The following is a 72,072-nucleotide window of genomic DNA, read 5'->3' as shown; positions in this document are numbered from 1 at the left end:
TTTTTTCTATTTTTCGGGTCATTGTTGATTTGATATTTCTGCTAACTTCGACTGCATGCAAAGATCGTAAGTATTTGCGGTAATCGAATTACTCTGAAACAAGTTATCTTGCATCGATCAAGATGAACAGATAAAGTCCTTCAGGAATAATTTTATGTACAAATTTTATATTTCCGTTTTGTTTATTTTTCGATTAATCATTGATTTGATATCTCTGCTAACCTCGACTCCATATAAAGACCGTAAGTATTTCTGGTCATCGATTTGGCTTGAAACACATTATTTTATATTAATCAAGATATATATATATATATATATATATATATATATATATATATATATATATATATATATATAAAGTTCTTCAGGAATATCTTCCTTTCTAAATTTTATGTTTTCGTTTTGTTTAATTTCGGTTCACCGTTAATTTGATATTTCTGCTAACCTCGACTGCATATATAGCTGGTAAGTATTTCTGGTAATCGAATTATACTGAAACAGGTTATCTTGTATTAGTCAAGATGTACACATCAAGCCACTTCAGGAATATTTTTATTTATAAATTTTGTAATTTCGTTTTGTTTATTTTTCGATTAATCGTTAATTGGATATTTCTGCTAATTTCGGCTGCATATATAGTTGGTATGTATTTCTGGTAATCGAATTACACTGAACCAAAGTTATCTTGTATTAGTTAATCAAGTCCCTCCAGGAATATTTTTAATTATAAATTTTATGTTTTCGTTTTGTTTATTTTTCGATTAATCGTCAATTGGATATTTCTGCTAATTTCGGCTGCATGTAAAGAATGTAAGTATTTCTGCATTTGTCAAGATGTACACATCAAGTCCCTTCAGGAATATTTTATTAATAAATTTTATGTTTTCGTTTATTTTTCGGTTTATTGTTGATTTGATATTTGTATTAACTTCGACTGCTTATAAAGGGGGTAAGCATATTTCTATAATCGAAATACACTGAAACAAGTTATCTTGTATTTGGCAAGATGAACACATAAAGTTCCTTCAGGATTATTTTTATTTATAAACTTTGTTTCCGTTTTTTCTATTTTTCGGGTCATCCTTAATTTGATATTTCTGCTAACTTCGACTACATACGAAGATGGTAAATATTTCTGATAATCAATTTACTCTGAAACAAGTTATCTTGCATCACTCTAGTTGAACACATGAAGTCCTTCAGAAATATTTTTATTTATAAGTTTTGCTTCCGTTTTTTCTATTTTTCGGGTCATCGTTAATTTGGTATTTCTGCTAACTTCGACTGCATACGAAGATGGTAAATATTTCTGATAACCGATTTACTCTGAAACAAGTTATCTTGCATCAGTCTAGATGAACACACGAAGTCCTTCAGAAATATTTTTATTTATAAATTTTGTTTATGTTTTTTCTATTTTTCGGGTCATCGTTAATTTGATATTTCTGCTAACTTTGACTGCATACATAGATGGTAAATATTTCTGATAATCGATTTACTCTGAAACGAGTTATCTTGCATCTGTCTAGATGAACGCCTGAAGTCCTTCAGAAATATTTTTATTTATAAATTTTATGTTTGTGTTTTGTTTAATTTCCGGGTCATTGTTAATTTGATATTTCTGCTAACTTCGAACGCATACATAGATTGTAAGTATTTCTAATAATCGAATTACTCTGAAACAACTTATGTTGCATTAGTTAATATGTACACATAGAGTTCGTTAAGGAATATTTTCATTTACACATTGCACGTTTTCTTTGGTTTTTCATTTTTTGGTTCGTCGTTAAATTGATATCTCCGCCAACTTCGACTGCATATGAAGGGAGTAAGTATTTCTAATAATCGAATTACTCTGAAGCATGTTTTCTTGCATCTGTCAAGATGTATAAAGTTCCTTCATGGTTACATATATTTATAAATTTTATTTTATTTTTCGATCCATTATTATTTTGATATTTCTCCAACTTTCGACTGCATATTAAGTGGGTAAGTATTTCTAATAATCGAATTCCTCTGAAAGAAGTTGTCTTGTATTACCTAAGATGTCCATATAAAGTTCCTTTTGTATATAAATTTTCTTATTTTTCTTTAATATTTATATCATCGAATTTATATGAAGTAATGTGTAAGTATTTCTGATAATTGAATTACTCTGAAACAAGTTATGTTGCATCAGTCAAGACGTGCACATAACCTTCCTTCAGCAATGTTTTCATTTCTAATATTTATGTTTTGTTTATTTTTCGGGTAATCGTTAATATGATATATCTTTTTGGTAATCGAATTGCTCGGAGTGAAATACGATATCAATCACGATGTACACGTAAACTTCCTTCAGGAATATATTTTTATTTATTTATACATTTTATGTTTACGTTTCTTATTTTCTGTTCATCCTTAATTTGATATATCTGCTAACTTCGACTGCATGTAAAGGGAGTAAGTATTTCTTATAATCGAATCACTTTGAAACAAGCTTCATTGCACTAATCGAGATATGCCACATAAAATTAAGGGTTTTCTTTTTATTTATTTATTTTTTTTATTAATCGATTCATCATTAAATTGATACTTCGGCCAACTTCGGCTGCATATATAGGGTGTAAGTATATATGATAATCAAATTACTCTGGAACAAATTATCTGATTTTTGTCAAGATGTACCCGTAAGATTCCTTCAGGAATATATTTATTTATGAATTTTATTTTATTTATTTCTCATTTCATGTATAAATCGTTTATATCCGTTTTCCTATTTTATGGTTTATAATCAATTTGACATTTCTGCTAACTTCTGCTAACTTCACATGCATGTAAAAAGGGAGTAAGTCTTTCTTATAATCGAATTACACTGAAACAAGTTATCTTACATTAGTCAAGATTTACACAAAATGTTCTCTCACGGTTATCCTTATTGATGAATTTTGTTTTATTTATTTCTCATTTCCGTTTTCATCATCAATTTGACATTTCTGCTAACTTCGATTGTCCAAAAAGACCGTAAGTATTTCTGATAATCGAATTAATTTTAAACAAGTTGTTTTACATCAGTCAAGATGTACACATAAAGTTCTTGCACGAATATTTTCCTTTCTAAATTTTATGTTTTCGTTTTTTTCGATTTTTCGGTTCATTGTTAATTTGATATTTCTGCTAACTTCGACTGCATATAAAGGTGGTAAGTAATCTGGTAATTGAATTATACCCAAGCAACTTATCTCAAATTAGCCAAGATGTGCGCGTAAACTACCTTCAAGAATATATTTGTTTATGAATTTTGTTTTATTTATTTCTTATTTTTGTTTTCACGATCCAATTTAACATTTCTACTAACTTCGATTGTCCAAAAAGACGGTAAGTATTTCTGATAATCGAATTGTTCCGTTATGTGGAAATAACTTGTTTTCGGCAATATATATATTTATGAGTTTTGTTTTATTTATTTTTTATTTTGTGTATAAATTTTATATTTCCGTTTTCCTATTTTACGATTCACCATCAATTTGATATTCCTGCTAACTTCAAATGCATGCAAAGAAAGTAAGTATTTCTTATAAGCGAATTACTCTGAAGTTATCTTGTATTAGCCAAGGTTAAGACATATAGTTCATTCAGGAATATATTTATTTATAAATTTTGGTTTGTTCTATTTTTTGGTTCATCATGAATTTTATATTTCTGCTAACTTCGACCATACATAAAGATCGTAAGTATTGCTTGTAATCGAGTTACTCTGAATGAAGTTATCTTGTGTTCGCCAAGATGTGTATATATAGCCCGTTCAAGAAAGTATTTTATTCATAATATTGATATTTTATTTTTTTATTTTTTTTTGGTTCGTCGTTAATTTGATATTTCTGCTAACTTCGACCGTACATAAAGGCTGTAAGTATTGCTGGTAATTGAGTTACTCTGAATGAAGTTATCTTCCCGTTCAAGAACATATTTTATTCATAATATTGATATTTTAATGTTTTTTTTTTTTTGGTTCGTCGTTAATTTGATATTTCTGCTAACCTCGACTGCATCTAAAGACGGTAAGTATTTTTGGTAACCGAATTACAACGAGAGAATCAAATTATCTTGTGTTAGTCAAGATGTATACATAGACGTCGTTCACAAATGTTATTATTATTATTATAAATTTAATGTTTTCGTGTTTATATTTTCCGATTCATCATGAATTTTATATTTTTGCTAACTTCGACCATACGTAAAGAAAGTAAGTATTCCTCGTAATCGAATTAATCTAAAATAAGTTATCTCGCATTTATCAAAATATAGGAATAAATTTCCGCGAGAAATGTATTTTATTTAAAAAAATTTTTGTATTTTTTTTATTTCTCGATTCATCGCTAATTTGATGTTGCTGCTAACTTCGACTGCATATAAAGTGAGTAAGTATCTCTGATAATCGGATTTTTCTGAGAGAAGTTATCTTAAATTGGAGAAGATGTACTCTTCAAATTCTAGCAGGGATATATTTTATTTATGAAATTTTGTGTTTTTTCGTTTTTTTTTTATATATTTCGGTTCGTCGTTAATTTCATATTTGTGTTAACTTCGACTGGGTATGAAGGGTGTAAGTATTTCTGATAGAAAAACTTCTCTTATATCAGTCAAGATGTTTCTCTTCTGTGATATATATATTTATAAATTTTATGTTTTCGTTTTTTCTATTGTTCGGTTCATCGTTAATTTGATTTTTCTGAAAACTTCGACTGCATATAAAGTTGGTAAGCATTTCTGATCATTGAGTTACTCTTAACTTACTTACTTTGTTGGGCATCATTCAAATTGCCTTGTGTTTCTCAATATAAAACAAAAAGTTCCTCTACAAATAATTATATTTGTAAATTTTTGAATAGTTTTATATTACCATGTCCTAAAACATTCTAAAATTCTGTATCTACTTCGCCAAAAACAGCTTGTGCGTACATATGGGGACCGGAAAATCTCCCGCATTTGGGAAAGTATATCCAAAAGCCACGAAATCAAATCAAACCAAATGGTATGTATTCTCGCTCATTCAACTTCAAAAGCATATGTTGGCTTATAATAACATTTAGATCCTTGTTCCATACCCGGACCGCCGGGATCTAATTATTATTTGCAATGGAAACATGGACGAGTGAAAGGTTTGTAATACATTCGTGCTGATTGGGTAATGACGAAAAAAACTTATTTTTAAAACTTTACAGATTACAAATTTACCTGGCAATGGGATGAAGGTAAGTTTTAATGCAATTTCTGTTTTATTAGGAAAAACTTATTTACGCTACTGTTGCTCGGAAAAAATATTTTATTATGTCTGTCAATAATTATAGAAATGAATTGCGTGAAAAAAATATATTATAACGAAGATGGCTACTACGTTTCACATGGTAAAAAAAGTACAAAAGGTTCCCCAGGTATGCATTTGTGTTAATTGTCTTCTAAGGTGAAAAACTAATATGCGTAAAAAATATAGGTTGTTATTGGTTTAATTTAGAAGGAAAAAAGCCGGGATTTTATAAATGGAATCATGGAAAATTACCAAAGTGTATGTATCAGTACTGTTCGCCTTTTATTGTAAGAAAATCACTTATACCGGCTATATATATAGATTTGACTGCGCTAGTGGAAAAACGAATTATAGCGACTCGGAAGCACAAAGCTGAGGAACAGTCAAAAGGTACATGCAATTGTGTTGCACGAAAACACTTTTATCGTATTTGTCAAAGGAGATGAGTTTTAATTGATTTATATTTATTAGCATTAGCACTCAAAGAAATAAGTGCATCACCTGTTCAAGATGTGACACCTATTCGAGGTATGTGTAATTGTGTTGCACAAAAACACTTTTATCGTATTTGTCAAAGAAGATGAGTTTTAATTGATTTATATTTATTAGCATTAGCACTCAAAGAAATAACTGCATCACCTGTTCAAGATGTGACACCTATTCGAGGTATGTGTAATTGTGTTGCACGAAGACAATTTTATTATATCATTTATCTATACTTCTTTACATGAAAAATTTCGTATTACCAACCTCAGAGTCAAAATGGACGACCGTTCCACTTCCACAAGGCAAGTGCGGTCTTGTCGCATCAAAACACTTTTATTTTTATTATTATATATTTATTATATCTGCACAACAAAGATGAGCTTTAATTGATTTGAGTTTGTTTCGTTACACGACAACCATCCGCATGCATCATCCATTCTAGCACCCAAACAACTAATTGCGGCAACTACTCGAGGTATGTGTAATTGTGTTGCATGAAAATAACTTTATTAAATCACTTACCCGTAATTCTTTACCTGCAAACACTACTTGTTACCCACATCAGAGCCAATATCGATGAACGTTCCATCTCCCCAAGGCAAGTATGGTCTTGTCGCGCCAAAATACTTTTCTTATTTTTATATATTTATTGTATCCGAAGAGGAAGTTGAGTGAGTTAACTAATTGAAGTTTTTTTCTTTGCTTTGCAACACTACATACCGCAACTATTTTTGGACCAGGAGCACAAACTGCGGTAGCCATGCAAGGTACATGCAGATTATGTTCGACGAAAAAAGTTTTCTTATGTCTTTCAAAAAAAGCTAAGCATTATCTAATTTGTATTTGTCTCTTTACATGGCACTACAATGCATCAACGTTAGCATCACCACCGCTTCCATACGGGCTGGCGCCCTCCTATTATTATCAGCCATGGCCTATGGACCAGCCTGAAACCGTGAACATCTTTCTATAAACTTGCATTTATATTTAGCGGGGTTGCTTATTTTGATTTTCCTTACAAGTGGATAATAATTGTAAATAATTTCATTACTAATATTAATATAATTTTGAAATTATTTGCTAAGTAATATTAAAATAAAATTGATTGTACTAATCGAACTATCAGAGTTTCTTTCGGCGCCATATAGTCGATGAGAGTGTGCATGGCAAGGGCAGTTTAACTAAATTATACAATGACAAATTCAAGTATAATTACTAATTTTTTATTAATATTATTATTATTATTAATTTCACTGGGCAATCTAAGAGTTAAAGGCGTTCACACGGTAGCCTCTGAGGCTATCGGCTCTTAATTACGAGATATTAATTAATTTTATGAATAAAAAGCATTTCAAACATGTTCCAAGCCCATTTGGATTAAATATTTATTTGATAATTTATGGCAACGAATTTCGTAATTATGCAACGTTAGTTAACGGAGGATGATCTTGATAGTAAGTAAGTTTTTACTGTGCGGGAAGAATTGGATACATCGTGCTTATGCATCCCATGGATTGCATTTTCTTCTTCTTCTTTCTATTCTTCTATAATGGTTCCCACATTTTTCAAGTTACGAGTTTTATTTCGTTTTTCGTTCAATTTTTATTACAGAATCCATGCAATATCTATATATGAAAGTAGAATACAAAGATATGCTAGGTAAACCTAGGTAAGAGGGCATCGCACGTACGTAAGTTCCTACGAGATTTCCTTTGTTTGTATTTCCCGGTCTTCTTGGTATTGCACGAATGGAAACTTTTCTTTCATCTTGGGAACTGCCTGGACACGTACATTTGGCCGGGAGCTCCAAAAAATGGAAACTACTTTTGAGATCTACAAGTTCATTTCGCCAGAGGTTTTCTCCTAGAGAATTCTGTTGTATGTACGCTCAAGCGTGCGGTTATAAGGACAATTACAGTCCTAGCAGGAGTAAAATCTGACAATAAGTTACCAAAATTTATTTGTAGGTTAATTTTTTCGGCAGACAAACTAGTTAAGGATACCCGTCTAACAATTGCCAACTCAGGCATATATTGTGTGCATAGATCCGTTCGAATAATGAGTTTTTACTTTTTTAAATGAACTTCGATAAAATTCTCAAGTAAATGAACGATATTTAATAAATTATTAAATATTAGTTAAATCGTCAAAGCATTTCATAAATTTTCGTACTTTTACTAAAGAAAAAATTTAAGAAAAAAAAAAGAATTTTTTAAGACAAGCTCGGAATAGAATCTTAAGCATCTTTTATTGACGGCAACCGTGTCAATATCTTATTCGCTGAATTATGTATTTTCTGAAGGTTTTCACATGAATATTGCATTGCAAGAGAATTATTTGAATTAACTCTCCGGTCTAGCAGAATATACAAACACAGTGTGGCGGTTACTCTTAAGGTTTACAATTGTGCCCAATGTTTGGTCTTTTAGCAAAACAATAAACGTCAATAGCTTAAGACATTCCTTGTATAGCACACGATCATATCATGTAGAAATCTTTCCTTCGATTCGTTTCTAAGGAGGAAATCAATAAAATTGGATTTAAAATACATTAATTCTTAAAGATGGTGGGAGTAGATATAGCGGGGGGATATGTGGTGGGAACTAAAGTGATGTGAAAAGAAGATGGAAGACTTCATTTTGAATCGAAATGTGTTGAATTTTGCCCTATTGAGAAAACTGTATTGGAGGGTACGTACTCAATCTAAGGAATAAAGGCATTTTATACAAGAGTATCTTCCTACCCATCTTGACCTATGGCCTACAATTGTGAAGAAAATCCCGTAACTCTATTCATTTAGTTTCACAGCTGCAAGCTCTACATATTTCTTGCTTTTATTATCATAACTTAGCTTAACGCAACCTAATGCAATGTAACTTTAGTTATAACTTAATTTATCCACTAATCTAAACTAGGAAGATAACCTTGATCTACCAAATGTATTAGCGTAAGCACAAAGAACTTCAGTTTAGTTTAGTTAAGTTATAAGCATTTGCAAATAAATCAAGAAACAGTCAGTGATAAGCAGTCAACAGTGAATAGTCAACAAAGTCAAAGTTATTAACACTAAAACGCTACTGAGCTTAAAAATTTTCTGATGTTTCATCGCATAATAGTGGAAGATTTTTAAAATCTCATATCAACTTCTACAAAATATGGTTCTCTAAGCTCATTACTCATAAATTATGAAAGACAGTGCTTTAAAATTTCATCTACATTTACTTTATGGAGGTCCCTACCATTCCACGTATAAAATTGGAAAAAATCACCCATACTCACGCAAAGTTGTAAGTGATCACATGTGCCTTTATAGAGAAGAAATTGTTATTATTCAGCATCCATTCGTTCGCATGACCGCCTTATATTTAGCAGAAGTTAAAATCGACTAATTCGCCTGAGTAGCCGAGGGCGAGGAATCTCGACTAGCAAGTCAATGGTCGTGGGTTCGAACCTCAAGTGCGGTAGAGTTTTTAATAAAAGCCGATAGCTTTAGATGCTAATGCTTTTAAGAGCTTAGTCTTAGAATTTATTTCTCTGGCGAAATTAATAATAATAATAATAATAAAATCGACTAAGAACAGAATATTTATAATCCCAGCTAAATATTCCACAAATCTTCGTTCAAGGTAATTGGAATTGCAATAGACGAATCCTGTACATAGCAGTGCACGATTTCCATTACGCAATTAAGCTTTGAATCTCTCAGTTTTGACTCTGGTAAATGGAAATTTTCACCTTTGATGTTTATTTGGCCAGCAATCTAAAATTGTCGTACATTCGTCGATGCTGGCTGGAATGTTGTAGCATTCTCCTGGCAAAGTCGCCGTTTAACAATAGTTTGTCCCCGTTGACGTCATTTTCATAAGTTTTGGTTGTTGTGAAACAACGTTCGAGTGAGCTTACCTCCCCTATGAATCAAATTCACACTCGTTGATTTGGTGTCAAAGCTCTTTTCGAACGGCTTGTGTTCTCTATCCTGTTCCCATTATTATTGAAATGCGATTTTCAAATGAGTTTTAAGGTACAAAGTCGCCTATTATGTAGCTTATTCCTTTTTGGGATAGCGGTAATGGGTATAAAGATTCGGCCGCATCTATACATAATTTACTTATTTAATTCTATTAAAAAAATATAATAAATAATTATCGTATGAAAAAAAGTTCTGCAGTGGAAACTAGAAATATCGATTGCAGAAGTCAAGCTCTTCAAGGTGCATGTCTTATTAAGGAAAACACTCATGCCTTAATGTTTTAATTGTGAAGCAGAAAGCGTAAGTATGGGTGCAAAGCAGTTGCAATAATACCGTCACGGAAGTGAAGCAAATCGAAGCAAATTAAGTCATTTTCTAATGCTTAAGGGGGAACTAAGAGGAACTAAAAGGAACTAAAAATGATAAAGTACTTCGATGTGTTTTACTTACTTACTCTAATTTCCTCTTTGCAGATATGAAGCATTTTATCATACATGATTGCATTTAGGCCGATTACATGGCTTGAAAGCCATTTTCTTTTTCTTTTATCTAAGAGTTTTTTCATTTTCTTAACAGTGAAAGAAGAGGAATAAGCTAAAATGCTATTGCATATGCATATGTCTTCAGTGCCTGAAAAAAGCAAAAATTATTTAAAGAAATGTGAAAAAACAAAAAGAAAATAAAGAGTTAAAGACAAGATATGCTTAGTAATTTCAAAAAAAATTTGTATTTTATCATTATTTAATTGAAGTTGTGTGAGCAAATAGGTTTTTGTATATCTAGATTTATATTCGAGCTAAGTGAATAAAGTAGCTCAGCAGTAGTAGTAGCTTAGTAACGTTACAGCATTATAAGGGCATTTATTGCAAGCGTTGTGTGTTTGTTATTGTTTACCTTATATTAGTGCTAAACAATATCCTGACCTCCTTTAAAATTTTTCATATTAATTAACATACTTAGTAGAATGCAAGCTACATGCAGATGTGTATCCTGAGCTAATAAGAAAACAACTCTAGTTTATGAATGAACAAATGTTTGCGTTGTGTTTTTGATGACTTTTTGTTATTGTTAGTTTTTCAATGCCTATGCACGTATATGCACGTATTGTTTGTTATCAAAGTGTTATATCTTACGCATACGCTTAGACATACGTAGGTGCGTAACTCACTCGCATATGGGTATATTGTTATAATTTAATATGCCACCATATGATTAAAAGTGGTCTGCCGCGATGTGTATGTGCGTATGCAAGAGTATGATTCAATTTCTCTTTAGTCTTCAGGGCTTTTGCGGTTAATGCAAATTTCGAGCATCACCAGTATTCAATTTTGAAATGGTTGTACATATACTTGCAAACATGCTATACATGCAATACATGCAATGCATGCAATACATATTTACACCTGCTTAACATTATACGACGACGCACACGACATACGTGCTTATTGTTACGCATGTACGTCTATTAAGTTCTTTGTGTTCTTTGGCATATGTGTCTTCGGTCCGTGCCCGTAGATATGCTTGAATGTGAATGTACGCTTCATATTGTTCCTGGCGTGTATAATATATACGCATATTTTATAGAAATTCCAACAGCTTCGTGACGTTATATGCATTCCATATAACATTTATGTGTTTTAAATAATTCATACGTCCGAGTTTCATACATGTCTTAAAATATTTACTTTCAATAAAATTTCATATTTTGCATATAAAATGTAACAATTTTATGAACCTTTAACAAAAAGTCTTAAAGGAAGAGTTTGGAAGCAGGCAACTGGAGTCCATATATGAAGGGATCGAGTTTTACTTAGGTCATCAAAACGCCAGCAATTCACCCAACCACGCTTCACAGACTCTATATATTTTTATATTTTTGATCTGTGCCAAATTTTGTACAGATTCAAGTATACGTCCCTCCGTCCGTCAGGCTGGCCCTCGCAGAGCTAGGTTGTATTCACAACGAACAACGAGCATACGTTTTTCAATGCGTAAGGAAAGTCGGTGTGGAAATGACGGAAAACCTGACCAATGATTGCGGTTCTTCTGGGAAATTTCCTGATGGCTGTGGTTACTCAAATTGCGAGGATAACGTAGGGCGCAGATATGCCTCGCCTCGCTCAGATTGTATTCAAATTTTCACTTCTGATACTCCAATTTTGTTATAGGCCCTCTCAAAGGCACGATTGTTTTTCAAACTGGGACGTGACAGGTACCGCTTCAATGGAACTCATAAATTTTTGATCTTATTCTAATTAAGTCTTACGATAGTGTGTAGACATTGACTTCAAAGGCAATTTGTCCTCAAAAGTCGACATTGTCGATTAAAGCAACCACTAATGGAAAGGGTGCCACTCAGGTACTTCTTAGTTCGGTCAACGCATCTCAATCTTTAAGATATGTTGTAATTAAGTTTATTATATTGATATGCTTTGGTTCAAAGATGAAGCAGTAGTTGAAAAGGCTTGGATCGTGCCGAGCCTTACTTTGAAAAACTAATTTTTTGAAAAAATATATAATTTTTTGATTTTGTTACGAAAAATCGGAAAAACGGAGTAATTTGTTGGAACGTTTGACCCCGATGTGAGCAAATTGGTACACACATCTACTTGCTTGAAAGTTCTTTGCAGAGCCTTTGATTACAGTTGCTACGCACTTAATGAATACATGAACGGATTCTTAACTTAAGCTGATAGGCGTGGAAACATTGAAAATCTTTTGATACAATTTCTGATCTGCTTTGAAAATTCATTTTTATCTGTAATGGTTAGTTTTGTTTATTTATTTTTCATCTAACACGCCAAAAACACTCATAAACAATTAATAACAACTACATGTTACCACAAATACATACTTGAGGGTAAATAAAACTTTTTATCTTGCTTGTTACATGTTTTCGCTTTGTTGCCGATCAGCATGTGCCTGCTAAGTAAATAGAATAATAAAACAAAGCTAAAGCGCCTCTAGGGTGTGAAAAACAACCACTCGACACAAAGAACTAACAACACCAAGATTGGAAGCATAAACAAACATAAAAAAAAGAATGTATATATATATATACATATATATATATATGAATACATAGTTCTAGTCAAACACATTATGTGCATAACGACGGCTATAAAATGTGCAACAGGTGCTTTTATGTGTTTCTTACGGCAAAGTGAAAGCTATATTTGCACACGAGTTGTAAAAACGGATAAAATAAACAACTGTAGTTGTATAAGAAAATCTGATATGGTATGGAATTGTATGCACATAAAAAGAAATAGACAGTGTGACGGACTTTGAAACATCTCAGACACGTATTTTGCAATCGAATAAACGACAAAGCAACCTTTTATCTGGATATAATAATGCTGAAGTCTGAAGTAAAGTAACTTACTTGTATTTGCACAACTATTGGACAATACACACGGTGTACTAAGGCGTATGAGTTATAAGATAAAAAATAACGCATATACGTACCCAGGTTGTTTTATAAATGCAGTTGTCGTGTGTTACGCATACAAATTTTATATTTACGATAATAATGAAAAGGGGTTGAAATAAATCAATGAATTTCTTAAATTTTTTCCGGATGTTTCCGGTGGCGTTCTAAATATCATAAGCTTTGTAAGCTTTCCATTGAAAACCACGTTTAGTGTTAAAATATTATTATTATTATTATTATCATTTTCATTATTTATTTTACACGTCTGCGTTTCCAGACATTTAATTGTATTTGTGTTAACGCAATCAAAATGTAAACAAACTTTGCTAACCGGCATATTGAGTTTTGTTTATTTAATATATAATTATCCAACACATGCGCACAAAACTCTTATATTGTTATTCTCAAAGCTCTTGTCTTATCTTAAATTTCTTATATTTGGATATTAAAAATCTTGTATAAAAATACTCTACTTTCTAACGACTTGTTAGTTATACTTTGGCGCACGGTTGATTAACTACTCAACAACTACTGTGGACTACTACAATAATATATGGAATAAATTTAAAAAAATAACAACAAAACTTTTAATATTAAATTTTTGATTAAAAGAATTTCAAAGCTTAACTACATGAATTTATATAAAACAATGTTGTAATAGCGGCAAAGGTTTTTTTATCCACAAAGTTCTCGCGGTAATAACGAGAATAAGAACGAAACCGTCTACGTACATTTTGGATTACTTTTACTTTGTGATGGCATTTTAATACACCACCTTTGATTTGAGTAAGTTGAAAGTGCGATTTTTTGACGAGTACAGTCATAGTTCGGGATATAACACTGCATGCATCATATAAAATTATACATAAACATAAACACAATTAAATATAAATCTATGCATATAATAATATGCACACTTAGGTTGTTTATGTTTTTACTTAATTTATGTTATGTTTATGTTTAGATAATTTTAGCAGCCAAAAGTGTGGATATATTATATTATGCTCATCATTCTTCTTATACACTCAGCTATACTCCCAAGTATGTACTTATTTAATTAATTGATGAAATTAAATTCAAGCCAATATGCATCGCATTTAGTTAAGCAGACAGAGAAGAAAATAATGAAAATCATCTGTAGCATGTCACATAAATATGCCAGATATCAAGTAGAATCTGGATATTTTGCTATTAGCCTAATGCAATGCTATGTATGTATTAGATTACGGATAAGCAGATGTCATCTGAATCGAAGCACTACGCTGTTTCTTATCAAAGAAAACTCTTATCGTTTATCGATATTTTGATCTAAGAAGTGCAATGCTTTTCTCGCATAAAAAATTTGCTCTACATTGCTTATGTCCTATCATTCTCTATTTTGTACTTGTTATTCATTATATTCTACATTATGCCCGCAACAGATCAAAAACTTTATTTCTGACTGCTGGCTAAAAACCAATATTGACGTCTTTCCTTAGATTGGATTTAATTGCAATTCGTGAAATCTTAAAACGAATTTTGGGAGAATTTTCACTTGTTGAAAACTTCTTACTCGCTTTTCATCATACATTGATGTCTCTGATGAAAATTTTGCTCAGAGCAAACGTTGCTTAGAGCCAAGTTTAAAGCATTACGTAAGACTTTTTGAAATTTTTTCTGGAATCCTCGAGGCCTAATGCTATTTCTCGTGTTAGCGATAATAAATATTACAGATGAGATTTGTTTTTTTTTTTTTGTTTTTTTATTTATGTATTTCTTTTTCAATCTGATCAAAAAGATAAAAAGTAAATATTACAGTGAAGATGCCATGTTTAACCAACTTTGCAGTCTTAGAAAATTCAGAAAAACACTGTAAGGAGCAAAAATAAATTAATTTCTATATGGAAGATCCACTATGAGATGCATTTTTGAAATTCTTCTCATATTGAGATATGAGAAGAAGAGATATCGTCTAGGACTTTACATGAGTGCCTAGCCCGATAGGATGTTTTGATGAAAGCAATTGGATTAGAGATTCTTAACATATAGAATGTCTAGATCATCACTAATAGTTTCACTGCTAACGAATCGCCCGACACTAAGAATAAGACGGAGAATTTCATATTGGGTATTTCTACATTAAAGGTATTGGCTGCTGCTCACTATAACTTCAAAAACGTTAAAGTAGGTTGGCAACTGTGGGATAGAAATAGTGGATGTGTACCTACTAAAGAGATTTTCATTTTGATAGCGTCTCTTCTCAGCTGCTAGGTTTCAGTACGCCAAGTCTTCTTTCCTCTTATATTGCCAGTTATTTTTTGTTTACGTTTTTGGTTTGTGGCACACTTTAAGCGAAAGCATGTCTGCAACGATATGCAGTCACACTACCCTACTCTTAAATAAAATGTATTTACTCTTTAGGTTAAGCTGACATCCTAGACGAAGTAACCAATAGAGCTTTTTGATTTCTGAGCCTAGATGGTGGCGGTAGGTTTTTCATGTTAATTATTCGTTGTTTGGTAAGGCCAAGGGACTTCACAAAGTTATTGATGGCGACATTATTCTGTTCAAAGACAGCAAAGTCAAAGTTTGTTATGCGCAGACTGCATAGATTCTTCTGATATAAGGAACAACAGGAGTACGTTGCTCGGTGGTATCATGTTTACTCTGAATGAGTTGGAAAGTGTTACCAGCAAACTAATTGGTCTATACGAGCTTACAGCATTTTCTGGCTGCCATAATTATTTCTGCGCTTTTCCATTGAGCTGGAAAGTGATTCAATTTTTTGATATTATTAAAAATTAACTTTAGGAAGATGAGAGCTATAGGTAGTAAACATATAATAATTGATCCACTTATGTCATTTTTTTATGCTTAATAAATTCACTGTATCTGTGACAACAACATGAAACATGGACTGGCCAGAAAGTTCGAGATTTGAAATCACGAAAGTATAAAAAGTCTCTTTTAGAGAAAGAGAGAGATTTTCAATTTTCAAAGTAGCGTACTCGGATATACTTAAATTAAATAAATGAAGCAAAATAAAAGGTTAAACTAGTAAAAAAAGTTGATAATGAGAACATTAAAAACATTGCAGATATAGAAGACGTCTTTAGCTGTCTTGACAAGGTCTTAAGTAATTTGTTGCATTATTTTAAAATTTTTGCTATTTTCTTGAAGCAGTCAAAGTAATTATGCACACTAAGTTAGGCAAAGAAATATTGCAGAAGTCGCTTGCAGCACATAAGCTGCACATTTTAATTTACCTAAAAGAAGATATATATGTAAACCGATTTAATGGATGTTGCGGTAAACAGAGAAAAACACTTTTCTTATAAAAAGATGCGCTTACGATAGCATCTAGAGAATGTTTGAAAGGCATTCTTGCACATTTATAAATGCAGAAAATCAATTTTATTCTCTTATTGCACTACCAACTATTACAATGATTATCATATATGTCGAGGTGTGCATATAGTAGGGAATTTCTATCGATTCCCAATGGAGGTTGAGTGTGCTTTGTTCTACGCTCAACACCCGTATCCTCTTTAATATTTCCATAAATATAAATGTAGAATGTGAAATTTGTGTATATGTATGTACATGTACATCTATATAAACATATAAAATGTAAATGTATGCAATGAACTCAAGCAATAGAAATCCTTGAACTTTTGTTGTATACTCCGTATAAAAGATGACTTTTTACTTCGAATACGAGAGGATAAACAAATCATATTGAGGGGGAATAGAAAAAGAAAAACACAATTAAAAAAGTTTTTCTTCTAAACTCATTAGCTGCAAATAAAAAATAAAAGGAAAGAATTAATTAATTGTAGATTATGTTATGCCAGAAAAAGTTCTTGTCGCCTTATAAGCGGCTTTATTGTCGCTCAGATCAAAGCAATATATGATGGCTTAACGGCCAATATCGTGTTAGCGATGTGCTGGCGATATTTAATAGGAAAACGTTCTCCAAAATGTGTGGCACCGCAGTTCTTTTCTCTCTTAGCTTTTTCGCAGTCTTTCTTTAGCATTTCTAGGGTCATTTACCTTCTCCACGTATACATATATACATTTATATTTATATGATATAACTTCTTTCAAAAATTGGCGACTATTATCTGATTTATACAATTTGTAAAATACAGATTTGTTTCTTCAGGTAACGTTGACGTCTATGAAGCAAAGATTCAGGAAAAGCAGTAAAGTCCTCTAGTAAAGCTACCAGAAGTTTTTTAACGTTCCCGCCCACTCGTCCTGATGATGCCCGTACAACGTGGCCCAATAGGTAAGAATCGCTAAGACAATGTTTAAATCCCTGTGACATCGACTTTACTTTGGCTGAAGCTATCGTAAGTAGTGAATCGGTCAAGAAATAATGGACTGACCCATTAGTCTACGGCTATCTCCCTATGTGTCTCTCTTTCCTTGCGGAGCATCCTCTTGGCGATTGATTGGATATTAAAACAAGAAAAAGCGCACAAGATCAAGTTTCATCCCGTTACTCTTTAAACACACTACCGGACTTTGAAAAAAGATGCTTGCAGTGGTTTTTTCGCTCTTTCCAAATGACTCGACTTTTTAGTCGACCGTACATAAATAGTACTTGCCTTCTCTCTTTTATAATCTCCTAAGCAAGACTGTGCCCACATATGTCGGGATTATTTTTTACTTGAATGGAAAAGAGTACAAATTTCTCTTTAGCGTTATTAACGTTGATTTATTTAACCATTGCCTACTGCTATTGTCTAAACTATTAATTATCTGATGTAAGAATCTTTTACTGTAAAGAGTTCTTAATGATTGTTTGATACTACAACGCACTCATGACCGGCACATGTTTGGCTGAGTACATCATAAGACAAAAACAGAAAGAATCTATATATATATATAAATAATAAACCATTTCGCGAGTGCTCTGCTTGTGAATTATAATTAAATATCTTTCATGTTTTGCCATTTTGCGTTATATTACAAAAAAATTCCTCTTAATTCAATTTAACCCATTTGCTTATTTGCTGTAAAGTGTAGATAAATAATAAAAAAAAAAAAAAAAAAAAAATTATCTCTGTTTTTCATGCTTCGCTTTTTTAATTAATTTTGAAAGCTTTTTAAGTGCGTGAACAATTATTTTAATATTTAATTTTTTTCTTTCAAAAAAAAAAAACGCTTAACATATTCATGTAACACTAACAATGTGATATGAATGTGCAAATATTGATAAATAATTTTAAATAGTCAAAGAGATTTGTACACATGCCTGTACGCATCGAATAGAAAAGTCAATGAAATAAAAATAATATTCAAATGTTTTTTTCTTTTTTTTTCTGAGAAACTTATTACAAACAACAAAATAACAATGTTTTGCCATTAACACGGAAAACGCGCAATATCTCAGATAAGTATGGGTCGAAGATAAATAATCAGCCGCCGGAAAAAGTAATTTTGTTTTTTTTTTTTCTAAACACAAAAAATAAATTTAAATAATTTAATCGCTTGTATTTTTAATATTTTATCCGTAGATTTCCAAAGACGATTTTTGTGGAAATGTTCTCCTTTACGCTTACTAAAGTTTATCCCTTTTTCATATAGTATGCAAGTAAGGAGATTATAGTTGGGTAAAACCGGCCATTAGATAACCTACACCATTCCGCCTACTAGAACTTACACCACCTATGGTACAGAGCTTATTAAGTTAATGTGGACCAATGACACGGAAATGGGCTTAAGGTAAACCTACTGGTTATTTTACCAAGAAGCCTCTCTGGCGGTTTGGCCTTTCCAACTAATTTCGTCACCAAGCTGCAGGTCGCAATTTTGGAGATGTTGTGATGAAATTTGTTGTTGTTGAGCCACAATTGTAGGCAATGGTTTTGAAATTTTCAATCGTTTATTCCTCCTCCCCTTGCTCTCGACTGAATATGAAAGTTGAACATTTGCAAAAGCTCTTTTTTATTTTTCTTACGCATATTTCATTGGAATTAATGGAGCGATTGTTCAACACGCTACGGTCAATAAGGGGGTCAATAGTACAGTTCATACCGCTGAGAGTTGTTTTATAGAATATGCGCCCAATGCGTTTGCCATTAGAATGATTAATGTGTAGATGTGTGTGTGCGCCGTCTATGTATGTATATATGATTGTGGATATGAAAGCAATTTCTCATTTACTTTGATTGATTACTTGATTGCTTTAAAAAGTAGTAAGGGTTTAATTACATATTAACGCGATGCTCTCTATTTCTCTTTTCCTTCCTCGCTTTTTCCCCCTCTTACATGGAATTATAAATCAGACATCTTTTTATTGTATTGTTAAATTAATGTTTCAAATTTTAACGCTCAGTAACATTTCACAATCACTTGTGCTTCATTAAATATTTATTTCAAAAAAGATCATGGGATTTACCGATGGTGCTATTTGATGAATTATTCATTAAGAGTAAAGCATTCATCAAACAGCAATGTTGAAAGTTAATTACACTTTAAACTTGATCGAATTTTTGATCACAATGCATAACTTAAGGCGTGACGTCAAGTTTCCTTCAATTTTCGAATTCTTCATAAAGTTTTGTGAGCGTAAGAGGGTCGACAGCGCACATTGCTCGGGCTTAAAGGAACTTAAACTTTTAGACTGCTAAGCGGTATTTTTATTCTACTGTGTGTCTTAAATATAAATTTTGTAAAAGGCCTAATACATCCTTTTTCGTAAACGTGACGCATAAAATTAAAGAATGTAAGGACGAAGAACATATTCACGAGATAATACCACCTTTTCGTGTCGTTTGCTTCTTGCTTTAAGTACTCCCTAAGTTAGGCAAAAAATTGCATGAAAAGAATGATTAGAGAACGTGGAGCAGGGAGCGGAGGTAGTCAATAAGTTCCAAACTATAAAAAAAATCAAGTTTCAGAATGTAATTTAGATCCGCGTTGCAGGTAGTTGGAACACAGTATAGAGACAAAAGTTTAATGAGTATTTGGAGACAAAAACAAGTACCACCCTACCATAACAAAAGAAATCCTTAATGGGGTTTAAGTGTTTTGCACACTCTAGGCATCACAGTTTAGTGGTTACACATAGACGTCTTTCAAATGCATTTCTTTCTGTTGGAAGCCATGTTTTTCGAGTTTAGTAAGCTGATCGGGTTCTTCTTACATTCCCCTCCTGGTTATCATGGATTTTTTATCGTGAAATACCCTACACCCTACCCTACACCACTTGTGGTGCAGAGTGTATTAAAATAGTACGGTCGCGTGTAACTCGCAGAAGGGCTTAAGATGGACCACCCTTTTATTATACCGATCGATTCAGGACCGTGATATGAATTGGTCTAACCCTGTCCGTCTGCCGTCTAATGTCTGTCCATGTAAATTTGTGGTCAAGCTACAGGTTGTAATTTTTGACGAAAATTGGTACATTGACGCGTTGTAAGCCAACGACGGCTTATTTTGAAAAGTGTTAATATGAATAACTATAGGATGGCGTAGGGTGATCCATCGTGGTGGTTTCCTCTGGTTAGAAATCAAATCAAAAAAGTTAGTTTAATTTAAGTAAATAAAAAGTGATATTATTCCTGTAGAGGGGCGTGACTGATGTCAAAGATCGTTCTTCTTTACACAACTGTTTTGCTTAAAGTTAAGAGTTGTTCTTAAGTTAAAAGTTCCCTCATCCAAACGCGCGTATTAAAGAACAATTTTTCCCAACAAATTGCTCCCCGAACATAACACTCTTTCCTACGGCAATGCTGTGGCAACTGTTGGACTAGACAATTAGTCGACTTGGTTGATTTGTGTGTCTGGCAATTACTGATTAAAGTTAAATAAAATCTTCAGCTCAACAGGGATTTTTCCTTTCATTGTATTGTTACTTTCCATTCTTTTCAATGGGCTCAGCAAACGGCCATTCATTGCTCATATACATATGGCCTGAAGACATAGGTAAACATCATTAAGTTAACGTGGTCCACGCCTGAATCTTCGTGGAGCCAATCAGTTAATCAGTTGAATTATTTTTTGGGCTGTAAATGTACGATTCGGAGCACACATATACGATCCCAAACTTTTACAAATTGTTACAATCAAATAATTCTAGGTAATTGATGCAATGATACTTTTACATTCACCGCTCTTAAGAAATACGGGCGTTCTAAATATATGTTCTGCGTAGTCTAACTTTCAAGTAAGAATGTTTCAGTTTATTAACATAAAATTTCGAATGGATTCGAATATGTTCGTTGGCATGCAAAAAATAAGAGGAATAATTGAAAGTTAGTGTTGGTACTTGAACACGAAATTTACAGTACAGCGATAAGGATATTGGATCTGCAGGTGCTTCAAACTTTTCACAATATGTGGTACAACGACTGTTAACTAGAAGAAGTCGGTTCTTTGATATGTTGAGCTTTTCTGCAAACGCTGTAGGAGGAGATAGGGTTTTCAGTAACCCGATAGCCTTAGATGCTAGTACTTTAAGACTTAAGCCTTACAATTTATTTCTCTGGTTAGGTTAATAATAATAATATTGATGAAAATTGCGGTTGTAATTTTATAAGATAACGACGGAAACTAAAAGAAAAAACAAAAACAAGCACGAGAGAAATTCCGCTTTGATATTTACATATCTTATCTTCATAACTCTTGTGATGAGTGACTCAAGGTTAATGAGTTGTTCATGGTGTACACTCTGTTATTTACCTTTCTTTGTTAGAAAACTGTTTTGTGTTTACTTAGCGAGTTATTTTTTTGGCATAGATGTGCATTTAATCGTTCATTATTTCTGGATGCCTGCATTTAGAATTTTGTGTTCCTTGTATGTGCAATTAGTTCAAGATTTACTTTCTTAATCTTGCCGTAAGTGTTAGTTGCAGTACTTTCTGGTATAGTACACTTGATTGAAATTTCAATGCGACAGTATATTAATTCTTTCATGCAGAGCGTCTTCAAAGTGGGTATATCATTACGCCAACTTGGATAAAGTGAGTTGTCCGCTTGAAACTCTGTTCGTTTATCATTCGTTCACACCGTGGCCAGTGTATCCGTTCATCCGCTTGTTTGGCGATCTCCGACCATGGATCCGTATGTCCACACACCCAGCTAAAGTCCAATCATTTCCGTATTCCATTCATGGACTCGCTCTTCACTCTACACGTCTGACAATTGCATTATATGATCTGTCAAAGTGTTAAAAACTCGGCCTTTCCATCTAAACACTTAAGCCAATTGTGTAGAGGAAATTAAAAAGATAGCGGAATTGGCCTGCAAAACGTAAGCAAACTTTTCAATGTGAATGACTGCCCAAGTTTACTCTATTTGCCTCAATCTATGAAATAATTTTGTTGCAAAATTCTGTGCAAAATTAGCCGTTCAAACGAGTTGAAAAGTAGTCATGAGTTTGTCTTTGTTTGCGTCTACGCAAATGATTAAATGCTAACGAGCATTGTTTGATAAATTCATAGGAAAAGGTTTCTTAGAAAGAACAACTACGGCTTCCTTTGGTAAAACAAGGAAATGATTACTCGATATTGATAATGGTGCACTTGTTCTACATATAGAGAAGCAATGGTTTGAAAATAAATCCTATTAAAGCCATTATTTAGCTATGCAGTGTAGATTCCTATCTACGCATTTATGTGTGCAACGTTGTGCAGTTTTCTATACGGATGATGCATTTAAGGAATTTTCCAACCAGACTAAGGAAGAATGTAAGATAATACCTTTTGAAAAGGTATACTCACATATCGTAATATATGTCAGAAATTTGTCATGCTAAGGCATTAATTTTCAAACATACGCTTTGTGAATATGTCGTAGTATTCGCGCAAAAACAATCTTTTTGTTCTTTACAATTTGTATGAAATTAACAAAATTGATTATCAGGAAAGTTACTTGAGCAAAATTTATTGTCAGCTCACCTCTTTAGAGTCGATATACGTTAAACACTACGTGGAGTGATTGAATGTTCAATTGTCGTATTTAGAGATAAGAGAAAAACTTATGTATTTTTGGTGGACGTAGTAATAGCGTCATCCAGCAAGCACACATCGAGAAGAGGTTGATCATCATTATCTCGTCCGTGTCGTGGAATGAGATTAGCTGTCGTCTTCGCGCAGTTTTAGTGCATTGCTCGTCGTTATTCGTTATGCTGTTACAAAGCAGAATATGTTGCAGTTACTCCAATAGCTTAACATGACCTTCGTTGACCACCGGCTCGATTTTATATGCTTAAGTAGTTAAAGGACATTTCTTATAGTTTAAGATCTACAATCTGTTAAGCCCTAGCTTGATAAGAAACCATAGCCGCAAAATAAACGGGTTCTCTCTAAAAGGAATTCGTTTAATAAATTTTTAAATTTTTTTTCATCTTCAATTTAAACTTTTTGCAGTCAATGACTAACAATTCTAATTTCTATATATTCTATGGAAATGTTGTTTGACCTTTTCCCCTATCTTTGTACATATTTTAATATATGTAGATTATGTTTTGCTTCACTTTTATAAAACATGATTGAGAATGTTTCAAAGTATTCAAAAAATTTCAAGCAGGAAGAGACTTAAATGCTGCAAGCTTTTTGCATGAAACGTGCAAAGACCTCAAAGCGAGCCATGTATCTAAAGTGTGCATATGTAGGCAACGAAGTATTTGCTGTGTTTATATAAAGAATAAATCCTTATAGAAGGATTAACGCACACATATGCATGTGAAACTTCTAAACTTCCAAGTATTCTTAAGGTAAGACATGCATGCTTGTATCCTAGAAGTGGTTTATATAGTGTAAATATAAATATTCCTTCTAAATATATGTACGCGTACACGGATATTTTGTCTCTTTAAATTATTTAAACTAAAAAAAAAATGTCGGTTGCATAGGATTTATAGGAATTCTTCAAAAGAAAGTTTTTGTGAAAGTAAAATCTCTTGCATTCCGTACTAGATTTAGTAAAATAAACGATTTTCTTAATTTCGTTTTGCAGTCACTTCTTATTACGTACATAGGTACATATATGTAATACGTAGTGTCTTTATTGTAAAAATCAGCTTATACGTAGACTACTTTCTTCCATCATTTAAGCGGAAACGCAAATTGGCATTTTTTTGGATATCAACGCAAGCCTTGCCTGGAGTAAGTTATCCTTTGCTCACTCAATTGAGAATAAGCTTGTAATGCGGACGTAAATCGCCTGGAGTTATATTGACAAATGTCCAATAATAAATAAATATAGATGCTTAGAACAAGAACAAGAGTAGGCAGAAAAGAGCTGACATCAAATAGTTAAGAGAAAATAAGTGAGTCAAAGTTCAAGTTGTAAGGTCGTGCTAGTTGATGAACTTTTTTATTAATTTTTTATTAATTTTTTTTGTTTTTTTTTTTTCGTTTGAATAAGGTTCTAATATCGTGTAAATACACGATATCTTAAACTCGAATTATAATAATAGATACACCATCATTCTTTATATGTGTGCTTGCATGTATGTGTAGATATGTGCATATAAGCAAATGAGTATATAAGCACATTGTATGTCTATATACCACTTATCCTTTCGCTGCATATATAAAAACATTGCTTATCATTGCTTTCATTTAATTTAAACTTTTAATTTAAACCAAATTTGTACTTGAGAAAGTGCTTGAAATTATTTCAACAATGAAAGTATTTTCAGAAAGGAATACTTAAAATATTCAAAAAACTGCTGAATCATTTAAAAAAAAAACAAATGACAGAGGAAAATCCAACTTGTCAAGGGGCTATGAAGTTTTACTTGTGACATCACCTATCATTGAATCCCTTTCACGTAAACCAATTTTTTTCTTTTCCATTTTAATTATTTCTTTTTCTACTTTTACGGATATGTGTGCGTAGATGTGTCTCTACATCGTAATTACATTTGAATTTGTTTTGGTTTCTGGTTTTTACAAGATATAAGTCAAAAGTGCTTGGCAGGCAACAATAAAATTTTCCAAGTACGTAATGACGGGCCTTTCATAAAATCAAATATAATTAATAATCTAAGAAGTAAGAAGGCGAAAATGAAGAAAACGAATACTCCAATAGCCTTAGAATATGAAACTTTTGTTATTTGATATTGTAAAGCATTCAAATTTCATTCATTATAAATCTTCTTTTCTTTTTATTTTCATTTCTTTGTAAGGAAGAATGTGCAACGATAACTGATTATTATTACTCTACATCAGCTCAACGTCGACTCTAATCAAAATGAAACATAAATCTGGTACATGACTTCTTGGGATATAACTAGAAGGAGAACAACATCGATAACATCAACATTCACGGACATGTTTGTTGGCACTTGCTGTTGTCAAAGTGCCAGGTGAATATAATGCCGCAAGAGACTAAAAGTATGAAGAATTTTTCGAGGTAAACAGAAATAAATTCCAGTAATTCTTGTGGTGTTTAATATAAACATTAAGCACAAAAACTTAACAATTCGTAGAGAAAGTTATATAGTGGCAGAGACATAGAGAGAGAGAGAGAGAGAGAGAGAGAGAGAGAAGAGAGACACAGATATGTACAATAAACAACAAAGCCAAATACAGATACCGCCGTCATCGTTATCAATGATACTACAACGTAAACGTTGCAATGGACAAATACATGAGTCGGGGACGTTGTGTGTTTTACTTACTTTAGCCGGCTTACTATTGGGGAGCTATGCGATTTTGCAGGCGTCAGAAGCAACACCCATTGTTAGTTCAAAAACAAGTGGCCACAATAAACAAGGACAAGAACAAAAACAAGAGCAACAAGAACAGCAACAGCAAGTGAATAGTGTATTGTGTCCTCACGTCAGTTTGGCGAAACTCATCAAAACAAGTCCAGTAATACTTAAAGCATTGGGTGCTCATATATTTACAAACGACGATGACGAGGACCTACGAGTATTGCAAAATAGCAACGATGCGTTATTGTTAAAGTGGCAAAATGAACAAAATAAAATCTTAATGTCATCAACAGCAGCAATAGCGTCTCCTCCAGCTCAGACATTTTTACCCAATACACTAGGTTTTAGGAAAACAAAAACATCATCAATATGGTTTACGAACGATGGTAAGAGTAATAGAAAGAATAGGGAACAAACAACGCAAACAAAAGCGCAAACCAAAGCACAAACTTTCAGTGATGCTGCCAGTAGTCGAGCCGCCATGCTGGCGTCTCTCAATGCTGATGCTATTTTAATAACATTAACACCGGAAACCGTATATAAAGGAGCTTCACTGCTGAAAATGGCACCGGGTGCTGAGCAAGCACAACGAAATATGCAGTCAAACTCGGGCCTTGGTACGGAGTCATCATACAATGCGGGCAATAGCGGTGGCAACAGTACTGGCAGCATCAATTCATCTGAGTCATCGTATCTATACGAAGGGTATGTATATGACCAGCATAAATGCTTTACCATATTTTTTTTCATTTGCTTCTCATTTTGTTGGTAATTTTCTCTCTCTATCTGCCCTTCTCTTTCTCTTCATTTCTGTTTATATTCTGGGGCTTTTCTTTCCTTTGTATACCTATCGCAAAACGACGCGAGTATACTAATTTGGTAACCATTTTTGTTACAACTAAAACACTTTCGTACGTATATATGCTGACGTATGTAAGAAATGAATGGCGGGTACATGTAATTCGCTTTAAATGATAAATAAAGTTTTCTCACTTGTTTTCCGTTACCCTTGAGAGGTAAATTAAATAAATTATCTCGAAACTCTAAGGAAATCCAGAAAATTATTTAATAGGAAGCATATGGCCACTTATGTACGACGGCGTCAAATGACCTTTTTTTATGATTGTGCAAGTGATATCAGCATGCTTGTGTGCTAAAAATATCCTTTACAGTGGCGATCGTATGGCAATTTTTCACAAATGATTTAAAAGAATTGAATAAAGACTTTGAAAATAAAACTTTAGGATATAGAATTGTGATTTCAGAGCACAACGCAAGCGGGAAGCAGTTAGGAAAAGCAGCTCTGACATTTACACCGTAGAATGGATATAATACCCGGTTGGAATGGTACGCTAGGGTTGATAGATCAAAATGAACAGAAAGCGAATCCTTTACGTAACCACGGCTAACGACTGACGCTAACTTTGGACAGCGGCAAGTCAGTGTTCGCGACTTCAAATTTCACTGGGGTGGGCTATACACGGCCGTAGCTGTAGCGAGTGCTCAGTCGGAAAAGGCAGAAAACTTACCCATTAGATTAGGACCTCATAGAGGTGACAGGTGATATTAGAAGAAAAAGGTCATCACTTCTAGTAGAATAGGTTAACTAAGCCGCTTTGATCGCTCGTCAACACACCGATAAAGAATTCCTTCTCATTACTATCCATCTAGTCCCAATAATGGCTCTCTTGTTGGAATCTTCCATTTGTGGAACATATATTTCTCCTTAAAAATATCTTTTTGAAGAGCCATTGGGATTAATAAACAATCAGTAAAAACCGATGCATTTTTCACATCGCGGTCTGCCCTCCAAACAATCATCTAGGCTAAGTTTACGTGCTCCCTTGGAATATGTTAAAGTTGCAATGTACGACATGTGCATCTTTATAAACAAAAAGAAGAAACGCTAAGACTGATGCACAACGAATAAAGAATGATTTCTTTGGTCTTACCCTACGTGCCCTCAGCCATTTATTTACCGCTTGTGGAATCATTTATTGGTGGTATTTCGGAGAGACATTATGCCTAATGGTCAATTATGGGCATCAGTGGATTGATTCTTACTGACCTTGCATATACATACATACATAGAATACGTCATCTTATGTGTTGACTTTACTTGGAGAAATCGTTGAAGAAACTTATCACGACAATTAGAGCGCAACATCACTATTTTGCCGAAAGAAAAAGATCTAACTTTTTGTTTTCTTTCGAAGCTTTTTCGCACATAAACTTTGCATCTTAACAATATCGAAGTATGATAAATACTGCAATTGCCTTACACGGCCATTACCATGTCCGAGATTATTCTTGTGAATCCAGAGAGAGCTATTATGACAGACTACCAAATTGACTAAACGATGGGATAGGGATAGGGTAATACCGCACCAAAGTTGCGGTAGCACTTTCGCCTTTTTTTGTTTTCTCTACTTTACCTTTATTCTTTCCTTTCTGTTGTTGTTGCAACCAAAAACTATTACAATTTCGAAAACACTTGATCATCTAGTATTACTTTTATACAACAAAATAGATTTTTACTTAATTCATGATGAGCGATGATGTGCATATGTGTTAATGTATATGAAGAAAATGAACTTCTCTCCCCTTTGCAGTTTATTCTGTACCATTCCATTTTTTTATTATTATTTTTATCTCGTTGTTTCCAAATCTTAAAACCAGTTCACAGTTTAATTCACAGTTTACTTTAAATTATTCTTTAATTCATTTATGTACTGTTTATGGTATAGCGATCTATCTATCGTATCAACTATTTTTGTAGGCACAATTATTATGCATTCACAAACCATAATTATCCTTGTTGATAATAACAATGGCAATAATACTTTTTTCAATTTATTTCCTTCACAAGCACAGACGTTATTTATTTACACATAGGCAGTTTTGTTTCTCGATTTTAGCCCTCAATAAACTACAATTTACATATCTTATTAATACTTTCTATTCAAAGACAAAGGAGCGACGCCGCCAAGTTTTCTTTTATGCAAAACAATTGCCATCTGTAATAAAATCATATGATTTGGTTCGCTTGCAGATATGCATTTCACGAAAGACATGAACATTTTTGCTGTTTCTTCTTTGCACTGTTCCTGCATTAAAACTTTTTTCAATTTTATTGCTTTATAATTTGTATAACTTCGTAACAGTAAACACATTTTAAGTAAAACGTAACAAAAACAATTAGGTAGAACAACCGATATCAGAAGTTAAAGAAATAATTATGTACAACATAAGGCATATTTTTATTGGCTCTCACCTGACAAGACCAAATGCTAACTGATCATACAAAACTCTCCTTTCAAACCTTTTTCTTCTTTTCTTATTCTTGCATAGCGGCCAGCCGCTATTCTTGAGATCACGCAACGTTGCCTAACGGCATGCCGCTATTATGAAATTTCGTGGTTAGATCAGACCGACTGAAACCTCTACCTTACATCGTATGCGGACACTGCAAATTCTATTTTAAAACTTTCTAATCAGGAGTAGCACGAATAGGGAAACGAACTTAACTACAAATAATCTAAGACAGTGGAAAAAAACTTAATATTGCTTTTTTGATATCAAAGAAACTTAATATACTGCTTTATAGTGATAGGTGCGAATGGTTGGTAGTTTTTAATAACGCATTTTAACCACTAGTTTTCGTCAGATTTTCTAATCAAAAATGATGCAATGCATTTTATTAAACGTTTTGCATAAATTTTTTGTATTCGTTTATGAAGACAATTGAACGCCACTGTACAACCATTGTCGTGTTTCGATCAAAATTTATTGAAATTACTGCCAAGTGAATTAATTGTGTTTGGTAAATTGCTTACGGTCAGACAACAACAGCAACAACAACAACAACAAGGATTAGACGATTTATTATCTCGTCAACCACAGTATGGGTCAATAGTTTCGGAGAATCAACAACAACAACAAAATCATCAGCAGATACAAGCAGCATCCTTAGGCGCTTTCTTCCCCGCTCCACAATCGTCTTCCGAAGATATATTGAAAATCAGCATAAATGGTTTACATCGTTGGAGTGCGCAATTTGAAAATTACATATGGAAGCATTTAGGTAAGTTTTTGGAACTAGAGAATAAAGAAACACATAAGGCGAAGTAAAATGCAGTTCTTGATGTTAATCTGAATAGATTATGGATATTATGAATTTGTACCGGGAACACGTGTGCCGAAGTGGAACACATTATATCTTCACCCTATTTCAATTCAGGGAATTGCATAAATTTTCATCTTCGTGTACAGCTATCGATTTTCTAATCTGGCTTTTAATTTTATAACATCCAGCTATTGTAGTTTTAGTTATGCGAGGCGCTTATAGTGCTACGGTTAGTTTTGTCTGTACCCATATGCATGTAAATAGCTTTCGTAATATATGTAAGTGTAAATGCATTTACAAAATTTTGCTATGAGTTCGTTTAGCATATTGTTTTGCTTCCTTTTCATAATCATTTGCATTCACTTCGTTCGTTGACATTTTGTCTCAATGCACTAAATATGTACGTATACGGATACGTCTGTGTCTGTTTCTTTTCATTTTTACCCCGGCTACTGTCTCATTCAGGATTCAGTTGCATGCATTGACACTTCTGCGCTTCATTGAAGTACACTTTCTGTGGAAAGTGAAAAACTCGTTATTATTTAGATTGAAAGACATGCTCCGGCTTGAAAATTGACTAAGTGTGTTTCATGTGCATGGTGTTGCGTTTCTTCTTCGGATTGTCTACGTACGCAAAGATTAAATGGCTTAATTTGCATGAACACAATTTTTACTGTGTGCTGTTGAGATTTGCATTAAAAAAAAAAAAATGTTTTTTTTAAATTAAATTAAACAAGTAAAAAAGTTATATTCGGCGGAGGCCGAATTTCGCCTACTCACCACTATGCTTGTCGCACTCTATTCGATATCCATGGCGCTGAAAGAAAAAACCAGGAAAAAAGTAATCGCGGCGTCTAGAACTAATAAACCCATTTTTAGACAGATAATATGTCTCCATTTGAGACATAAGAGCTAAAGTTTTTTTCTTGTATGCCCTATGATAAGCATAAGACCTCAACAAAATGAAAAAAATAAAATTGAATTACTCGTAATTTTGTGTGGGCATGGCCGATTGTTTACATTTTTGGACGTAAATAGTAGACTCTTCCGTAAAGTAAATGCGAAAAATTTCAGCCTTTTATCTCTCATAATTTCTGAATAACGAGCAAAAAGCCGCAAAAGAAAAAGAGTTTTATATAACAAGAATTCTCACACTTCACGCTTTTAGTTTTCTTTCACGGTCCGTTCACGGTCGATTATTTGCCTTGCGAGTATTAAGGTGTAGAAGCAGCTGTCTATAAGACATGCAAGCTAGCAGGCTCGATTGAGCAGTTCGACGGACATGTCTTACTTGGCTTGGCTTTCTTCGTAGGTCACGCATATTTTGGTTTCGAACATTCCGCTTATATGCCCATTTACCTTTTACTGATCTTTGACAAGGTTGATAAGTTATGAGGAGATGGGTCAATGCGATAAAAAATTGTCTACAAAGCGTGAGCAGCTAGAGAAGAAATCAAATTGAATGCGCACAACTTCCACGTGCCTTATAAAAGCTAACAAATTGTGGCTGCGAGAAAAACTGAACGATTAAGGCAAAATTTCGCAGTAGCGCGAAAATAAACCGACTTTAGATGCTTCACTTAATCAGAAAAAAGCCCCGCTAGTCCGCCATGGCTGGGGACAGCTTATTACGAAGGAAAGCAAAATATAATTTTATAGTGTAATCAGAGAATCATCGTGAAAAAGCTCGTGTTGATGAAAAGTTAACTCTGGCACAGAGAACACCCCTTCTGCCCTTTTTATGAAGAGTGCGGAGGGGAATGTTTGATTTAAAAAACCTATTGAACGAACTTGTTTTACTTGTTCTGTTCTATCTCTGTAATCTTATTTTGAAAAGTTTGAACCGATAGACCCCATGAAAAACATAACGGAACTAGCGTTCAAAATGTTTCTTTTCTCGGAAGATGAGAGCAGCTTTTCAGATTAAGAGCGCAAACGTTTCCCACTGTTGCAACTAAATGCGGCGAAGTGACAAATATTTCCAACCTTTAGAGCTGTCAGGATGACATAACCGTAGTAATTAACTTAAAATTTACTATATGTGCGTGAATGTCAACAAGATTGTTAGCTTTTGACACTAGGTTTCTCCTTTGCATGGCATAACTTCCAGCATCAAATCAATGACGCACATAAACATTTATGATCAGACCTTTTTGTGTTCGTTTTTTATTTGTGATGGCGGAGAAAGGAAAAAAAACGCTTTCTAAGCATATTTTTTGCGTTTACCATTAACGTCATACCACAAGTTAAACCATGAAAATTGCCATGTAATGAACTGATGACATGACAGCGATGAAAAGCAATAAAAATTCAATATAACTTTCAATTGATTCTCCGTAATTTGTTTGTATTTTGTTTTATTTTTATTATTATTGTTGTAAATTTAGCCAGAGAATAAATTCTAAGACTAAAGTCTTAAAGCACTAGCATCTGAGTCTTTCGGCTTTTACTAAAAACTCCATCGCACTTGAGATTTGAACCCATGACCATTGAGTTGCTAGTCGAGACTCTTGCCTACTCGGCCACTCAGGCGGATCTTTATTTTATTTTACCTATTCATACATGAAATTGAACTAAAGAAAATGACAGGCGAATTCAGTGCATCTTAACAGAGAATCTTATACTAATTGTTTTGAAAACTAGTATACAATAAAAGGAAGATGAAAAGAAGAATAATAATAACAAAGTAAGTTAAAAATAATAATTCATGTATAAATAAATAAAAAGAGAGAAAAAAAGAAGAGGAAAAATAAAAAAAGCATGTCCACAGCTAGCACAGAAGCACCCCCGCAACAAGAACAGAGAAGAGGTTGCAGGTGAACCCCTAAACCATTGCAAATAAGCATAAGATTGGCAACCGCCACGTTAACAACACAATATTATTTTGAATACAAAAAATACAAAAAATGAGATATTAAGAATGAAATGTTAGTTTAAGTACGACATAGGTAAATCGCGCATAATGAGATAATCGCCGATAATGAGAATCAGTGATAGATGTCATTTACGTTTCTGCAAACAACTCTGAGCGGATTAAACAGCTCATAATTGTATTTACATTGGCTAAGCTTAATCAAGGCAAGGTCCCTAGATAAGCGGTTAGGGACATTGAAGTTTATCCCACCAAGTAATGCAGTCGACTCAGTAGTACCATTTAATACTTTGATTAAGAAGGAAAGGATAATAGAAGCAATGTGTTTTGTATTTAAACAAATAAAAAATATGCGATTTTTTACTTTAGCTTCAATTGGTTCTGCACAAAAGCAAATCGCTAATGTTTGTAAGGCCTACAAAATATGAATCGAAGATTACATTTAACTGCACAGGGCAATCACATAAGGGCTGTAAACCTTTACTGGAAATAAAAAGAGAACGACAGAAGACATCATAGGATGTAAGATTTTTTTTTTATTCCAACATTGGTTTATGACCGCTACTGGATTTTTGCAAAAATTCGTTTCTGAAACACCAATTTTTCTTCTCTGCCTTTATTTCACCAATAGCACGGCCAATCGTGGAAAATAAGATTATGGAGAGTCTGGAGTGTATTGGACTAAGCCATAACTCCACAGAAGGAAATTTATCTTCTTTATCACGTGATTTTGGATACTATGCGGTCATTGCACGTTTTCGTTAGTACATTGATTGTGTCACGAGATGTCTCACATATTATCTAATTCAATATCGTTTAATTCGTATCACGACAAATCTGCAAGCATGTTTCTCTCTATGGCGTTCTCCACTGAAGGTAATGGCAAGGCCATTTTCACTATTCACACTGCCCTTTTCATCTCACAAACACTACTTTAAGGGTAATTTTTATGTTCGTAAAGTTTATTGGGAAAGGAAAAACTTTCCTTATATAGCTTCCAACAAAATGTATAAAACACAGCCGAAATGCGTTCATCGTATTCATAATAAGGTTTAGAAATTTCAATACGTTGCACGCTTGTCTATTTCGCATAGTTTGGTGGGAGTCTGAAGAAAAGCGTGGACTACATGATACTCTTATATAATGTATTTGTATAGCTCTTACGTGATCACCTTGTTTACGTTTTGATTAAAACAACCAAAGGAATTCATATAATTCCGTACTCCTACATGTCTAACTCTTAACATAACGATTGCAGCCTCAAGTTTCCCACAAAAAAAGTAGGTTTAATTTTAAATTTTAAGCCCTCAGGTCGCATTATGTTAAATTCGCCAACTAGCGAGAAAAAAGGAATTATGCCCACGCGTGTACCAAATATAAGGTTTAAAGAACTCGCATTTATTTTTGATGTAACGTAGTCCTTTTGTACTTTGTTGGCAGTAAGCAGTGAAAATAAGAAATGATGGATAAGAAGAAATTCAATTTAAGACGAATCGCCTTTTTTTAAAGCTGAAAGCAGAAGAGTTTGTTTACAGAATGTGGCAATTTCTGTAGTCAATAATTTATTTTGCTCTCTAAGGTACGCAAGGACTACCTAATTTATAGAACTCCTAAAATCCGTCTAGCTTTTATTACGCACATAAAAATAAAATCACTCAATCAAATTGAAATTCTTTCTCTCATATTTTTTTGAAGATTTTTTAAAAGAATGCTTTTTGTTCTTATGTTACTCCATAATTATAAAATAAATGGGATCACTACTTTTTAGAGTCATCAAGTTAGCCCTAAACTGTATAAGTATGTTAGCAAGCAATCTGAGACGCCATAGAAACAAGGTATACGAACAAACTTTTACTATTTCGCTATGAAAATATGATTTTTTCTATCATAATTTCCTATATCGACAAACCGCTCACGTAATTCATTGATAGCAAAAAGGAGAATATGTAAAATTGTTACAAGTAACGAAAAAGAAACAGACGTAATAAAGGAAAGTAACTCCCTGATTATAAATTAACCGCTTTATCATTAATACAATCATCGACATGCAAGCGTGAATGTGAACTAATTCAGATTAACTTATTCTGCAGCGACGTCAGCATCAGGTGGAACATGTCATTTAAAACGTGTCTTTGCTTTTATTTTTTGCGCTTTCTTTTTTGTATGTATTCCATGCACGTGTCATAATTATCTAGGTTGGGATGACTGGAGTGATTTTACGGTATGTAGTGTGGCATGCGGCAAAGGAGTACAACAACGTTTTCGTCGTTGCCTCTTGGATAATCCAATGGTTGATTTGAATATGGAGCATTATAAAGCAATCAATATGAATGCCGATAAAGGAGACGCAAATGATAGCTTGGTTTTCGAAGACGATGCCGTGTTTAGCGAGCAACAACAAATCACTGAAAACGATGACCTCTCAATTGATGATGGCGAGCACGAGGACGGTAACGATGCTAGCGAAATAAGAATGAATGGGCGAAATTTAATGCGGGAGTTGGCAAATAATGTTGTTATGAGAAAATCGGAAATTGTGGCAGACTCAATACAACAAGAATTTTCTGCATTTTCTGGCATCATCAGTGTTAACGCTACTAGTAATACTGATGATATTTTACATCATGACCAACATGTTGCGAATACGGATATGTTGTCAACGAACAACAAGTTAAAATTACTGAAATGGGCAAGCGGCGAGGATACGGCATCATCACTATTTCACATTATAGAACCAGTGAAAAGTAAATCACGTTTAAGTGATGTTAAGGTCCAACAACAACGACAGCAAAAACAACACGGCTTTGTTGAGGACCAGGGAGTACAGAGGGAGCAAAATGATGGAGAACTGGAAGCAATGCGTTTATTTGAAGCACATTTAAATAGTGAAAGTCAAGAGGAACTGCAATCGCTATCAACTCCCAACACAGATATGTTGTCATCGTCTACTAGCAGTGGCACCACAACAAACAGGAAAAATGCACGTAAACGTAAACGTCACAAAACAACAAAAACATTTTCTACCATGTCCTGCGAAGGTTACAATATAGAGCAGAGGAATTGCAACACCTTCGAATGCAATGGTAAGCATGAATGGGGGAAGAAGGCGAAACATAAAGGAGGATTAAAAAATAAAGAAAAATGTGTTTTTTTTTTTATTTGCATTACTTCCAGATGACATCAATGATTTAATGAAGTTCTATACTAAGAAGTATAGTAACAGTGACGAAGCGAACGGTGCATCTTCAATGGCATCGGAAGGAAATGCCACTCCCACTGATAACGTACAAATTCCAGCAAGTTCAAGCAATGAAATTACTGGCAATTTGTTGTCTACTGTTAGCATATCTTTGGAAAGGACTATAGCGAGCGAAATGGGAGGAGTAGCTTCAGCGTCGAGTAGTGCCCCTGGCTCTAGCACTAGTGTAGGTGGTATAGCGGCCACAACTCCATCTAATATAGGTTACGTTTTCAGTTGGCGTAACACTTTAAACTTCACCATAATGTTAACTTTAAGAGTTAAGGTAAATGAAAATTGGAAGAAAAATTTTTATTTTAAAAATATTAAAAAAAAAAATTCCATCTAACACAACATTTGTTCATCTCTTGTGTCTTCCTTTTGTTTACTATTCCTTTGTTCGCAATTTAATTTCCTTTTATTGCTCTTTGGGTGAATGGCCTGCGGCCATTGTGTATGGGTGTTTTTATTAGAATGATAGCAAAGTTAGTAGCAATGGTGCCACTAGCAGCAGCAGCAGCAGCAGCAGTAGCAGCAGCAGTAATAGTTGCGGTAGTGGTACTATCTTCTCCATACGTAATGTCACTCACAATCTGTACTTGGAGTCGTGCAAAGATGGCTTACGTTTGTATCTAGAGCGAGACAAAACGACCGAAATGTTGCCCATTAAATTTAAATTATGCGATTATCATTGGCATCAGATATCCATCAGGCAAGCGACTATATTTTTTATTTTTTTTTAAAGATAAGCAAATAAAATTTCTCTCGAATGTTTTATTTCTGGTTTAAAGTTTACACATTCCTTTATTGTTATTTTTATTATCCCTCACATTATTATGTTCATATAGCATACAAAATGGCGATTTTATTTCAATTTACGTCGATTGCTCATGGACGAACAGTTTTGTTGTTTCCAAGCGATTATTTTCGCTGCCGATAAATGCGGACGTTGAAATTGGCCGTGCATTTTATGTAAGTAAATGCTCATAACTGAGTTTAAAATTGATTTTTAAGTTTAATCAGCGTATTAATAAATTTAATTTTCAAATTTATTATTTAAACTTTGGAAAGAAAAGATCAGAAAAAGTAGTTGGGTTACCGCTTGGCGCAGTTAACGAAAAACGCGATTATCAAGTCGTTGTAGCCGAGTTGAGGCCACGACGCGTCCGACCAATACTACGTAACGACAGATTTAGAGAATCGGTGAAGGTTTACAACCAGTAGAAAATACACTTGCAAGGTTATGATTGTGTCCTATTCCGTTTACACGCTTAAGAGACATATCCTGAATGACCACAGCACAGGAAGGAACAACCTATTTTAGTCTAATCTTTCTATATGTAGCAGTTCCGTAGGCATTGCCGGATTATTCGTGTTGCAAAGAAGTAACAATTATCTTGATCGATTTAGCGAATGTTGCTCTCAAGAATATTTCTCTGATCCTGGGGCCCTATTGAAAATCGTGGCTTACTACTAGCAGATCCTTACGAAGCCGTTAGATGTTTAATAGTCTTCGACAATGATGACAGGCTTATTCGAGTATGAATATTGTAAATTGTTGAGATTATTTACTTTTCACTCTACTTAAACAAATGGCAACGTTGCGTTCATATGCAACGTATTATACTTGACCGATAATAATTAAAATTAATAAACATCGGTTTAATTTTATTTAAGCTTATGTAATCGGACTTAAGCTTAACTAACATCGTTTCGTTTTTTTATGATTGGACACACATCAGAATAACTGTCGCATACAGGACGGGGACTCCTATTAAATTTTTCGACTTGAATTAAACCCGCCCGTGTAGACTAACGTTCCACGCGCGAGAGCGAAATCATCAAACTGACTTCTTCTCTACTTCTCTCCTCTCTTCTCTAAAATCGGGAGTTCGAACTTAGCCGAATTTATTGCATCCTAATTCGAGATCAGATAACATTGATGTTGAACATTATTGGCCTATCCTGTTTTCTGCCCATTACTGTCCGCTACATCAACTACGCAGTGTGCTCTGACTATCCCGAAACCTTACATAATAGATTTAATAGTAAAAGTATGGAAAATATTTATTCTAGCTTTTACTCCGTGTCGGATGAAAATGGTGTACGGTTTTGGTTCCCGCAAAAAATTGATCAGCATTTTTTCCTTTTTCAATTCACTAAAGATTACCCTCATATGTATTTATAGCTTCTTATTAAAACATTCTTCAAATCGAAGTTTTTTTCTGTCATCTATAATCCCTGTCTAATAATCTTTTCGCATATTAGAGATAGGACGAATTAGAAAAACAAAAAATAATATATTTATGTAAGAGAGCATCCGTGGTATCGGGTTATAGTTTTCAACGGATTGTGAACTATTAAAAACTTGAACTTATGTCAGCTTTAAACTTCGGTCCTGTTAATGAGCAAACAATAGTGATGATCGCGTAAAGAGAGAAGTTAAAATCTTCTGGTCCAGGTTCTGATTAATAAACTTTAATTCTATTTTCTTATAAAAGCCATTCGGCGGTAGGTCTCTTGAACGAACTTTCGAGATATATTCCTTGAAATTTACAGAAAGTAAAATTTTCAAAATTCATAAGAATCAATTGATTTTGTCAAACTTGCTTTGTTTGCTACACTAACAAGGAAGAAAGGTCCGGAGATCCTGTAAAATAAAGTAATATTTACATTTCTGATCAAAACAAACTTCCAAATTGATTTAACCATGCCCGTCTGTGCATCTATGGTAAACATATACCTGAGCTAAGGGTGTCAAATTTGGCAGACACATTTGGGACGGTCATGCATGCAGTTAGTTATTGAAAATACGCGAAATCGATCGAATAATGTGCGTACAATATCGTGTAGGCTGAAAATGCCGCTCTTTTCAAAAGCAATTCAAAAGCGAGAAAAAATTGCACAACTCTAACGGTTAAAGGTATAAAAATTTGGGCTTATACCCCACGAACCATACTTGCTACCTGCACATCGCTATGGTCATGGCTACCTTAGTATTTCATTAGGATTTTCTTTTTTTGTCTTTCTTTCAAAAATAGGCTGTTGGTATAAAGTATTCGGTCATAACCGGATAGAATTTTCCTGCACTGTATGTTTGGCTATGACCTCATTCATGGCCCTTATTCGTATTTGATTTGGATGAATGTTAGCCGCAATATTAATATTTTTCCTTTTTGCATTTACTATGTTCTTTGCTCAACAACAACAGGGGGAGTTGCAGCAACTCCTAATATTGCCTGACAATCAAGAACGCCATCAATGTTCAAATAAACGAACGTCCATTAATGAAGTGAAGCGTTATATAATCGACACGTTTATCGATGACTATGGCAACTAAAAAATATTGTGGAATTTTCTATTTTCCTTATTAAGCTCAATAATTGTAAGAATGACGGGAGAGAATTGTAATTAAAAGCTAAACAAAACAAGAAGAAAGAAGTCCGCTTAAGGCGAGAGACTCTTTTTGAGGTGTAACTGAAAAAGCAGAAAGGAAAGATGTCCAGAAAAAGATAGGAGGTGAAAATGATGATGTATAGAAACGATGCAAAAGAATTAATAATAATAATAATAATAATTAGCAAAAGAATACAATAAAGAGGAAAAAATAATAAGAAATAAGAAATCTGTAAAGCTCTTATACTTTAATATGATGTGATTAATGTTTCCTAGAATGAATCTATTTATATACAAATAAAAATACATAGTAACAAAATAATGCTATTCGTTTATCTATGAGTTAGTGTGATGTACTTCATTATTATTAGATTTAATAGTTCAAATAGGAAAAGGTCAGAATAGTGAAACGGTAAAAGGCGAATCTAAAGGATCTAATGGATTAAGTGTTAATTTAGTTTGGTCCTTCGTTTGCAATAAATTTATTATCGTGACACATGCGAACAGTTCGGCTTGAAGAAGTGATGATATATATATATATATGAGAAATATATTATATTTATAACTAACGGTAAGGGTGTTGCATATACAACATAGCATACAAATCTGTACAATAAATGTGACAAAAAATGAAATAAAAAATAAACAAAAACTTAAATTCCATAATATATTTTATAAAATAAGAAAAGAATTGTAATCAAAAGTTTATCATTGCCATCATCAGTCGTAATCATGCGTACTATATATACACATTATGAGTAGATTTATGATAAGTAAATATAAATTTGCATATGAGAACAATAAATATAGAATTGAGAATAAAGTGAAAAGCATTTGGATCAAAAAAAAAAAAAATATACAGAAATAAAATTCGATTGTTTATTGCAGTTTAAGTAGAGGCCTTAAACTACTTTGACGATTTATTGGTGTGCCGATGGGTCTTCTTGCTCTTCGAAGAATAATACCAAATCGAATGATGACAGTATTTAGATGAGGAAACAAAATGAGTCCCTCACTATTGTATGTTATTCTTTTCCTTTGTTGATAATCCGGATCGTTGATACGGATCGTTCTTAATCCAACAGCAGAAATAGAGCAAAAGAGCGATGGTTTGACGTATTTAGAGCTGTTGCCCTTTTGAATTGCTCTCGCCTGCCAATTACACAGGATGGAACCAAAGTTGCATACGTGTACCGCATCGTCTTTTCCCATTTTAGTGAAGAGCGGGGAAAAGAAAAATGAGATTCATGTGTTGATATCGTTGGTGGTCACTTACAAAACAGCTATCGTCGATTATCATCCGGGAATCCTTCATATCACTAATGAATAAAAGCATGAACTAGACTATCATATGAGTCGCACTACGCTGAACTCTGCAACTTTGAACGAATTTAACAACGAATCGTTGTGTGTTGCGTCAAAAAATTGCGCTCTGTAACTCATATCGTTGAACGATCGCCTAGAAACGCTTTGGGGTTGAATTACAATCAAATACTACGCTGTGTAATTTTTCTATTTTAACGATGAACTAATAATGAAATCTGAGTACATTTCGGTCCGAGTTTTGACCTAGAGGATATGATACAAAAATAAAACTGGGCTTGTATGCTGCCTTATTTTGATAAGAATCTGGAAGAGTTGAATGTGGATCATGCGTCATATATTAATGCAGACTTGAAACCCCGTTTCAGTAACGCGGTAGAAAAGAAAGCGAAAGATTACACAGCTTCAGTTTTCTATCTTATTAAGGATGAAGAAAATTTGAAAACTCAACTAAGTGTTGGCTCGCGAGTTTACTTAATTTTTCATAGCAGCTTCCCAAATGTGCTAAATTTGTCTTAACCAATGTGACATTTCATTTTTGGTGAAAGTGAAAGAGGATTTTCTTACAGTTTACTTATAGTACTATTTACGCGGAAAAAGCTTTTGATGGGCTCCCTCACTTATATGAGCTCTCTTGTTACCTACGTGGGACGCGTGATCTAGAACGATCGGATTCAGTAAATTTAATCTCTCAACGACTCCACGATTGTTATTCTTTGGTTTATAATAAATACCTTCATCTTGTCTTCATCATCTTTAACTGGTCTTCCAGAACGTAGTGAAACTTTGAAGTCAAATTTGCCACAAAACGAATTTTTTCCAAGCATCTTCGTCAGTGGCATTTTATCAATACACTTTCTTCGCGCATTATCATGTCAAGCTAGACAATCTTTGTTATATAGTGATCGAAATAAACACTGTGATGATACCCGATTACACATGCAATTGCGATCTTGTGTCTGAGAGTAACGCCCCGGCTTATTCCCAGGATCTTGTTAGCAGAAAACCGATCTTCTTCCTGCCTCTGGTTTTGTAATTATAAAACACTTTCATTTATCTTTCCTACAAAATAAAACCTCTTTGTTTATTTGCATATCGAAACCTAGATTCCTAATCGATCAGTCTATTTTTACATGAGTACACCATGGGCTTTTATTTATTTATCTGATTGAGTTTGTACTCCTTTTAAAGACCACATTTGCAATAAAAACTCTACGTCTTTCGTAATAATAGTCTACGCGATGCTTACGCGTGTTCCTTTTAAATAAGAAGGTTATTATCTATAGACTTGAAACAACTCTTAAAATGAGTAAGTAGCCTCTAGCCCAATTTATCGGTTCTCGTTGCCTGATAAAACCTGTATGATTCCTGATTGCAATGCTTACGCGGGCTTGGATTGGTTAATGGAAACGATGATCGATAAGAACTGAAACTACGATCAGTCTAATCCTCTAATCTCTCTTCGAAGAGAAGGCGTTGCCTTTCACTTGCGCGAAGTCAGTTGATATGACTTCCTGGCAGTTTCGCATCATAACTTAATACTATCTTAAATTCTTAGAAAGGATTAAAAAATAACTTGGCGGTAAGTGGATGGGAGAATTACTTATGCATTTCTTTTTTACATACTTACAAGTGCGAATAAGCTTCAAAGGAATGAGTTTTCAAATCAAAATTAAAATAGAAAAAACTTAACCAAATAATCACAAATTTTTATTAGAAATGACTTTTTATTATTCATTCCGGCATATCTGCGTCTTTCTCGGAAGAGATTTCGTTTACATTTAAAATTTTTTTCCTCTCTCTATTTCATTTTTCCTTGTCGTTCGTTAATTAGAAAACTAATTACGTTTCAAACGATAGCGGCGCAATCTCGTTTTGCTCTCTCAATATTGTTTTTGTCGCTCCTATCATGTGGAAACTCAAAGCCTACTGAAAGAAGAATATCATTAAAAATAGAAAAGAAAAGAAATTGCAATTACGTATCCAGCGCTTGAATTTTTGAAGTAAATCACAAATTTCTTTAAAATTTTTCCTGCATTTATGCGTAAAAGTATTGATATTAAAAGAGCAACTGGATTATTGATAGAGCAATCATAACCTGGGCTATGTAATCAATGCAAGGAAATCGCATTCTATTTTGCTCTTCAGTCAAGTACTTTTGCAATGGATATCAAAAATTTTGTTTATTTTTTTATGTAAATATTTTATTCTCTCTCTCTCTCTCTCTTTCTTTCTCTTTCTCTAATTGGAAGTTTCTTATGATGAAAAAGTGAGAAGATTCAATGTTTCATTTATATAGCAAGTGTCCAGTGTTCATGATTGAAGGTAAATATTGAATATTTGGAAGGAAACCTCATTGGATTATACCAGTATAAGATGCTGGAGAACGATTTTTTCATCTGCCTACTTTTCAGTATGCTCAGTCTGCTCAGTACGTTGTGCCATTCGTAAGGCGCGTCCGACGTAATGCGATAAGCGTTCCGATCGAACATCAGACTGTTCATTTTGTGCCTTCTTTTTATTTTTGTTTATTTGTGGTGCTGGCTTAGCATGCGGCTGTCGGCCCATCTATCTATCCGTGGTTTCATTCATGGATCTCTCTACATTCTCTATCTGTCTCTTCGCCGTCTGTCCCACAGTAAAATATAGTAAAATGTATTCGATACATTCACATTCTTTATTATCGGGTAACAAGAAGAGAGGAATTTATTGTGGTTTGCAGCCTTAATTAAAAATACAATTTTGATAAACGAAACTTCACTCCTGATATATTTTATTTATTTATTCTTTTTTTTTTTTTTTTTTTTTTTGAAATTACTTTCTCGTTTGAAAAGCGCAAATGTATGCATATACAAGATGTTTAGATATTTAATCTCGTAGGCTAATGACTTTCCTTGCCTCTCTTCCCAGTTAGTTTGTTATTGTAGTCAGTTATCAGATTGTTTTAGTTGGGCAAATGTTTCCTACGTACACAATAGAGGAATTTTCTCATGCATGCAACTCGTTGTTGTTTACAGTTTAATTTCATTTTTGTTCATATATATATATATATAAATATGAGCTAAAATTTCCAATTTCATGCTTTTGCTATTTTGTAGTAGAATAAAAACTTTTTTTTATTTCTTTTGTAACAAATCGTATCAGATTTTCTTTGTAATCCTGAGCAGTCTTTATTACAAGTTGTTGACGTAATGAAATTGAACGTTAGGATGAGGGGGGGAAGTAAACTAAAAGTTGTATTGCTGCAATATATCTACATGAATAAAATACCAACCAACCAGAAGAGCATGTTGTACACAATGCGAATCATATCAAAAACAAATAAGCGATGTAAATAATACCGTAAACCGGTAGATGTAGGATACGATATATGACTGGTTTTTTAGTAAATTAATACCATATGCTCAGTAAATCACTTTTGCATGAAATGAATCTCGGAATCGTTCACCTCTGGAAAATATTTAAGAAATGCTTTGGTTTTCACCCAATTTCCTACTAAAATTCTTTGTATGAAAATGTCTGGTGTGCATCGAAAGTGTGATTAAAGAGAATTGTGAAAAATTTTTTTTTTCTTAGCCTATTCTCAAATACGCAAATCTGAAACAGGAATTTGCCAATAGATGGGCCTGGCTGCGAATGTGTCAAATGGTGTTGTTGGAGCCATTTTTGGCTGACATCGGCTTTATATAGCAGCCTCTTTCGTACCAATCTTCCTCGAAAGATGGGAAAAGAAGCCGCTTTTGCACGACACTGTTATTCAGGATGAAAAGTGGATTTATTTTGGGAATCCAAGACGCAAAAACCCATCAGTAAGTCTAGCGGCGTTATTTATCTCGACTCGGTTCAGAGAGCCCTGGTATGTTAAAACTTAGTGACAAATGGTCAATAACAGCAAAGAGCATTCATATCACGAATCAGAAGTATTCAACTGGGAAGTTCTAACCCATGCGGCTTAGAGATTAGCCGCGATCCGATTGCCACGCGTTCGCATCTATGAGTCATTTCTGTTAACGAAGCTAATATTTCAAGAGATGTCCTCTACAAGATTTGTTATCATTTTCTTCGCATTGTCCTTGTACTGAGTTACCTTGAAGTTTGTTCTGATTCATAGAGAGTATGTAGCCTCTCACTTGATAGGTATCAGAAGATTCGCATTTAATTGAAAATTTATTTTGCGGTTCATAGTTTTTCTTTTTTTTTTTTTTTTGTTAAATCAAGCATAAGTGAAAAATTTTTTAATAATGCAAAAATTTTATATTCTATTTTATTTATGCGTAAAATTTTAAAAAGCACATATGTACAGTTATTGATACCAATAATAAATTTCCATTTCTATCATATGGGCTTACTATATACTATGAACGCAACAGCACGTATTCACACATATCAATCGAGTTCTCTGGAGTATGTTTACTATGCAACAACTATAGAACAAAGGGAAAAAAAATAAAAATAAAAAAAATGGAAACCAGTGAAAGAGTGGCGAACGTATTATATGTATGTTAATTTTGGAAAATGTGTATGCATCTCGAACTAGGGTAATAAACACCATACATGCACGTACGTATGCACAAGTAAGGCATCGTGCAACGATATGCGGGCTTTGTATTTATATCAGCAATTTCCAGCATATAAATTTTCTCTGATTGCTATGATGTGGATAAAAAGAACCTCTGTATTACGCATAGAAAATGGCTAGAGAAAGGGGAGTACATTTTTGATTGTGACTTAAAGCTCTAGGAAAATATACCATTTTAACAAAAATAACCCCATTCGAGCAGCGTGGAATGAAAAAAAAGAAAAAAGCAAAACTTAATGCGAATTGAAGATAAAATATGTTTACGCTATTATTGGAATTTAATGGCATAGCTCTAATGGATATATATGCGCATGTATATCTGAGTCTTTGTCTAGGGAGTGTAGTAAAACAAATATTCAAGCTTCAATACGTTTTTATTTTGTTTTTTTTTTTTTTATGTTCAACCGGAGAGAAGGCGGGTAAAACTATTAACCATAAAATATTTGTAGAGTTCTTGATAAGCATCAGATTTTAAATTCATTTTCTTATATCTGTTTATGGGCAAATTTCCCGTCTGCTTATTTCATCAATTGCATGTCTTCTCATCACTTTATTTACGGAGAATTATAAATAAGGGAAAGTCTTTAAAAAGCGTTACCTTGGGGGTAGGTAAGAAATTTCAAACATACTAACAGCTGTGTGTGTGTACTTTTAGAGGCGGGAAATGAGCAGAAAATCTTTTCACTTTTCGTCTTCTCAGTTAGTTTTCTTTTACAGTTTTGCATATATTATCATATATGATAAATGCTATGCAAGTGATAGGGGCAAAAAGATTCGTATTAAGCTGAATCAGCAGAATTAATCTGTGATTTCTACTCACTTATAGCATTTTTGTTTGTTTATACCCGTCACAGAAGGATGCATTTACGCATCTGACGTGCGTCAGCCTCAGATATCCCATAAAGCATATAAATTGGTGGTCAGTTTGAAGTTTAGAATACACTCAAACATGCCCGTCTGTTCATCTGTTCATATGTCTGTCTACGCAACTGTATTGTAAACACTTCCCCGTCAGCTAAAAATGAATATATCGCCTACAAATTTCCAAAAGAATTTGAACTTTTCACAGGACACACACGCACACGTGACAAAAACTTTTATCGTGTAAATAGATAAAATCAGTCACGCCTACTCCATATTACAAAGCGTGATAATTTAGTTCTTTTACTTTTTTGCCGTTTTTAAGGTAAACGGTGATGGTGGGCATAAAAGATTCGGTCACAACGGAATATGATTTTCGTACCTGTTTTTTTGGGTTAATTTTTTTCTTTTGCTGGCTCATTAATTTTCCGATAATAGTCGGCATGTAGTCGATGCAACAATAAATTATGTATACAAAATGATTTTTTTCTAAAAGTGATGTTAAATTAAAATCCTCATTAGCTTAAAAGCTATGATTAGGTTGAAAGCATTTATTCATATAACCTCCATTTTCAATGAATGAATGTTGGATTTCATTGACAAATCAATATGTAATTGGGACAAGTATGTGTAAATAGATGGATGGAAATATTTACATACAAGTATTTTTTTTTTTTTTTTGCTTTAGGTGGGAAAACATCGAAGGACCGCCGAAGGACTTTATCTCGTGCGTGAGCTAATAAGTCATTTCAATCCATTCGGCGAGCCGACGTCGTTCATCGATGCGTCCACAATAAAAAAAAAAAAAAAAAATAGTCATAATCAACTTAAACTCGACATCATTTGTAATATTTGGGTCAAATTTATAAGTTTGTCGGGTCTTTTCAAATCATTTGTAGCATTTGGATCAGAGATTAAGCCAAATTCGATCTTGAATGCACTTATCGATTCTGTTCACAAATTTTTCGAATCGGCTGAGAATTGACACCATCCGTCTTAACATTTAATTTCCGCACTTGAATTTAAGCTCAATATTTTGCTAAGTAAATTCGGGGAAAACAGACAGTCGCAGAGATCAACACATCTCCGTTGACTTAATACCTTATTATGGCTGAGTGGTTAAAAGGCCCGTAGAACGTTAGTTATAGAGCAATCAAAGAATTTATAGTCTGCCACATTCCATAAGAAGTCAAGAAAATAATTCTTTCCGTTTTCCCCAATACATAGCTTTCGAATCACGACAGGCATGCAGAACTAACTCAATTATGAAACTATAGGATAGTGCTTTCTAAAGATGAGAAACAGCGCGTAGGTAGTTAAAAAAAATGTTGTAAAACTTCTTTCGGCAACATAAAATGAAATTGAATTCAAATTTTGCAAAAATTTTCCCACAACTCGTCCACAAGTGTCATTAACTCGATTGCTCGATTGAGGCAAAGCGTTTAGAAGTGATTAACAGGCTTCCAAACCACAAAGATCCTAAAGACCCAACAACAATTGAAGACTTTTTGCAGTCCAGACAATTAAGAAGAAATATTGCATAAGTGCTACGATGGCGGTCAGGGCTACAAAATTGAAAAAGAATAACTAAAGTGTTTTCACGATAATTCCTCACATAGGCGTAAAAAATTATAGTCGAACGGGAAACTTTCTGAATGTGCATTTTAATAAAAATCTGTTCATTTCTATACGTGTTCGAGCTTCACTTGCTTATGGAGCTGAGCAGAAAATTTGTAACAAATATATTAAATGATAGTAAATTAACTAACAGGGATAAAACGGTCACGTTTTTGTTGCTCCCTTACGTATATTCATGCGTTGCCTAATTTTATCGAAGCCTATAGTATAAAAATCGAATTAGGGATGCCAAAGAGGGCGCATATGTACCGGTTTGACGTCGGTCCATGCGTCCATGGAGCTTTCCGCCGATTTACGTTGGATTGAAATTTTCGATACGCGAATTGAAATTTCACTTCGTCTCCTCTTCTACTTTTGGCAAATCGCTTTTGGAACTGGACCATATACTTGAAAATCGCCTTTAGTTTCAAAGATGAGAAGCGGATTTTGTTAGCAAAGTTTCGATACAAGTTGATTTTGACAGTCGCCGAACGCAATTAGTAAAAAGTGCAAAAATATTATGTAGTTTTAAAGAGGAAGGACGTTTTCATTGAACGTTCATTGTAAAGGAAATAAAATTGGAACAATAGAAAAATGGAGCATATATATGTATATATGTTTTCGAACGCTTTGAAAATAATGAACAATTTTAGTGACCCTGTTCTAATTTACACAAGTAATTTATATAAAAAGAGTTACGTCGGCTTACTAGCACACCGTCTATCAGCTAACATTGACTCTAGATAACGAATGTCTAAGATTTGTTTTAAAATGAATTGTGATCTTTAGCTCTCTATGTTTAATAGAATTTTTTTACGGTATTTCCAAGTATTATTATTATTATTATTATTATTATTATTATTATTAATTTCGCCAGAGAAATACATTCTAAGACTAAACTCTTTAAAGCACTAGCATCTAAGGCAATCGGCTTTTATTAAAAACTCTACCGCACTTGGGATTCGAACCCACGACCATTGACTTGCTAGTCGGGATTCCTCGCCTTCGGCTATTCAGGCGGATCTCTTTCTAAGTAATATAAAACCTGCACTATTTAAGTTGAACGGATGAAATTTGATTGAATAAATAAACCTTTTCATACCCACTCCCTATAGATCAGAGGTACTCATGGAAATATATGTGTATTATTATGTGGCGGCTTTAATTCAATTCATTTTACCAGTTCTCACTTTTTTACCAGTTTATCGGAATTCCTAACATCAGCAAGCAGTGCACTGAAATGGTTTATTAATCGCTTCTATGAGACGAAGCAAAATGCTAGGTGCGGCTTGCCGCCCTACAATGAATGTAAGGGTTCACGACTTCCAATTGTGTACATGTGGAAAGGAGGGCATTCAAGATTAACCTCAATCTAATAATAACTTGAATATAAAAATATAAATAATTGATAAATAATGTGTAAATAAAGAAAATACTATTAGTTTGCTCGAAGATCATTTTTCATATTTTGTGCGTAATTATGAAAAATATAAAAGTAAAACTTTCAATAAATTATTTTACAAACTTTGATTTAATATTTGATCTTTAAATTTTTGCATAAACTTGGCGTCTCTTGCCCTTTGCATAATTTCTGTTAGCCATGAATAATTCGAAGACTATTTAGGTCGAAATAACAAATGTCTTTTAGAGTCGAAACTATATTCAATGTAATAAGAGAGTCTATGAATAGGTTTTCACTATTTCTTAATGCATTTGCAGGCAATACTTTACATTGAATTGTGCGTCAGTCAAGCATTTTTCAGTGATGTAAGAAAGTGAAGATATTCGCTACGTTGAAGAATTTCCTAAGGGAAGAGATAAAAATCTGAATTTCATTTTTTCCTTTTTTTATAAAATCATAAATTTTATACATATTTAATTTCAAAGTACGTGCAAAAGTATGCGAATATTGAAAGGAAGATGCTAATCGAACCTTAAATCTTAAGTTTGCAGCAGCTTTGATGTTTTACTTGAAAGCAAGTGACGCTGTAAGGATGCAAGCGCTTTGGAATAGATTTTGTGTACTTAATAGTTAAAATAATATTACAGGAAACACTTGTATGCGTGGCTGCAATTTCTAGAGGGCAATATTTGTTGTTGTATTTTTCTCTTCAAATTGTCACAGGTGATAAAGTAAGAGTGAAAAGATATGCGATATAGGCGGAACACACCGACTGTAGCAATACCCAATTTCCCGATTCGGGTTAAATAATCTTTGGTCATAGGCTTTGTCGTCAGCTGGAAGCGTTAATGCGTCATATAGCAACTTTGGCAATATGTAATAAGTAAAAGCATTATAGCTGGGCAAAATGCTTTTCATAAAAGTAAATTACGCTCAAAACGTCAATTTGTCAACGGTATCATTACTTTTTACCTGTTTTCGTCATAAAAAATCAAAACTGGAAACTTGTCGCCATATGTAGCTCCCGTACATACTTAGTTTCCATACGAAATCCTATGTATGGTGATGTCTACGGAATGGATCTGTGTGGTCTAAATTTCTTAGAATTAATTTTTATACTAAACTGCTATTACGGACCAGTTTTCAAAATAAAAAATTAAAAACTTCAGTCTTTTGACAAGTGGCTTACTGTTCAGGTGAATCCTGAGATCAGCCCATATGCTTTGAACATGGTCTAATACATTTTTATATCGACGACTTGCGTAATCGAAAATCGATTAATTAGTTAATTTCTCTAATATTATTAACAACAATAATATTATAAATGCAAACTAGACTTCCCTCCCGTAAGAAGATTCAGTTCTCATAGCAAATTGCTTCCTTCAATTCAAATTTTTGCCGATACAACGTCATTGCGATTTCTTTTGTTCTTGGAAAAAAAGACGTTATATGAGAAGTGGTCCCATTCAATCCACTTTCAATAGAATTAGTGTTTGGACATAAGCACGTCGGCTTACCAAATTTCATCAAGGTATCCGAAGTATTGCGAGCTATAGGTTTAAAACAAAAATAGTTGGCAGAAACTACCCGGACGGACGGACCCACGGTCGGACTACTTTAGAATCATTTTTTCAATCGATCAATATAATAAAAATCGTGTCTATCCTAATTCCTTCTGCGTTTTAAATAAATTCGCGTAAACAGTTAGAGTTGATATAAAAAATTTCGAACAGGTACGAGCACGCCCAAAGCTTTGAAGGGGTCCAACTTGTGCCCGGAGCGGGCAAAGAAATTTTTCAGGGAGAATAAAAATGACACGTTTGCTTTACATTGCCCAATAATGCAAGGAATAGAAGCCACTGATGCGTGTGTAGTTTCGCAAAGAACATAAAATAAGTTCTAAATTCTTTAAAATATTTGCAGCATATCGACGCACACATACGCACGTGAAAATTTGCTGAAACATTGCACCAACCGATGTCTTTGCTACAGAGAAAAGTAGTAAATATTTTTATTTCTCATCGTTGTGTTTAGCCAGAGCGGAAGTTTCCCTTATAACGTTGAAGCAAATGTGTAGAACGAGCTTAGCAGAGAAATACGTTTACCATTGAAGATGATTGCGTAATATCTGCTAAGCACAAGTACTTTTATTTTACTGTCTTTCAGACGCCTTTGACATGGCACGATAAAATTCTTCACACAGGTAAGAAAAGAATTCCAGTTAGTAAGCATGTGCTCGAAGCAATCCAATAATGAAAATAATTTATGTCACAGAAACATGGGTGTTATGGAATGAATAAAATGCATATAAGAAGCATTAAATAGAGGAAAGAGAATTTGTTTAAATTCATTTTATGACATAGAACATTTGCGACGAATGGTTAGTTGGATAAACCTAAAGCGATTTGAAATGTCAGACCGATCCCAGATTTATCGACTTAAACTGGGTTTATGCATTTTAAAATTTGAAGTCGGATGAGAATCAATTAAAAACTTATTTGTCAAAAATTCCTAATCAATGTTTGAGTTGTTGCGAATAATTTGCGGCAAATTTACTCAAAGGAGGGTAAAGCATAGCTTAGTCGATTCATACCACTTCACACCACTTCTCTTTTTCTATCCTATTTAGATAAAAAAAAAAAATAAGGTTAGAAAGTGATAAAATGATATTTCATTTTCGCACAAATCCTTGGCATACGTATATCTGAGAGAAGGAATGTATTTTTTTGTGGTTGTGCATTACTGTAAAAAAAAATTTCCACAATGTTTCAAGTTTTCTTTTGGCTAATATTCAAAAACTCTGCTGAAGAAAAGTAAAGTTTTAAGAAAAAGGAAAGAAAAGAAAAATCAAGAGAAACGTTCAAGTGTCACTTAAACTTAAGAAAACACCACATAGTTATGGTTAAGAATAAAAAGTGATGATGCCCAAGTATATATCTTTCCACGTAATCGTCATTCGGTGGTATATTAGTTTTATTAGATCGCTTGACAAAACGGAAAGCCATTCTAGAGATTAGGGACGAAAGGAAAATTCTTCCACAAGACCTACATGAGTAGCAAAGTTTTACATATTCTTTCTTCCCGCAATAGTTGAGAGATTAACTAGCTCAAGGTCATTTTTGCTATGCAATAGTTTGTTATTCGCTACAGATATATTTCCTTTTCTGCCTAACTATCTGCCGTGTACGTTTTCCTCATCAGGGACACCTTTTGTCATACGATATTTTTTCAAAGATTTCCAAAAATTTGTCTTTTCAACTGATAGAGGTTACAAAATTCGATTACAGGCGATTATATTCGGATTTTTTTCATTTCATTTTAAATTAAATCCTTAAACCTGAATATTTATCAAAAACGAATATATTGAATATATCCCTATGTATGTATATGTATATGTATGGATGTTGGATGGATGTTGGCGCTGTGGTCGAGCCAAATCCATGTCAACACAAGTTTTACCACTTTTCTGGTTCAAATGTTTTTCGCACTTTGCAATTTTTACCAAAAAAAAAGGGGAAAAAGCAAAACTGAGTTATAGCTGCGCCAACGTTTTTATGCGGTTTTTCTTATCTTTTTTTTTTTTTTTCATCTTTTCTTTATACTTTGATCAGAAGTTGTTCCTTCAAGAGCTCGCTAACAATGCAATTGCTAAACATTTGAAAGAAATACATCAGCGGGATAAGTTACTTAAAAAACACAAGAGTTTTATAAAGAAAAAAAAAGGAACGAGAGAAAAACTGAAACGGATGCAACTAAGGCATGTAAAAATGGATAGAGAGCAAAATAGAAATAACAATGGATTGTAATTTACGGTGAATGAAGAAAAACTTTTTATTGTCCCCATAACGAAGCTCAAGGTAATGTGCGAAAAGATGATCTCACTCCGGACTTGCTTTGCCAACCAAAAACTCTATAAAGAAAGCGACTAACATTTCGCCTGATAATGTTCGTCGTTCATTTCCGTGATAAAACACCGCCAAAAACTGTACCTTGCTTTCATGTAAGAGCATACTTGTTCCTCGTCCTATTTGTAGCGTAAAATACCAAAAATTTGAAAATGTAAAAATGTTTTCAACTTTTGTTTTGTTTTTTTTTTTTTATTATCTGACCAATCACTGGAATGTCGCCTATATGTGTAACATGGTGATGGTCAAAAAGAAGCGGGGAACAAGAACAATATATGTGTACTGAATACGGTAAGCGTTATGCTTGCACCGAATGATGCAGTCAGATTAGACCTTTTTCATACATACAGTTATATGAAAACGGATATCAAGAATTAATTAACCCAACTGACCCAAAGCTTTCCTGTTCGTAAAAACTATCCAAATTAAAACCATTTGCCATAGTCGTCGTCTTTATATCGAAATAACAAATTGCATGATCGTAATATCTAAGATATGATGGGATCTAAGCCGACCACCAAAATGCATTGCAGAATGCATCAAAGGGGCAGAGAAATTTAAACAGATTAAAAAAGTGGTTTCGAATTGATTCATACAATGAAAGTTGAGTGTATTTTGAATCCCTTTGGGTGTTTCATACATAAACACATGACTGGATGCACCGTATATTGGAAATGAACTGGGTAAGCCATTAACATAAACATCGCTGGTCTTTATTTTCAGTCTGTAATAGGTCTCTTGGTGCACTTAACTATCCATGTCTTTTTTTCTATTTTTCTTGAAGCCATTCACACTACAGGCCCACTTAATCTGTACACAAATATTTCCTACCCGAATGCCTATTAAATTGGGTATAAAAAGTGTATGTTATTCCCTTCCTTATGTTCTTTGAAAAAGTCTCTATCAATTTTTTTCTTTTAATTTGCTATCAAATCATCTTTAAGACCTTGTTTTTTTTGATTTTAACATTTTAAAGGCTTCTGGACTTTGCTTCGATATCCCTACCGTCATATGGATTATACTTTATTGTCGTTAAGTATTTGATAACAAGTCTGCAGTGTTGCTTACGCTCTCCGAAATTTGAGCATTTTTTTCATTTTTAATACTATCGATTTTACAGCAATTCATTGCTGTCCTTAAATTCTGCCTGTTCTCCTTATTGAATTCGGCTTATATATATATATACTTATGTACAAAACTTTAGGGGGAAACTTGCTTTTGTAACATGCAACGCAAACAATTTCGACTTTTTACAAAATTTCAAATTACACTTAAGGCGCACAAAGCGTTAGCACAATACCGCATATATATAAATTTTTTATGTCAACCCTCCGTTTTTAAGCTATTTTCGTCTTATGTGAAAAAACACAAATATGTGTAGAATGGAAGGAACAATAAAAACTATTTTCCATTTATTATGCTCAAGAAATGGACGAAAGAATAATTTTTATACGTTCTTGAAAGATTTAAGTCAAAAGACGCCTACTCGGTCCCAGTTTCCAATGTGCTTGACCATACTGTACTTGAGCTTAGCGTGGGGCCCAGTCGAGTGAATGCTTGTTGGATAAAAGCATAGCACTTATCGACCGGGCGTGTTTACCAATAAATTGCCAATGTTGTAATATCCAGTCTATCTATGCTTGCATATATATGTATGTAAATAAACGGAAGTTCACGAACCCACCAACTAATGTAACACGGATCTGTTTCTCTACCTTGATGAAATCGTCCACATTCATATATTAGGTAAAAAATGGCTCGCAGAAATGACTAAAGGGTCGCCAATTTTTAAAATTAATTTCAAGATAAATTATTTTGTTAATCTATCTATATATTATATAGCAGAGCTTAATCTATAAGCTTAAGATTTTTATTTGATTAACTTTCCCGACATTCAAGAAAGATTGTGAAAAAATGCTTTTCTTTCTTTGGCTGTGACAGCCGCACTTACCCCTAACAAGACGTACAAGAGCGAAATGGCGACCACATCAGGCTTCTTCAGCTTGCTTTGCATTTTGTACTGAGAGATTACGAAATTCGGAAATGTGAATCTAATAAAGTATAAAAACACCACAACTGATATAAGAAATTGACACAGACGTCAATAAGTCTTCTCCTAGTGGTAAACATTAAGTACTGACTTGCGGATACCAAATGGTCTTTTACTCTTCTCTTGTGTAGAGCGCATGTCTCCTCGCACCAGCTTAATATCAACAATTTTTATGCCCCCCTAGCTAAAACAGCTATGTCTTCTACAAGTCATTAGGCTATTAACCCTCCGGAATATCTAATAGAAAATACAAAAAACGGAGATCGTTTAAACTATATATATATGTATATATACATATATATATATATTCCGTAAACCGAAGAGATATGACGTGTACGTCCGTCCGTTGTGTGAATGTTGTTTACTACGTCTCTCAGGACGTAAGTATTTCCGGCAAGGTATACTTACAATCAGTTGAATTTCGCAAATCGCATTCGAAAACCAGGACAATAACTAAGTTGACGCCCACAGGTGTAAGGAAGAGTTGAAGAACAAAACTTATGAATTTGAGGTCATAACGAAAAGTTTTCCTTACTTTGGCTACTAAATATCAATGTGAGATTCGGCACTAATGCTGAAATAACTGTGTATAGTTTGCAACGACGTCTGTTTGTAGAAAATAGGCCCGGGACTTTTTTTTTACTAATCTAAAGTAAGCGATATTTGAAAATCGCTGAAAGGCACGAACGAATGGTTTTTTCACGAATTTTTTCAATTTCCGACTACTTTTTGCATAAGCTAGCAATAACAATTGTAAAAACATTTGTAGAACATATCTATGTATGTACATATCATGTAATTGAGAGTTAATTGAGTTTAAAATAAGCTCTGGGATGGCCACTTTTGTTATGCGTATCATGTTGCGAGTATTCTTCTCTGGGTAGTAGTGCTAAGTGATTACAGTTTCAAAATCTGCTCTTGATGGCCTACACATTAAATAATTTTTTTTTGGTTTTCCGATATATATATATAGAGGAGCGTTGTGTGAAATTTTTATAAAGTTTTCTTCTTTTTTTTTGTTATTATTTAGAACATCCGTTTAGTCTGCAATGGCTACAAATGTAACGCATCAGCGCCATTGCAACCAAGCTCGCAATTAAATGCTCTAGTTTTCAGCAATGAAAATGCACATGCAGACAAAGAACTCTTTCGGGATTCGAACATTTACATACACATGTTGCCGCCCTTTCTCTGGTGTTCGGCTTAATAGTAGTGGGCGAGTTGATGGCAGCAGTTGCAGTACTTTAATCAGTTTAAAAAAGAAAAAGCGAAAAAAAGTTTCTTAGTTTAAAAAACTTCATAGAATTGTTTGGCAAAGGCTTAATGCAGGTGCAAGCAACAGCATCCAACTGTGTATGCGTCCCTTTGTTTAGTAATGCGATACCGCTTTCGCATTTAAACGTGCATACACAACATAAAGTCTATATACACTTCACATACACTTTGCTTCGAGTGTTTTTGTGGGTGTTCATGTGCTAAATAAAGTTTAGTTTTATTTATTCCTTTTCTTTATTATTTTACTTCCTTCTACTCTATTTTCACTTGTTCTACTTGCTCTAGTTGTTCCCCTTAGTTCACGTTGCATTGTTTTCTCATGTTGACTTAATAAACATGGCAGGTTGTTTCTTAATTAAAGTTTGATAAGGCAACTTGCATATAATCAAGCCGGCATACAAGATGAGGCATTCCATTGCTTGTCGTTGGTCTGATGTATTAACTAAAAGTTTAAAGTGTAAATAAAGTGCAGATACTCAGCAAACCCTTTCGCAATAGATATTTTTGCTTTTTTAATTTTATTTAATTTGCATTTTTCCTATTTTTCATTATTCTTTTTCTAAAAGACTTGATATAAGCGAAACTTTTCAATTCTAATTAGTCACGAGACAGAGAGAGAGAGAGAGAGAGAGAAGTGTAAGGATACTTAACATCTTTGTCTAAAGGCGACAGGACATCGAAAGAAAATGCATTGATTTAAGTGTACTTATCCGACTTTTCACATCTGGTTCGAATATCCACATGCAAGCGAACCTATAATTATGGTTAATGTTCATCGCTATAATTCACAGAGCTCCTATTATAACGATTGTCTGAGAATTAGAGATTTCCCTATGTTGAGTAACATAAAATCTTATTATTATATGGAAAAAGTATATTACCAGCAATATTTATGTTCTTCTCGCATTCACTTGACTCGTCTATACACATAGTTAATTATCATTACAATGTAATATATTCTCGCACGTCTGCACCTGTTTAGATTATATAACAGCTTCCACTGAAGTTTCTCCATGATGTATATATAAGAGCGAGGTTTCTCCCGAGGAATCTTGGAAATTCTTTGCTCCGTGTTGACCGAAGCGGGCAAACTAACAACCGTGGATTTCATAACTTTGTTACACAATGCTCTACAATTATCGGCGTTCCGCGTGCTATTGTGATCATATGTTCCCACTTCCATTATTGATACTTCCGTGGAGGCCACCTCTACAACTTTCCCCTCGGATTTATTCTACTAGGAGACGTAATCAACTCAGCTTACGCCAGGCACTCGTCAGAATACACTATCTTTAGCCTCCTTCATAAACGCAAAGTTATACCCTGGACCACCTTTGCATTCGAATAGCGATGAAAAAGTCTGAATGCAGATGATCCTCCTCGCCGGAGGAATGCCGGGCGGAACGCGATCTGCCATTCGGAAAACGTCCTAAAAATAAAAAAGACAACACGAGATTATTTTTCTACCTGACATCGAGCCATACACATTGAAAATCATTGAACTGCGAGCTGCACGGATATATTCGAAGAAACTGGATAGCAAATATCTTATTGACTGGGGAACATATTTTGTTTGGCCGCTGAATCGGCAAATAGAAACGACGAATTTACGCACTACGATACATCAGATCTATCTAAATTGGTGTTTAAGTCTACCTATTAACTGAGTAGATATTTTTTGGATATACTTCTTAATAGCAAAGGCATTTAATCGATGGGATGCTTATGGAAATACGAATAAGGATTTTTTGAATCAAGCATAGAAGTAATGCAGTCGCTTACCTGTAAGTCCCATACAATGCGAGGAATTTTTGAAGAAGTATTTGATCGGTTAACAAGACGTGGTATAGATTCATAATTCCCCTCTAAACGGCAAATCCAAAAATTGCTAGAGGGACTTTACTTTTGTTATTGTTGAATATATTGACTCAATGAATACTACGCCTTGTCGCCATAAAATTTCTGTTTTTATTTATTAAATTGATGCTCCGTTAGGCCAGAAGTCAAATATACATATATTCACTTCGAAAAGATTTTTTTGTCAATACAGAAACGTACAGTGCCGTCATTTGGCGTTTTGTCCTTTTCCTCTGTCGTTTGGTTGAGGAAAGTCGAATAATAAAATCTTGCGAAAAATTAATCCTTTGCGTCTTTTCATTAGGTAGCAAAAGCAGCGAAGCTGGAAATGACTTTACTTACTTTTAAGCTCATTAAGGAGCACTTAATAAGCTATGCCCAGTTTAGAATACTTATGCAATGGGAAATGTATGATACAAGCAAAAAAAAAATATGAAAAGAAAAACCACATATTAAAAAGCAAGAAAAGTATTATAATAATCTATCGCCACTCTAATACCTTCCCAAGTGTACATTAAAAGATATTTCCACAAAAAAAAATCTTTTTAAGAGCGCAACTAACTATGCAAAGTCCCAGGCTAGCACGGCAGCTGCCATAACAATATCAAATGTTGAAATCAAAAATCCGTACGTAAAACTGAAACTTGACGAAAAGGAAAGTCACGACAACACTGTTTCCCTTTTTTTTTATTTAGCAACAAGTGAGACAACATCACCTGAAGACCGCTTATAACAAGTTCAAATGTTCACCTAGCAAAAGCAGTGTTCAGCAATAGGTTCCTTGTGAATCAAGTCAGTACATTTTTTATTAAGGATCAGAATGCTTTGTCTAGCTGTCTTTGTTCAAAAAAACACACGCAGTTAGATGAATTGATGGGCTGAAAAAGGGTGGAAATATATAACTTTTCTCCATTTACTCATTACAGTCTTTGCGAAGTTTCCATCGCCCAAAAAGTGGAAGTCTAAGCAAAGTTTACTCTACTAAATTAACTATCCTTCACCCATGATGATGACAAATACGTAAAGTGCTTGATATTTCCTATTAGGGATATCGCAACGTTCCTGATTAACTTGAAAGTGAAGGCTAACAGAAGAAGTAAATGCAACGGGAAGGTAAACTAAGGATTAAGCAAACAGCTCATTTATCCGTCTCTCTAATCGCTCCAATTGGGGAAATTTTGTTCTTTCCTATGCATTGTTAAACGATCTTGAGGTACACGTATTCACCTATCTCCTCCACAGAGCTACTGTTAAGAGTTATTTTGCCAATTGCAAGTACTCCAGTCGTCGGGTTAGTTAGCCCACGTTTACCAATTGCCCTTTATTCTGTTTTTGCCACTACCACTATTCATTAATCTACAAGGCTATCGATTATCAATCTTAGGCTTTTATCGCGCTACCGCCCGAAGTCTCACCTGTTGACGGTTCTACTACTCGACTCTACCCCATTCGAATGTTGACTTGGCCGCCGCAGAGACTAATGCATAAGAGTCGCGCTTACCACCAACCAAATCGGTGTTCGCGGATTCAAATCTCAGTACGGTTTGATTGCACCTGCTCGTACCTTCATTTCCTTCTAACATTCTCCCTACTACACATATACATAGAAGACATCTAAGTGGACGGGTGGCCAGGCTTTGTATGTGATATAGTAGTTCGCATCCCTTCGCCCATATGAATAGAAGAAAATGTATCTACCGTCGACCTTTTCCCATTGCATGTGTGACATCTTCACGTAAAACAGTTTCTTCTTTCTTACGTGTGATGCTGCTCGTGACGATAATCATAAATAGATACTAACTGTTTCACCTATCAGCTCTATTTTGGCGTTGTGATCGCTCACTACTCACAACTGGTCTTAAAAAAGTGTCGAAATTTGATATGGCACTGGTGGTGCCACAGTTACAACAAAAAGCCTATCAATGTGGTTATAAAACAACTTTCACATCAAAGAAAGCTATTAAGTCACATAAACAGTTTCCAAAGAAATGCTTGTGATTGCCTTGTGAAGTTGCTTAAAATACAACTAAAAGCACCAATAGATATAGCCACTAGTACAGAGGCCGTCAATTTCAAGAGAATTCAGAACCTACACGTCTGGTTTCGGTAAATCTCTAAAACAAAATGAATATGCTCTCATTGCTGCAGCTAGGTGGGTACAGAGTCGCAATATCAAGTATTTTCAATCCTAAATCATTCCTAAAAGCCTTTGATATTTTCAGTCTAATATAAGGTATCGTCTCTTACATAACTTACTTGCAGTGAACATCAATGACCGCAGTGATAATTGCATGAAACGCATGCATGCATGTTTACTAAGAATATTCTAATCTTTTGAGAAGAAAATAACAAATGTTGCGAAACAAAAAAGAATGTGCATTGTGCACACATACATATGTATTTATGGGTGATATGAAGAAGAACGTACCAGACAAAAATATCAAACAAAAAAGATGCACATGCATAACATCAGAGATAGGGATAAAACAATGGATGAGAATAATAGTTAGAGAAAGTAATACAACGGCAGACCATAAGGCTGCAAGTACATTTCTTGCCTGTTTTTATTCTTCTAACTTTACCATGGTTAAGGCATTCAATCCGCATGTGTTCTTATGCGCGCGTGGATGTGCTCTTTTGGAAGATAATGGAAGTTTAACTCGGCGGAAACGACAAAACTATTACAATTGCGTAATAAGCCATTTCATATCCTGATTACTGCTAACATATTTTAAGTTTTTGTAAGTGTTTCAGTACTTGAACTGACTCTGGAAGATTTTCTAAATGATAACGGGTTTGTTTCGATTCGTGTTCTTGTTCAATTATTTCCATATTTTCATGAGCCTTCGTCTTATTAACTAAATATTCGAATAGCATCGTGATAAATATTGCATTCATTTTTTGTTGTCCTTAAAATTATCGTCGTTACAACATTATTACAAAGTTGTGGTCAAAGTTTCTCGAAAACTTTTACGACGTGTTAACACACTAACCACGATGTGAAAACAGTTTGCCCTTAGATGCACTAGGCAGAATAAAGACAGGACATATAAAGTATGGGAGCTCATAGTGCATGAGTTACTGGAACTGCGAAGGAACGACTTACTTTCGGTCATCGGCTTCTACATGGGTCGTAATAACTCGTTCAGCTATTCCTGATACCGACTCATGCATCCTAAGCGAATAGCAATTGAGTTATGAAGATTCAATCGATGACCTTGAAACATCTTAACTCACCCTATGTGAATGCACGGACATTTGCAAAAGCATAGACCACGTGTTTCGCGAGTAGGTCATGATGTCAGATACTGTATAGTCTCTGAACCAAAAAAGGAGAGATTAACAAAAATTCTAAAGCTGTATATTGTAAAGATTCAGAGAAATTATTATTTCCGCTGCCGGGGTATACCACATCGTTTGTTCCAGACGTTGTTATCTTCGATGTTTATATTTACATTGAATAAGGAGTCCTCTTATCTCTAAAACGTTATAATTAGGTTCCATTTTATTATTTTACTTAACGACAATGTTGAATAAAGGAGGACATCGCTACGAAAACCCTAACGGCTAGTAATGTTACGAAGAACTTCAAATTAAGTAATTTACCTTTGGTGACCGTCAGAACAGGACGGATGGTCTTCTATAATTCGTTTATGATGAGCGAATTATAGAAGCGCTTACCTATCAATAGATAAACATCGACTTACATAAATACTTCGTTCCTTATTGATTCTTGAAGTTACTATTTGCTGGTTTGAAAACTGGTTAATTAATTACATTTTTAATTATATTGTGTTATTAAACATTAACAATAATGATACATAAGGGATGTAAAACCATGACAATATCATATGGTGCACTAGACTAAATGGTGTGTGAGTTTAGATATGTCATTATATAGCATTATGCTTTATACAACAATCACTCACAGGATAGTACGAATTACGAAATCCAATGAGCGGTATTTGTATAAACAATTAATTCCGGTAATAAACCATGAAATGATGCACACTAATGTGTGCATTAACTTTCGGCAATTCTCTATGAAAATACCAGCAATGTTGTGATCACATATATATATTATAGCATCGAATTATTTGGGTGATAATTGTTAAGACACAAACAAGAGTAAATACGATTTTGACTGCGCCGAAGTTATACACGCCTTGGACTGCATTTGTTTAAGAAATTGAATTTAAATTTTATCCTTTACTGATTCATTTCATATGCATATATGTTACGCTTAAATCGCATATCGTATTTTAGTATAATAAATATTACTTACTATTATAATAAGCAGTGCCATGTCATAAGCTACTACACGAATCCGAAGCTATTTTTTCAAACGCTTTGTCTTTTCAATTAATTTAAAGAAAATTAAAGCGTTTAGTATTTTGGCATGAAAACCAAACTCGTAAGATAATCGCAGACCTCTTTAAACTTCTTGTCGTCAGCGGTGGACTCTGCTTGAGAAAACAATAATCTCGGTAAGGTGAGCATATTAACTGAACTTTGTGTGGATTCGACAAATTTGTTGCGAAGTTGTTCTTACTTTAATTGAATTTTCAGTTTGGGGGATTTCGAAGGTCGTCGAGCGATAATACGATAAGTGTTTTAAGACCATTTTCTACATGAGAAGATAATCAAAAATTTACGTATCAGAGTTCGCTTAGTACGAATATGTTATCTTGATTATCATTAAAATCGAAGTTGATTCAATTACATCCATCCATCTGCGGATTCATCCGTCTTTCCGTCTTGCATACTAGTGACTAATAAACCTTTTCAAAGTGGAGTTACACATATGCCGCAAGTTAAAGGTGACAGACTGATTAATTAAAAAGAAAAATTTCTTACGTTTCTCACTCTCAAGGTTTTTGAATTTTGTTTTTCCTTTCGTTTCGCGCAGTACAACGTAAAGCATCATAATTTATGATAAACGATATAGTGGCGACACATTTTCATCTGAGAAGCAAAACATAATAGAAAACAGAACACAATATGTTGTCAAACGTTTGCATTGAATAACACTAGAGTACCCGATAATAATAAAAAAATGTCCATCATAATGACGACATCGACAGTTAAAAGGCAAAATAGTACAAAGTAAAAAAGAAAAGAAAAGAAACAACAATAAAAATTCCATCAAGTATTGAGTTTTTTTGGAAAAAAAAATGTTATTTAAGGGGAAAAAGTGAGATTTTTAGGAATTATTTTAAACGTTCTTTTTTTTTACTCGAGGTTTTTGAAGCCGTTTGAAGACTGTTCTATACCCACAAATTGTCCCATTACTCTTAGGGGCCTTATAAATTTATTTATGGCGTTATACAACGTCAGCTATTTTGTTTAGGTAATTAATAGGCAATGCCGCCAGGAAATCTTTCTCTAATTCTTTTATACTTTTCAAGAATTTTAAGTGAGAGGAAATCCTTCCACCTGGGTACGCAAGTTTTGGATTTTTCGACTGAAGCCCATCGGGAATGAAGTATTTATCAATGCTGGATTTAACAATAATTCTTAGGTCGAGAGAATTTAACCTTTGAATTCTAGACGTGAATGTTTGAAGTTGTGCGAACCAGGGTTGCTCAAGAAGGATCTATACATCAGATGTTTACTTTCAGAAAGCATATTCCTTCATGAAAAGTTTGTCTCAATGCAGTCAAACGACGTCTGTATACCATGAACGACGCAACTAACGGATTAAAAATTCATGTGAATATTAGTTAATTATTAAAAAATTCACTCACAATTGTGCTTCCGTTTATAAATCAAAGAACACAAAGTAAAATGTTCCGAAAATTGAGCGGACGCAGGAAAATGAACGAACATTGCCGTTAAAAAAGCTACGACGCTACATACGAAATGAAACGAGAAGAGTACAATTTATACCGAATCTTGCATTCACTTATACGCGACATAAGGAAAGCGGTTGTTATAACGAAGAAAAATTCATAATATATTTATTAAAAGGAGTAATGAATTTTGGTTCTTTCAAAACGGAGGTAAGTAAGTTTACTAAGTTTCAAGCGAAATTATAAAATAAATGTATTTTCAGTTTGAGTGAAGCAAAAAAAAAATATATATACTTTTTTCTGAAAATCCTTAACCCATTTCGCCATGAACGACTATTACTTACTCGAACAATTCTCAACACAGTAAATTGTTATCTTAATTATGAGCATAATTTACATACAAAAACTGGTAGCACGTGCCGTCAGAGGTACGTGTTCATATTTTGCAATTACGTTAATAAAATCGCAAAGCATTCCATTCACGTATACATTAAGTGTACGCATACACATGCTCATATAGATAAACTTATAGACTTACTATACGTTACTTTTATGGTTGGCCTTTGAATGATAGTTTGATTACATTGTTCTTATTTGGTTTTATGAATTTCTGCCCTTTTTTCACGGCGTACTTGTTTTTACATGACTAACTGTATTCATGTATGCGTAAATCATTTATTATTTTATCGCTTTATAATAACACAGCGACGACTTTTTTTGTAATCGAGTATGTTAGGATTATTATTCGCATCGTACAATTAAAAAATAACTTCACAGACTTCAAATCACATATACAGCATAAACGACGAACAATTTCACCGAAAGAGCGATACACAGGACTTCATCCTACAAAGAAACCTTATCCTTTAGAAACACCAGAGAGAGACACAAGTTGTTTTTGTTCGATGTTGAGTTCTCTCTCTCCTTATAGATCTCTTTGCTTCTTATTGGGTCTTCATCACTCCAAAAATACTTGATATAGAAAATACAGAAATTTTGCGTATATGTAATCAGTTGATCTTCACTTAATCACATACTTATAGATTTGTTACTTTCTTCACAAGTTTCACATGAATGGCTTTTCGTTATTAATAGAATAAACATTTTTCAAGTGAGCTGTTGATTTTCCTAAAGAGACAAAAAAGATTCACTTTTCTGGTGAAAAATAATTTCTTACTTAGTTATATTTTTTCACCTTCAGACAACGGATATTTTTTTTCAATTTTAACTGCGGTACGCCGTTCTTTATTACATTGTAAACGACCAAAGTCATTAAAAACTATTCGCATTTATAAAAGAAAGTGAACGGAAAAGAAGCAAAAGTATGTAATTTCCTTTTATTTTTCATTTTGTTCTCCTTTTCTTTGCCCATCGCGAAAGGTATACTGTGTTTTTCAAACATTCACAACGCTTAAAAATAGGCAATAAAAATTTTAAAAACTATATATAGTTTAAACACCATACAGCGGCGTTTCCTCTTCCGTTCAGCTATCTACACCGATTGGTTATAAAATTACATCAAACATCAAATTTTTCGTTGATATTCTTCATGCACTGAAACTATTTTTCATTCCCCTTAGATTCAGGACGATCCAAACCGCTAGTCGGCTATTGAAAGCTGTAACCTTATATCTCTAAATCTTCTTGCGTAAGAATTTTTTCATGATATTAGATACTTGCATGTATTTTGATCAGCGATATCTACTAGTGAAAATCATAAACTAATGTCAAGTACCAATGTACATGATAGCTAATTTCAACGATTTTGAACTATATCTATATAAATTAACACTTCTCCTCAGTTTAATATTACTGAGCTGCCATAATTCATTTGGTGAATTTATTGAAACAAAACTGTTACTGCATATGTCTATCGACGTCGGAGAAAGAGAGAGAGAGACCAGCAATAGCGGGTGACAGATACAAAGCCATTCTCTTACATGGCAACGCACGCTGCAAGACTTGCTAAGGACACACTATTACAGTTCGAAAGGGAAGTTCTTCCGCACACAACCTACTCGGCAGACATAACGTTTTCTCGTTACCACTTGTTCAGGTCGATGGAGCAGGGCTTGGCCGGCATGCGGTTTCGAAATAGTGAAAAAGCCCAAAAACGGATCGCTGCCAATCGCAAACCTATATTGTTTCTTCGACACGGTATCGACATATTGTCAGAAGGATGAAGAAAAGGTCTAGAAAATTATGGAAAATATTTTGATTAACATGTATTGTGGCATCTCTTATTATTATTAGTATTGGGAGAACCTTATTTGGAAGATATGCTTCGGGAGATATATAATTTTTCTAGCAATATATACGGACTGAATAAGTTGATCGCCACAGCTGTATGCTGCTTACTTTTACATTCACTTTTATCTCGCTTCTCATACTACTTTCACATATTTTTGATGAATGACACTTTTTCCACGGTGAGGCCCAACAGATTCGGCTCAAGCCGAATGTTATTTTATTTACTTGTTTTCTTATTTCCTTTTCTTTTTGGTTTAGTAAAGTGTTGTCTTAAGAATGTAAAAAACAAAAATTCGACGAAAATTTATTAAATATAATTTACAGTTAATTTTATGCTTGTTGACTGCGTTTTTTTTTTTTTTTATATTCAAAAAGAACTTCTCTTAGCTTTTGCTTCAGTTTAAATAAAGTGCTTGGGTAATAAATTATGATCTCGTAAAAACGTGTTTCTTGGAAATACAGAGCAAACTCCTTTCAATGTTAGTCTTTCCTTTCATAATTTAAAACCAAAACCATAAATTAAATATATTTGCAAGAATTCTTTTTCTTTTGGAAGCTTGGCAATATATGAAACAAATTTTAAGAAAATTGATTGCATATCATTAGGGGTAAAGGAAACAAAAAAATCAAATAAATTTATTTATATAAAATGTAAATGTATTTTTTTTATTTTTTTATTTTTATCTTTAACTCTTTATAAATGTATAGGAATTGCATAAACCAAGAAACACTTTTTTTGTGCTTCAATAATTTGATGAATGCAATGAAATTGTAACTTACGCCTGTAGAAGGTATAAGCATAGAAGTCGAGTATAATAGCAATTAAAAATTATTATAAGAGAGAATATATCCTAAGATTAAAACCTTAAAGCACAAGTATCTACGGTTGCTGGATTTATTAAAAACGCTACGGCACACGAGATTTGAACCCACGACCATTGAGCTGTTAGTGGAAACTATTTGCCTACTCGTCGTCTCAGGCGGATAAAAAATTAAAAGATTGTTTTGCAAAGGAGATGGTATTGTAGGAAAAACTTTTCGAAATACTTCAAGTCAATGCGCACAAAGTGTTATAAGATTTTTAGTAAAATTTATGACTTTTCTTCGTTGTACACTTCAAGCATTTTATGCAGTCCGGCTGACCTACAAAAGAAAGTTTTCTTTTCTCTTTCTTTGTTTATTTTGTTTCGCACTTTTAATTATAGTTAAAGTTCGTCTACCTGTGTCAAAGCTTTTCTTGTTCTCAATTACCCGATGATTGCAAAACAAATTTGTCACCGCAACGGAAGTAAAATCTTACCACTTCCGGCTGTCAAGATTGTTAAAATACTTTTTGCTTGAGACAAAAACTTTCATACAAGAAACTTGGTTCAAAAAAAAAAGAAAAATAGTTTTGCAAATGACGAGTGTCGAGTAACGAGTGGAAAGCAAAATCTTGCGTCATCTCAGCTTGAAACAAGTAAGAAAGTTCAGTGCGGGTAAAGTGAGGTAAACGCTTGCAACAGACATTCAACTTTCTTTCTTTCCTTGACTTTTTTCATCTTTTCCGCAAATACCTTTTTTCCGACCCTCTTTCTCTTATAATAACACATGCCTTGTGTTTAAGAATAGCATGACTGCTTTTATCTCTAAAGCAGAAACTCGGCGTTATTTACTCAGAATTCATTCAAATCACACAAACAAGGATTGCACTTGTACTAAACATGTAATGTAGTGTATGACGAAAACATCACTTTTATAACTTCGCTTTAAAGATGTAAACTAACAATCACAGTTTGTAATGATTCTCAGATTTAATCAGGACGTGTTACTATCACACGATGGTTGACTTTTTCCATCATCCTGTCATGTTGACTATATTTTATAATATGTTACGACACAAGACACACCTAACGTCGTTGACTTGAATCGTCCGCGACACACTTGACTGCCCATGCAAGAAGAAGGGCAAAGCGGATATCTCTCATTCTTGCTCTTCCTACAAGATGGGTCGCGGTCGGCTTTGCCAAATCCTTTATCCGTCATGATTGCTTAAATCTACCTTAATCCGTCTTTCCATTTTCCGTCTTCGCAATATATATGACACTTCAAGAGTTTTTTAATCGAAGATGTGCTAATTGGCAAACTGGTCTTATTTTCTTTATTCAATTTTCAACTGCTTTGTTAATAACGAAGATCTTTCATTAATCTTCCCCCTTGGAGGACTATTATATATGTTGAGCCTGTTTTAAGGTGTTCGCTGTTTAGCATACAACCATAGGTCGCCTAGTTCGAAATTTTGGAAAACAGTTTTTGGAATTAAAGAGAAAGTAAAATAGAGTTCCAAGAACGATCATACAGTGGTGAATCAAGCGAATTTAGTTTCTGCGCTCAATCTGAAGGTTAAACATATCGGCCACCTTTTGATTTGTGAGTTTATTGCCTTGAATTTTTACAAATGATTTCTCCGAACCCTTCCACTTTCGCATATAGCCATAATGCTTTGAAGTTCTCTGACAATAAATGAACCGCAACTCAGCTTATAACTAATATAAAAATTATAGATTTTCACCATCATCGTCGTATTTTGCAAAAAAATAAATTAAATGTAAATCGTCCAAAGTGTGCAATGGCAGCTCTCATCATTTGGTGATGCATTAATCAATGTTATGGAGTTTATGTATAAAAAGTGCAAAAACATATTGAAAAGTCAATAGCGAATAAATGAAAATAGAGCACACAACGAAAGTGTTAGTATTGTATAGATTGAAAATTATTATATATATTGAGCCAAAGCCAATCAGCCAATCATTTATTCCAAACAATCATTTTCTTTAAATTCATACTTTGAATTTATTTCGAATTATTTTAAAGGCTTGGTGCACGGTTGCGAGCGTTTCTTTACGACACAACACAAATCCTAGCGCAAAGCTTATGTGTTTACGGTATTAGTTTTGGGTTAAAATCTCAAAATGACAATATTTATGATTACCTTAATCATGATTCGCAACAACGACCGTGTATCGCATAAGCAGGGGTGAAATACTAAGCAAACATAAATAGAAAATTTGTATTGTCTTGTAGTAATTAATTTTCATTACAAATTAACTATTACAAGTATAAAATGTTAATAGCGCCAAAGATGAACATAACGGTATAGGAGAGTAACTTAATAAGTCTGCGAGGAATAAAAAGCCAGCGAGAACTATCCCTCCAGTATATTTGTCAAACGTCGACTGACAGCTGCCTGAGCGCAACAACCACAGATTACGAGAGTCCTACTTTCATCAATCGGTGGCCGATTATCGGCTTCGTGTTTTTTCCAATCGGGAAATTTACCGTTTTCTCTTCTCAAATGTACACGAAATTTATTATTTGTTTATGTATTGAGTTTTATGCTCAACTTCGCTTGCACTGTTTTCGCAAATGCAGGTAAGGCCTGCTTTTCCGAAATACTTGACGAACTGGACGTGTTTTGACCTAAGGACAAATTCTACTAAAAATAGATTGAGTGAGACCATGTTAACAATTAATCCGCAAAGAACTATTATTTAGAAAGATTCTTATATGAAAACAATTTCAAAATTTCTCAAGTAAAAATCACTAATTGATTCTTCGGCATGCTTAACTGATATGAAAAATTTGCTTTCGATGGACTGATCCTTTTAACACCTAGTGTTTCACAATTGTAGTGTGATATAAAAAACGAACAGCACCAAATTTAGATCATTTAGGTCCACCATTTGTGTCCCAGTAGGTATAATTATTTTCATGAAAACATTATGCACTTGAATAAGAAAAAGGTTGGTTTTAGATATCATGTTATAATATTTGTTGTATTGCATGATCAATCGAAACTATCTGTACCGTAATAAGAACTATGACAAGAAAATTCATTTTTCCCGAATTTTAATTGGAAGCTCTTCCTTATAAGGGATCTCGTTACCCGTCCGCAAGATATAACTTTTTGTATTTTATGATGAAAATAAGTAAAGAAAAATATTAGATGAAGGAATGTAGGATATATAATAGTCGGCCTTGCCCGCCTGCAATGCTTTTACTTGTTACAATTACAAAGCTTATAAAAGCTGGAAATCCAAATCTTATATACTATGGTTGAACTCGATAATCTGCTCGCTACTAAGCCTTTGCAAGATGAAATAACTGGAATGTAACAACGTTTCCATACAACTTTTTCCACTTGAAATTTTTGCCTTGTCCTTTCATTCGAGACACTTCACTCAACCGAAATATTAATCCAGCAAGACGATTGTCTTAGTACAAAAACTTAATGACTGACCCTCGTATCAAGTCAACACGAAAACTAAGCCATAAATATATATGAGTGCAAGGGCTTAAGCAACCAATTTATATATGCGAAGTCTTCATGTCAACTTTCAATTGCAACACGCAGTGTAAGTTTATTTACACGATTCATTTAATTCGATGCACACACGGAAACACATCCCTCGCATATATGTGAATAAAATAAAGTAAGGGAAAGTAAATTTTCATTTCCTTTTAAATAAACAAAGTGAAGATATAACAAATCTTATTGTATTTTAAGAAAGAAAAGAAGAAAAAATATACAAGTTTTGTTACGGTGTGGTGTAGCGTGTAACGTTGTCACATGCAATGCAAAAACTTTTCGAATTTACTTTGCTTTTTTTACGAAAAGTGAAAGTCTTGTTCAACAACGAGCAAAATAACTGTCGAAGCTAATGCGCTACATACTAAGGCATCTAAGAGGAAGGGAAGGGCTTATTTCTCATTTTGTTCTCAATAAAATTAATGGATATGTTATGTGTATATGAGCACAGAGATGCCTTCTGCTTAACTAGTCTTTGGCAATAAAATAATATGTATGTATGTAGTATAATAACATAACTTAATGTAGTGCTTCTTTGTCCTCCTTTTTAACAATGAAGTGAGGTAAATTGCTCTTAGTTGTGCAACTGTAGAAGATAAAGATTAGAAAGCGAATTACCGTAAGCACACAAAGTCGGCGTTTCGACGTTACATTTTACATAAGTCCTCGGTAAAGTAAGTTTTAAAATTCGATTGTTATAAGGCTTTCTTTTTTTTGTCAAGCAATCAAAAAGTTACGCAAGCGATTCAAGTTATTTTATATGTGATTTTGACGTGGGGGCATAACACTTAATGGTCGGCTACACAACAGGCTGTAGTCATTCCCTATATTTATGTATTTTGCCAAGCCTTTGCAAGTTTGGATCAGGTTAGAGGTTCACTCCCAGACGGTATTTATGCCCGATGCTAAATGGTTGCACTTTTTTTATTTTTACCTTCTTTTCCTATTTGATTATTTATATGTGTTTTGATATGACATTGCTCTCTTTATTTTGTCTTCGTCTTAAAAGCTTAGTCTTAAGATTTAATATAGGACTTGTATTACACCCGCCACCATTTAGTATAAAAGGGTATATTAAGCTTATGCAGATGTACGCACTCAGGAGGCCATGAGGTAAACTTAGTCTTTGTTACACCGATCTAAGCTTTGCTGTCCATCAGTCCGTCTTGTTTTTAACTTTTTCGACCAATGTGAACTGAATAATATACTGAAAAAAACTGTGGACGATTTTAACGAAACTTTGGATATGTTTCTCGTATCAAAATTTTTTCTCTCAACTCCCTTAATTTAGCATCTCTCCGGCGCGTATTTATTAATTTTGGTGTAAGCTTTGCAGAACTCAATTAT

General features: G+C 33.8%; 2 protein-coding genes and 1 long non-coding RNA gene across 7 annotated transcripts; all 3 read left to right on the top strand.

The window, feature by feature from the left end:
- The first annotated feature begins 4,182 nt into the window (after window positions 1-4,182).
- On the top strand, window positions 4,183-5,431 carry LOC119639309. Its single transcript, XM_038036610.1, has 5 exons — window positions 4,183-4,225; window positions 4,931-5,014; window positions 5,073-5,141; window positions 5,205-5,234; window positions 5,331-5,431. Exons 1-5 carry the CDS (start codon window positions 4,183-4,185, stop codon window positions 5,429-5,431), a joined length of 327 nt encoding a protein of 108 aa, XP_037892538.1.
- Window positions 5,432-5,497: 66 nt separating this feature from the next.
- LOC119639513 lies at window positions 5,498-6,108 on the top strand. The gene is made up of 5 exons (XR_005247552.1): window positions 5,498-5,545; window positions 5,609-5,677; window positions 5,759-5,815; window positions 5,897-5,953; window positions 6,043-6,108. It is a non-coding gene; the product is annotated as an uncharacterized LOC119639513 (long non-coding RNA).
- Window positions 6,109-13,677: 7,569 nt separating this feature from the next.
- On the top strand, window positions 13,678-39,992 carry LOC119639512. 5 transcript variants are annotated; one of them, XM_038036937.1, is made up of 9 exons: window positions 13,678-13,962; window positions 25,304-25,530; window positions 25,607-26,539; window positions 29,575-29,918; window positions 35,028-35,915; window positions 36,007-36,356; window positions 36,544-36,782; window positions 36,919-37,042; window positions 39,282-39,992. In XM_038036937.1, the coding sequence occupies exons 3-9, from the start codon at window positions 25,680-25,682 to the stop codon at window positions 39,408-39,410; spliced, it is 2,934 nt and encodes a 977-aa protein (XP_037892865.1). In that variant the 5' UTR covers window positions 13,678-13,962; window positions 25,304-25,530; window positions 25,607-25,679; the 3' UTR covers window positions 39,411-39,992. The 5 variants fall into 5 exon arrangements, with proteins under 5 accessions (XP_037892865.1, XP_037892864.1, XP_037892863.1 ...); XM_038036936.1 differs by adding an exon at window positions 17,321-17,446 and having other exon boundaries at window positions 25,308-26,539; XM_038036935.1 differs by adding an exon at window positions 17,321-17,446 and having other exon boundaries at window positions 25,304-26,539.
- Window positions 39,993-72,072: the final 32,080 nt, after the last annotated feature.

This window comes from Glossina fuscipes, unplaced genomic scaffold (genome assembly GCF_014805625.2).
Source record: "Glossina fuscipes isolate IAEA_lab_2018 unplaced genomic scaffold, Yale_Gfus_2 112, whole genome shotgun sequence".
Taxonomy (NCBI): Eukaryota; Metazoa; Arthropoda; class Insecta; order Diptera; family Glossinidae; genus Glossina; species Glossina fuscipes.
This window is presented reverse-complemented; position numbering and strand designations above follow the sequence as displayed.

What these genes read in the sequence shown, in the direction of transcription:
- LOC119639309 (XM_038036610.1), top strand. Translation starts at nt 4,183, where the DNA reads ATGAATTTTATATTTTTGCTAACTTCGACCATACGTAAAGAAA. An exon ending in AAATCAAATCAAACCAAATG is followed by an intron (nt 5,015 to 5,072) that starts GTATGTATTCTC and finishes AATAACATTTAG; the next exon opens with ATCCTTGTTCCATACCCGGA. An exon ending in GAAACATGGACGAGTGAAAG is followed by an intron (nt 5,142 to 5,204) that starts GTTTGTAATACA and finishes AAAACTTTACAG; the next exon opens with ATTACAAATTTACCTGGCAA.
- LOC119639512 (XM_038036934.1), top strand. Translation starts at nt 25,680, where the DNA reads ATGTACAATAAACAACAAAGCCAAATACAGATACCGCCGTCATCGTTA. An exon ending in TGTTAACTTTAAGAGTTAAG is followed by an intron (nt 36,357 to 36,543) that starts GTAAATGAAAAT and finishes TGTTTTTATTAG; the next exon opens with AATGATAGCAAAGTTAGTAG. An exon ending in AAATTGGCCGTGCATTTTAT is followed by an intron (nt 37,043 to 39,281) that starts GTAAGTAAATGC and finishes CAACAACAACAG; the next exon opens with GGGGAGTTGCAGCAACTCCT.